The 62,624-nt window shown below is 45.3% G+C and overlaps 2 protein-coding genes across 2 annotated transcripts; one reads left to right on the forward strand and one right to left on the reverse strand.

Annotated features, from left to right (window-relative positions):
- Positions 1–10,001: 10,001 nt before the first annotated feature.
- PCBD1 (pterin-4 alpha-carbinolamine dehydratase 1) lies at positions 10,002–14,949 on the forward strand. The gene is made up of 4 exons (XM_049811096.1): positions 10,002–10,108; positions 13,137–13,268; positions 13,631–13,711; positions 14,262–14,949. The coding sequence occupies exons 1-4, from the start codon at positions 10,106–10,108 to the stop codon at positions 14,358–14,360; spliced, it is 315 nt and encodes a 104-aa protein (XP_049667053.1). The 5' UTR covers positions 10,002–10,105; the 3' UTR covers positions 14,361–14,949.
- Positions 14,950–15,753: 804 nt separating this feature from the next.
- SGPL1 (sphingosine-1-phosphate lyase 1) lies at positions 15,754–47,873 on the reverse strand. The gene is made up of 14 exons (XM_049811033.1): positions 47,821–47,873; positions 38,980–39,145; positions 36,953–37,020; positions 34,861–35,008; positions 33,124–33,203; positions 31,475–31,603; positions 24,394–24,482; positions 23,108–23,213; positions 22,527–22,625; positions 21,395–21,544; positions 20,898–21,136; positions 20,119–20,265; positions 18,964–19,084; positions 15,754–18,865 (listed from the first exon to the last, which is right to left on the reverse strand). Exons 1-14 carry the CDS (start codon positions 47,821–47,823, stop codon positions 18,725–18,727), a joined length of 1,686 nt encoding a protein of 561 aa, XP_049666990.1. The 5' UTR covers positions 47,824–47,873; the 3' UTR covers positions 15,754–18,724.
- Positions 47,874–62,624: the final 14,751 nt, after the last annotated feature.

Below are 62,624 nucleotides of genomic sequence, written 5' to 3' on the forward strand. Positions count from 1 at the left end.
ATATCAGCAAGGTCAGTTTTCACTGGGATGAGGAAGGGACTAGAGAGGAAACTGCCCTTTTACTGTCACTTTTGGCTCCTGTTCCTGAATGTTGAAATCCAAGAGCTAATGAAGATAGATGGGTTCATCCATACTGTTGGGGTCTGGATACTAATGAAAATTATTTCATGGTCAAGAGCTGTCACAGGGTGCATTGATTAATTAGCAGAGTTAGGAGCAGAGTGACTCTACCAGCATGTCAGCTACTAATAATAGAGCCCCAATCAGTTGGGGAGCGTATCCAAAAAGATGAGGCAACTGTAGGCTCACAGCTCACCTTCACTGCACACAACAAAGGCAAAAACTCTTCCAGAGCACTTTTTTGCATCTCGCACCTCCTGCTAGGCAGAGACGTGTCCAGGATGAGTTGCTACAGGGCCAGGCGTCCTCAGGGAGGAAGAGCGCCCTGGGGGTGGAGGTGACACCTCTTTGCTGACCAAAGACCATGGCTGCAGATTGGCGATGGGGAAGGTCAAACGTTGGGTGCTCTGTTTCTCAAAGGATCTGCCGTTTTAAGCACTGCTTTTCCCTTTCTGCAAGGGGACCTGCAACCCTTTCAGACCTGCTCGAGAGACCTCAGCACAGCCTCCCTACGCAACGATATCCTGCTTTCTACCTTTTGAGGATACAAACTTTCGCCGAGAATTACATCTTTAACACCTCTGAGGTCTTGATTTCTCCTTGCTTCAGTTTCCTACCTGTACAAATAAAACCTCCCCACCATCCACTTCAAGCATAACCTACTCGGAACACAAAAATCTCTCTCCCTATGTGTCTACAGGGCCTGTTAAAAAAAAAAAAAAAAAAAAAAAAAAAAAGAAAAAACCCACAAGCTTGTTTCTAGGGCTTTTCTACACTACTGGAAAACAAACCAAAAAAAAAGAATTAACAAAAGCGACCCCTGGGAGAGGAGAGCTGCACTTAAGATAAGCTTCCCAGGTGTCTGAAGAAGTGCAGGGAATGATGATGAAATAGCTATATCATATATACACACATTTGTTAGAGCACATACTGACACAGCTGGGAGATACTGACAGCTCTGCAGAGTAAGACTAATTTCCAAGCACTGAAAATCATCTTGGTGGAAGGCTTAGGAGTAAAAATTATCCAGCCAATCTGACAGAGTGGTCATAATTTCGGCGTCTAACATCTCAGTAATGCCTGAGCCACAAATTATCGTTCTGCATCAGCAGAAAGCAGAGATCTTAATGCTTTTTGTTGACATGACGGACTCGATCACTGGCTATAGTGATTTGGAAAATAAGACGGGTGCTTTTTGCACCATACTTACTGCCAATGAAGACACAGGCACAGGGCAAAGAGGGGAAAGACCCTGGCCTGTTTGTTGAAGTTTCCTCCAAGCCCTAATACACCCTTTCTGGGGCTCTGTAAGGAAAAAATGCAATTCCATGCTCTAAAGTGGAGCTAAACCTTCCAGCAGTGTAAATGAAAGCAAGTGAAATAAAAACCAGTATGCTATTTCTTCCTCTGAAACTAAATGCGGAGCAGATCTCAGGTTGCCTGTCAAATTTCATCAGAGGATTGTACCACAAAGACAGTAAAAAACCTTCTACCTCATTCATCTCTGCTGGTTGGTTACTTTTGTCAATGATCCACATGCAAAACGTGACCCAGAACCACGGCGACTACAGTCTGATTTTTCTGGTTCATAGCCCATAATGCAAGTATTTTACAGCATTACTTAATGAAAGCTATGCGCCACTAAGCAAAATGAGAGCATTAAGCTGCAGTCCACACCCAAGCTCCAGAAGGAACAATTCAAATCCCAAATTTTGCTGTGCAGACAGTGTAGGTAAGACATACCTGACTTCTCACCAGATGGGCTCTCACTCCTTCCCCCCACAACAGCCACATTTGTGCATAGGAGAACTGCAGCAGCACCAGGAGGGTACCCAAAAATGCAAGCACTTTTAAAAATCACAGTCCTCACTCCCTCTTTATGCTGAATTTGATAGCAAAAGCAAGACTGGATTCCCAGGCATCTACTGGGGTAAGGTCCCTCAAATACTTCATGGAGTATCCCTGCTGATTTAAGACACCTGTCATAGAAACTACTAGTTACCTGCTTAAGAATGCAGATCAGCTACAGTCACCAGGCTTGAGTGAATCAGCTTCACCTGCTCAACTGAGCATCAGAAGAGGCAGCTGAGTTACCACAGAGCACATGCCATGCGGGCCTCAAGGGCAGGCTCAAGTCTGCAGCACCACCACAGTATCTGTATTTATTTACATGCTGGGCATTCGTTATAAACTGCTGATCAGTAGCTGGTTCCTGGAGAGAAACCCTCTCTTTGCTGAGTGATGCTGCTGCTAGTTTACAGAGGTTGCTTTTTGATCCTGCTGACTTAAGTCCTTGCTGCCATGGTAGGCAATATCACATCTCCCAGGTGCACTGGAACTGTTGGTCCTTTTTACTAACACAACTTGCTTGATCCAGGAATAGGCGTTCGGGGAGAAAAATTCCTATTTTGTTCTCCCTCTTCTCCTGCCCTTGGCCACTGGGCCTGTTCCTGTCCCAGCTCCACTTCAACCAACTGTTCCTTCTTCATTTAATTTGCAGGCAGTTTGTCCAAAGCCATAGCCACCATGTTGGCTGAGGAGGGGAAAGCACCAGTAGATGAGCTCTGCTGAGCCTGATATGTCAGAGGTGGATTTCCCAATATACCCTCACATTGGAAACCCTCCCATCCCATGAACAAACATTGTCTCCCCATCGTGGGGCACGCTCCTGCTCCTCACCTTCCCTTTGTGTGAGCAGCATGAGGACCAAGCTCTCACATGGACCCTCTGGAGGGCTTATGGTTAAAAACAGTCCTATAAGACATCCTCCTTCCAGAAAAACAGTCAGGTCTCTTTCCCAGCAAAATCTTCCTTCTCAGCACTACAATGCTGTCACCAACATCTTGACTCTTCCTGGTGCCTCAAGCAGGCAGCAGCAATACTCAGTGAAAGCTATCTTGCCACAGGATCTGTGATAGCAGCGCAGGACAGCTGGTGCCACCAAGCAACATCCTCCAGGAGCTCACAGCACCCGTGACTCTCCAAGTCAGAAACAACCACCTCCCTTTCTCCCTCCTCCCCACCAGTTTCCACACTTTGCCTTTGCAAGGTCATAAACCCAACCTACACCAAGTAGCAATTTCCAACACCAGTTCAGGATACTGCTCAGATAACCTTCAACAGCACCTCGGAGGGATGTAAGCAGAGGTCCAAGAGCTGAGGCAAACCATTACAAGTAACAGGTCTCTCCTTTTGAGCCCAAAGTCCCTCCAAGACACAGCTGTTGCAGGAGGGAGTGGAGGTGGCTGGAATTAAACACAGCTCCATTTTGCTGTAGCACATCAGCAAACTTCCAGCCCAGGCTGTGAATCAATGACAGTTTGTAGTATTTCATCTCTCCCCTCCTTGCCATGCCTGCCACAGGAACACTTTATCCTCAGACTTTGAAGCAAGCTGCTACGTTATTTAATTTGCTACCCCCAACGGGTAAGGCACAGTGGCATTTTGGTTTCTTAAGATTGCTGCGTACACAATTTTCCCATTAATTTTTATCCTGCTTCGAACAAACAGTGCAGACAGCATGGTCCAGTGGTCGTTCCCACTAATAGCAAGAACAAGCAAAGCAGATTAATTCAGTTTGTAAGAAGCAGTACAAACTCATTAGGCTGGGGAGAAAAGGAGGTGGTAATATAAATAAGAGTAACCTCATCAAAAGAGTATGTTTAATGCTAACAAGGAAAAAAAAAATCAGCACTGCAACTGACATGAATTTCACACATGAGTTTCTGCTATCAGATTCTGCACAAAAAAATGCAAAACTTGCCAATGTATCTCCAAGAGCTCCCCCTGCACCACAGTCCATGCCTGGATATTAACCCTGTGCTTCCAGCAATGTGATACACTTCACCCAGCTCACCTACCACCCTTCTGGGAAGGCTGCAGATGAAGCTGAGCACCCACTGAGTGCCCGAACAGACTCCCAAAGACAATCTGCAAGGGACAAACACACCCAGCAGCCAGCGGGGGACCACTTACCCCACCTCCCCTCCTCAAAAAATTAAAAAATAAAAATAAAAATAAAAATCACTCCCTCTGCTCTCAGCCCTGATCCAAGGAAAAAAAACACAAAAAACAAAAACAAAAAAAACAAAACACTCCACATAACACCTCCCAGAGGCAGCTCTGGGAAACAGAATTCACAACTCTTACTGCAGAGCAAAGCTCCAGGAGTTGGCCACTGTGCCCTCTACCAGCCTCACCATGTGCCATGGCCCATAAGCTACCTGCCTTTGTCTCCAAGAAAATCACTGCCTTAGCACATTCTTTTTCTCCACTCTCCTATCATCATCTCCTGTATGTTACAGCCACTCTTTCCTTCTAAAGCAACCACAACTTTTAAATATCTCACTAATCTCTGAGCAACTGTTTCAACTCATTTGGGTTTGAAACCTGCCATTTTTAGTTCCAATCGGAAGAAGGGCTTGTTTGTCCAAAAGCTTGTCTACCTTCCCTTATCCTACATTCTAATCCTGCTCAGTAAAAGGTACAGACAGACCTTGCCTTTACATCCACACCCAGAGCTCCTCTCCTGTCCCTAGCTCAGGGCAGCTTACTGCAAGACCAGCAATTGGGAAGCTGGAAATAAAACCCAACGACTTCCAGGACTTGAAAACAGGATTGGTAACCAAAGACCTCTAGCAGTCTAGCTGGGGAGACATCCTCAACGCTTACATATCTACGGGTGAGCATGCCCCAGGAGTGGCGCTGATGCTTTGGTGCACACCAAAGGAGCTGGAGGGGCTTCTCATGAGAAACAATTTGGTCATGAAGGTCCAGCTGAAGAGCCGCTTTGCTGAGCGCAGACGCTTTTTAGTAGAGCTGATAATGTCAGCAATCACTCCCGGTTTTGGGCATCAGATGGGTTTCTGAGAGCCCCAACCCTGTGCCCTTCTGCCAGGGGCTGCGGTTTCAGGAGCTCTCCCGTTCCTCAGCATTTTCCTGACCCCTAGTGACAAGACGTGGCTGTACAGCAGTTGCTTCACATGGCGGTGCCCAACTCCGCATAAACAAGGAGCAAAATTCACTCTTTAAGATGAGAGAAAGGTTTCCAGATCTGTCAAGATATTCGCCCTCCACAACCCCTGCAAATTTGCCAGAAAATCCAACCTGTTTAGCAAAGAAACTCAAATTTGGACTGAAAGTCAGGAAACAAGCTGAATACAAGAAGCTTCCCTTGCACCAGACTCCAGCTGTGCCCAGGGAAGGCAAGTTATGTGATCAATCCATCAACAGAGTGGACAAAACAAGGGGTGGGGAGAAGGCAGTTTTGATGTATTACCTTCCCCCGGGGCAAATGCATCCTGTTGCAGGGAACAGACTGACCTTGGCAGGGTAGCAAACTGCGTGATCTCACCGCCATCCACCACAGACCATGGAGCAAACTCCTGGGGACCTGGAGGACAAGAATTGTGACACGGGAGTACATTAGCTGCCAGGGCCCACGGTCCTTGTTTTTGTCATGCCACTTGGTTTCAAGGACAAACACAGAGTCAAAGTGGGATTATTGTGGCCCAGCTCTTGAGTTTTCAAATCTAATTCATGCCAGGCTTCTCCATGCATCAGCTAGCAATGGGTTGTCTCTTCCAGCACCAGTTTGAAACAGAAGGCATCTGTGGCAATGTGCACTCAGGTACTTTGGACTCAGGTTTGCATCATCTTCCTCCTCCTCTGGGAAATTTCCCTTCAATGCAGTATTTCTTCACTCCCAGATGCTATTATATTCCACCATCTTGCACACAGTTGTCTCCCACTTTGGTATTCATGTTTTCTACACATTAGAAGTCGTTATGCCACTTTTATTGCCATTTTTTTCAATCTAGCGTTCTCCAGGGGTACTTGCACACTGCCTGACATCAAGGCCCTTTAGCAAAAGCATCGTGTGATTAGACCAGAGAAACCCCGATTTGTACCAGCCTCCAATTTATTTTGTTCGTAGTGCTGAGGCCAATTCCCAGCCCTCACTGACTTTGATAAAACGACGCTACAAGAGGAAATCTCACACAGGAATAATTAACGATTCATCTCTATTTATTGGGCCCTTTTGTCAACTTAAACTTGTCACAACTGCCATAAATCCCCTCCAGTGCTAAACAAACTTTAATTAAATCTATTGTGCCACAAGAGCAATGCTTCAGATACCAGTGGAGTCGTCAATGATGAAAGAGTTTGGCCCACCCTGGCTTAAAACACCCTGTGGGGGCTGAGCTTCACCAGGGGATTGTGACCCTGTCCCAAGCTACTTGCTCAGATGCCATTAAGCATGGATGTAAACTCTGAAAACATATTCCCAGTGAATTCCTGAGGCACTGCAGCTGGTTAATTGTTTCCCTGCTGACTAAGCAGTAGTTCCCCCCTGCCCACAACACATGAGTTTCAGTCTTATCACAGGAACAACCTCAAAGACATAAATGCATGGACAATTCTGTACCCACCAGGCAAAAATCTGTTCTCCCATCTCGTGGGTTACTAACAATCCTCCTGCCCTGGGTCTCCCCATTCAGGGAAAAGAGGTGAAGCATAGCAAGCCCTTCTCCCTCATGAGCAGTGGGAAGAAGAAGTGGCAGATGGTGCCAGACCTGAAGAAGAGCCAAGCGCATCAGTTAAAGATGGAGCAAACTAACAGCACACCCAGGATTTTCTAAAAGCCTTCTTTCTAAGGAGAAGGGACATCCTGACACAGGATCTAGTTCACACCCTGTCTCCAGCTGCAGCCAGAAGTGGACCTGGGAAATGCAAGAACAGAGCAAGCACAAATGAAGCTTCTCCCTTTTTCTGCCTTCACCTACTTTCAGCCCAGAAGATCTTCACGTGATGTGTGTTTCCTATTTAATAACCCACACTGGGTCCCTCCTGGACATGACAGACAAGCCTCTCCCATACAGTGCTGGAGGACACCCACCCTTCTTCCAAAGTACAATATAAAACAAACACCTAGCCTTGTAACTGCACCTTGTTTGAGATAAAGACTCCTTCTGCCAGTGTCATCAGCAAACATCCTGCTGCAGAGTCAGCAGCTCTGCTAACAGCCCATCTAATGCAAACTTGCATTGCAGCAAACAAGATGGCAGAAGACACAGGTTTCTTTGCTGGTTAATCCCATTTGCCTCGTGAGAGGACCCAAAGCAAAATCAGAGTGAATTTGCCATGACTCGAACCATGCTAACGCTAACCCCACAGGTCCCAAGGGATGCCTGGAAAAGCACACCTGCAGGAAGATGACATTGAGCACATTTTTAATACTGTTAAGCAAGGAGCCAGCACAGACTATGGGGAAGGCAAAAAAACACAGGAGAAGAAAAAAAAAAAAAAAACATCAAACCACACAGAGGGGAAAAAAAACCCAAAACCCAAACCCAAACACACCAACAAAAAAAACACCAAAGAATACTTGTTGCTGTGTTGAAGAGTCCTAGGCTCCTGCAGGGAGCTCGCCTCCCCTGAAAGCAGCAAGGATCACACTCTCCACATTTCTTATGTGATTGCAAGCAGTCACACATTGCAGCCAGCACTCTCATAGAATGAAGCTAGTATCCCTTCTTCCCCCAAAGGGCCCATCAAAATGTTTCAGGGAGCATGAAATGAGAAAGGGGGGGAATTCTAAAAGCAAATCATGAGATGGGAGACAGTGCACAGCTCTCAACCAAAGCAGCTTCGGGGTCAGATATGTTTTGTTAAAAACTTACTGGCAAAATAAGAACAGTAGGCGAGTGATACAAGAGCTCCCTCCAAATACACAGAAGCCCCTGTGCGCACGTAACAGCAACATACGCATGTGGGTTTAGCTGCCATTGACCTCACCAAAAGAAACATAGCTCTAAACTAGACAAAAAGGGAGGGAAAAAGAGCAAAAATCTGTGCCCAGTAAACTGGCACGCCCCTTGCATGGAGCTGCAAACTGCTCTGAGCAAATACCTTGCCCAACATCACTCAATTAATCATTAAAAGCAAATCTAAAGGGTCCCATCTCAAAGAGAGAAATTAAAGCTGTGCAGAGGGTGAGTTTCATGTACTTAAAGGTTCAAGAGTCAGAGTCAGCCAAAGGATCCTCCCAGCCACAATTTCACACCGTAGACCAAGGAAAATCACAACTGCCCTGTTGACACTTTTCAGCAAAAGCACATCAGTCTGTGAGAGCTCTCTCACGTGTAAAGTTGGCAGTTAAGGCTCGATTTATAACCTAGGAGAGAAAATGCCATTACAAAGGAGCTGGGTAATCAGTAGACACAGTATAATTAATCGTTTTTCTCCTGATGTTCTCCAGCCACAGAAATTCTCACCTCTAATGAGCTGAGGTGTCTGTCAGTTGCTCTGTACTGGCAGCACTGCATATTGGCGAGGTAAATAGGACGGGCTCCCAGCTGTGCTGGAACAAAATCCAACAGAGGGGAAAACGGGGTACAGTGAGGAACAGGGTATTTGCTTCCTCCCTCATCTCCAAATCAATAGGGAGGCCAACAGAGGCACTGTCACCTAGCCAAGGTGCATTCAAGGCCCTGACAGGTCACCATCAAAACTGCCACTGCATTTTCTTGAGAAAACTGCAGTGAGATCCCCTGAACAGAGCTGTTATCTGCAGCACCCGTATCTCCAGCTACAACTTCACAACAACATTGCTTCCTTTACCTCCTGTTTATGCCATTATTTACAGGGATGCTTCTGCTGGGCTGTGCTGATGAAACTGCCGGTCCTGCAATTCAGACTTATGCCAAGAAAATATTCTGCTGGCCTTTCCCAACCTTACAAACAATTCTACCTCCTGATTTCATTGCTGGAAACCGTATAGCGCACCTCCTCTTCTCATCCATAGCAAAGCCTCCAGCTTCATATCTGCACACAATTATTTTCTTCTCAGGTGCTGCATTGCTCTCCAAGTCTTTTCTCCCCAGACAGACACTCAGGGTCTCCCAGGACACAAAAGATGCTCATTTTTCCTTTTCATTACCACAGCAAGCAAATCTATAGAGGGCAAAAAAAGGAAAGGAAGAATTTGCTTCTCTCCAACTTGCCTGCTGGAGAAACAAATCATCTCTGTGGCACCCACAAACCCTAATAGTAGAAAACAAAATGTGCATAGGAGTATATACAAGGGATGTATGTCACACTATATATTAAAAAATTTCCAGAATCAGTTGCTTCAAGGGTAAAGAAAGCCATGAGGGTCTAGTGGGCTGCTGAATTTCTGTCTACCACGTACATCGGCACGGTACAAAATCGTTGTCAGCACTGGAAAATTGCCCATCACGTGAGCGGCTTTAGCAGACGATGAGTTACAGGACATGGGTACAAATCCGGCAGGCCTGGAGAGCAAAAACACGCCGGGGAGCAGCACGCGGCATCCATGCAGACATGGTTCCCTTGGCAACAGGAGAAAACACCTTAAAAATGCTCAGAAGTGTTGTGCTGCACACACACATACCCCCTCCCCGTTACCCTGGCTCTCGGTCCACATGCTGCGATATAATCCAGGCTGTCCCCAGACAATGCAGCCCTCAGCTCACGATTATCACTGTGCAGAGCTCAAAAGCCTGGGAGGCACACGTATACACTCAGCCAGAACGACTGTCACATTCATCACATATGCTGCCAGCAGCATCCAGCGGCACCGGCTTTAACCGTCCCCCTCCGTCCCGTTCTGCCTTTTCCTTGTGCAACAGGTTAAAAAAAAGTGACCCTACATGAGAGGGGTGGGTGGTTCACGAGTGGATGCACCACCGCCTCAGTGCGTAGGGCTTCAAAGAGACCCTATTTTAGCATCCCCCAAGCCCCACGGCCCCACAGGGTCCCGCAGGCGGGTGACCGCTGCCGGGCAGCATTGGGAAAGGGCAGCATTGGGAAAGTCTCGGGCAGCAGTTTGTCGTGGGTGGACCCGGCCCCCTCGCCACGCCTCCCCCGCCGCCCCGGACAAGCCGCGGTTCAACCGGGCGACGGTACGGCGTCCACCACCCAGCCTGCACCGGGGACGGAGGCCAACGGAGAGCCACGGGCGATGGTAAGTCGCCGCTGGGAAATCCAGCTGTTGCTTTGCAGGCGGTGGCAAAAGACAGGGCAGGAAGGTTTCGGCGGCGGCTCCAGCCTCTTCTGGGAGGCAGGAGGAAAGGGAGAAAGGAGCAGAGCTCTGCGCTGTGGTTAATAAGTAACGCAGGGAGCTCCGTCAGCTGCTGCTGAATTACCAAAGCCAGCGCTCTCCAGGCTCGGTTCCTCTGCGAGGGGGAGGGAAAGGGTCCGTCAGCAAGGCTGCGCTGCCAGCGTGACACCCGCTCCAATTCTGCATGGCAAGCATGACCCCCACGCGTGCCCCGTCTGCACGGCCCATGCAACCCACCCTGGCCGGCTAGAAATCAGCTTTTTCAGGGCAGTGGAGGGGACAGAGGCAAAAGACCGTGGGCCTTGTGGCATACCTCGTTCCAGCCCTGCCTGCAGGTCCTGCTCACGCCAGGGCTGTCCCCTTTACCTTCCCCTAGGTGACAAGTCACCCTTAAAAGGGAGGATGTTTGAGCAGAGAGGGTTGTTCCATCCCCAAAAAGCACAAAGCTCTCCCAATTTCCCATGCTGGTTCTTTGCCCTCAGTTGCACAATGCATCTACTTGGTTCCCTGCTGGCAAAAAAAAAAAAAAAATCCCAATGGCTTGGCAGTTGAGAGCCAGCAAAAGAAAACAAAATAAGTTTCCCTAATGAGAAGAGTGTGTTTTAAAGGAGTAAGTGCACATGAAAGCATTAACATGCCATACCGACAAAAACAGCAGGCTGGCCAATGTGCTGGGGTGGAAGAGGAGGGAAGGGGAAAGAAGCAGGGGCGGAGGGCACGGAGGGTGCTCTGGGCAGAGAGTTCACCATCACAAGACACAGCCGGAGGGGCTGGCTTTCGTGTGGTCCGTTGGCCAAACCTCAGCCTGGCCATGCTTCCCACTGGTGCTGGGCTCTCAGAGAGGAGCTGGACTTGGAAAAAGCCCCAGGACCCGTCCTCCCGTGTAGTCACGACACAGAAAATTGTTCAGAGAACAATTAAGCCTCATCCCTCCCAAGCAGGCTGGTTTCCTGCTCTGCCCGGGGGAGGCTGGCTTGGAACCCAGCCTGTGCCGTGTCCATAGCCCTCCGCTCCAAGCAAGCAACAGCTCCAGCTTTACACAGCCTTTCCTCTCTTTAGCACCGATACCCGAACAAGATGTTTCAGCCCCTGGTTCCCATCTGAATCCCCCCAGGGCAGCCCCCACGGGTGCCCCCCTGCCAGAGGCCCCACGCAGAGCCAGCCTCCCGTCCCCACTTTATCCAGTTGCTAAGCTACCTGCGCCCAGCTTATCACGCCATCAGCACAGAAGGGCAACGGCTGAGGGTTTATTGCGAGGGTTTAATGCGCTGAGCCGTGTTTACTCGCTCACTACCTTCCCTCCAAACCCAGAGCTTGGGAAGGGACGGGGTTGACGTTAGCAGGGGGGTGGCAGAGCTGGCGCTGGCAGGGGGCCATCCGAAACGCCGCGCAAACTGAAGGGCAGCACGGACGGTTTGACCAGCAAGCAGCGAGGCTGGAGCGCGCGCGGGCGAGGAAGGTTTTCCTCAAACATCATGCAAGAGGGAGAGCGTGCAGCTGTGATGCCGGGGGGACAGGAACCATCCCGGCTGAGCCAGCCCTGAGCCAAGGTTCTGCATGCACCTTGGCACTCTCCATTTCATGAAGTGCTCTGCAGCTGACAGCTTTCTCTAAGTGTAAGGGTGATGGCTGTGCAGACAGATAGGGACCCACACAGCTTAGTAGACCCAGCAACATGGGAATAGGGCATTAATCTCTCTAATCTTCCTCAAAACATGCAAAACCAAAGAAGCACCCACAAAAACGTCAGCTCTGTGGCTGGTTTTGTACAGCCTGTGAGTGGGTAAACTACAGGGAAGGGCAATTTGCCTTAGTTGCTCAGCTGTTTAAGATGCCACTTCTGAGCATCAATGCCCAAGCGAAGCGTCTCAAGGGGCTGCTGACCAAACACCCCCAAGAAACAGTGGGCCGTATTTGTTGGGACTCGTATCCAACTTGCCACGCTTTGCTCGACAGCACATAAAGGAAAACAAATTGCAAAGATACGTTGGTCTTTGTCCTTGAGAAACAATCAACTGGAAGGATCAGATCACCCACTAGGAAAGAATTTTAATTGCCAGAACATAACCTTTCAGAGAGAGCAATACCCCCACTGCACTCACTCCTGCCTTCTCCACTAAGCCAGAAGATACACTGGCTCAGGTAGTCCCCATCCCCAAGAACTCGCCTATATTCACTCCCCAAAGCCAAGAACTGCCGCTTCCCCACCCCCACCCCTTAAAAAACAAACAACAGCAGCTCTGCCCAAGAGCCAGAAGACAATGCTAAATCACAATCCCTCCCTGTGCCCTTTGTTACTCACAGACAAAAAGAGCCTCTTAAAACTCCATCTTAACATAAGGGAGATTGAAAAGGAAAAGGAGCTGAACTCCAATTTAGTGTGACTCATCTCTCTGATTCACACCACTTCTTTCTCCTCTAAAGCAGGCTTCCAGTGCAGATGACCTGCAAATAAAGCCCTCCCGATTCAGAAAGATATTTCACAAACCTCAAAAGCAAGCAATTCTCAGTTCTAGAAGCCATCACAGAATTTCAGGGGGTTTTTTTCCAGAAAATATGTAATCTATTTGGGAGCTTAACCTCACACAGCCATCATTTCTTAGTACCTCAGGTTACAATGAATACATATATACACTGGTAAAGTGACAGGTGTTGCAAGTCAGAGGACAAAAGCGACAAGCTGGACTTCACTTGACCTAGGTACATGCAGGATGTACCCAGGGCAGGGAGCAAAGGACAGCATTGATATCCCCCATCATCAGCACACCCCAGTTCAGGTCCACACACACTTACCCTCCCATCCAGGCTGCAGCTGCCTCCATGGACCCATAACTCCACAGCCCATGGGATGCCTTGCAGCTTTGAACATCCACTTCATCCTACCTCTGCCATGCTGATCTGCTCCTCTTCCCTTTCCTTTCTGCGGTGTCAGGCAGGAAAAGCCCACAGGCTGAGCACGGAGGAGAGGGAGCAGCTGCTGCCAAACCTGAGAGCTGTGGGGTGGAATGAGGTGGAAGGCAGAGATGCCATCTTCAAAGAGTTCCACTTCAAGGACTTCAACCGGGTATGAGCATCAGTGGTACAGAGTTTTACAAAGTGGGAGACCTGGTTTGGACAGCAGGGAGTCCCATGTGCAAGGCTCAGCCAAAGAAACCCATCTGTGTTTCTACTGAAATGTAATGGCTGAGCAAGATAACCAGCTCAAGACACCAAAGTGCTTGACCCAGCACACGGTTTGTCTGGGAAAAGCTCCCCAAAAAGAGGAGAACCCATAGAAAGCCAAACAAAGATACAGAACATCCCAGGCCTTGCATTTGGTTGGGTTACCTAGAAACATGCAGTGTAAAATTTATAGTAATGGGGTGAAAAACAGTATTGCAGGGTAAGCAATTCAGAGCTAACTTTTCTTCTTACTCCCCTGGGCAGGCCTTTGGCTTCATGACCAGAGTGGCTCTACAGGCAGAAAAACTGGATCACCACCCTGAATGGTTCAATGTGTACAATAAGGTAAGAAACAGGGATGGTGGGGGCAAATAGAGCTCTTCAGGGTGCAGATCCCTTTTTTGAGGCATAAAACAGCAGCAGCAAGTCCTGTTCAGATCAGCAGGACTTCTTCCCTCATGCTATTCCCTTGGCATACCACAGGCAGCCTACAGCTATTGCTTACAGATCCTTTCCTCCCCCTTTCTTGACCTGTCCGGCTCAGCAGTAGCTGCCTGTAGGCCAGCACCAGGGTTGCTTTTTTTAAATCAGTGTCAGAAGTAGCAGCAAGGCGAAAAGCTTCTGGAGAAAAAGTGAGTTGAAAAGTGGGCACAGCCAGCTGCTGTGACCAAGGCAGGGGTGGCAGTGGCAGCCTGTGGCCAGAACAAGCTGTAGGAAGAAGAAAACCAGGCAAAGTGCCAGACCACCTCTCCCACCCCAGGAAATTTTGCTAATGAGTCTGGAGAAAGTAATAGCGCTACCTGCCTCATCAGATGCGAACTGTCTGCAGCACTGGGGGAAACCATTCCTGCTCTTTCTGCCAGCAACACTTGGTCGGTCTGTCTGTCTGGTTTAGGTTCACATCACCTTGAGCACGCATGAGTGCGGAGGCTTATCGGAGCGAGACATCAACTTGGCCAGCTTCATCGAGCAGGTTGCAGCTTCTCTCTCCTGACTAGAGAGAGACACATGAAGCCAAAAATCAACTCTGCTGCTGCCACAACCCGCATCTTGCCTGGACGGCTGCACCTAGAACCTTCTCCCACTTCCAAGCTAGTTCCTGGGTCCAGACTGCCTAACGCCATGCCAAACTCCCTGCCACAGCTCAGACGGATGGAGGCATTTCTTGGGCACCGTGCATACGTATTAATCTCTGATCTTGTCGCTTCCATTCTTAAACCCTTTTGTTAGCTGTGCACTACCAGCTTGCAAACCACTGAGCCTCTGGGGCTTTCAGCAGATGCGCCCTTTTAGCCAGAGTCATGTTACACAACCGCACCAGTAAATCTTTCCAGAGCTTGACCCCTTCCAGCCACTGTGTTATTGCTTCTTACCTACTGGAATATGCTTTCTACTTAAAACATGGTACGTGAACCCTTTGGTTTCTCTCTAACATACCAGTAACTGTGATGTGCAATTTGGTTATTACTGTAACCTCCCTCTAGCAGTATTATAAGCGGGCACACGATCTCACCCTTATTGTACCCAGCCTTTAGTAGGATACCAACTGAAAATGTTTACAATAAATGTCTTGGTTACCCTGATGTCAGTTTGGAAGGAGGCCTCACTGTCAAAATCGCACCAACAGATTTTCCCAAGGCAGGTAGTGGCCTGACTACTCTCAAGAAGGTGCTTCTGCCATTGAAAAGCTTCTTCATAAAGCAACGTGGAGAAATGGCACATGCCTTTGCAGGCCTGCACCTCAAAGTGAACAGGGTCTGAAAGAGAATGATTTTATCAAAGCTAGAGCAGATCAGATAAAAATTGCTTGTGCTAAAATCAGAAGCATACCATAGCCAAGGCACAAACACAGGGAAGGCACAAAAGCAGTGCAGCAATGGGCTGGGGGCTGCTTATGGTAGAATACCTCCCCCAAAAGAGGTGGTAGGTGGATTTGGTGGTGCAAGATCTTCACTCCAGTAACACAGTGATCTCAGCATTCAGGGAGTCTGCAGCCAAATTGCTGTGGTTTTGGTACAACAGGAACAATTTGCTGTGAAACTAACACTAGCTGCTTTCAGCAAAACAGTCTGGGAGAAACGCTACAATCACCCAATTCAGGTCTTTTTTGTTTTAAACCCTTTAAGGTTCTACAAAGTATTAAGAGAAAATCCATAGCTCCTAAATGACAATTTTCAGCATCCTTGAACATCGCACACAAGACGTTCCCACAGACACCATCTTTATCTTGACAGAATGAAAGAGCAGCCCTTGGGCAGTTAGTAAGATTCATAAACCATTCTCCCTGCTACAGACTAGGCTGTGCACGAGCAAAGACCAGGAGCAATAGGTCCTCATTCATTCAAATGAGCATTGAAACAGAAAAATAAGAGTTCAATGAGCCTAGATAGCTAAATGCACCATTTTAATACAAACTAGGCCCATCTTCACCATCTCTTCAGCTATTTCAGCCTACAGTTTTACAGTGGCAAATTAGAGCAATACAGAATACCGTCATCAGATGAACTTGTCCCACTTGTTCATTAAAAAGTGAATGTGTATTTATTGGGCAAGATGTTACTGTGTTGTACGCAACCCTTCCGCTCCCCCCTCCCCCAAGTCATCAGAAAAGTGCAGATGAAATCCATGGCATGAAGACACACATCTCTTCTTGGTCCATCCCATTGGATATTCTTCAGTCTAGTACCTAAGAGCACATAAATCCCTTGGGAGTGCTTTATACAAGCAACAAATTGAGTGTCTTACTTGAAAAACCTGACAGTCAGAAATCTCACAGAATTAATAGTCACAAAGATCCCTCCAGGTCTAAAGCACCATCCAGTTTCAAATCATAATCCAGTCCATAAAATTCTTCTTTTTTGTCTTTTAAATAATTATACAGCCTGTTAATCACACCGTTTTCCTAAGACCATTTGGCATGATAAAGGAGATGCAGATTACATTAGATGACAAGGATGAATAAAGACTACACACCGGTAAATTACAGTGGCCTATTCCGGACCAGAAGATTACATTTACAGTATAGAACAAATACACATAAAACAATTAAACCCACAAGTATTACTAGTAAAGTGAAGCCCAGAATGGAATACATTGACTTACAAATACAAATCTTCAAATACATCCAAAAATCTGAAATGGAACACTGATCTGTTAGATCCATCTACTTCCTGGGAGGAAAATGCAATCAGGGAAGAGAAGGGAGTTTCTCTCTCCTTTACCCCACCCCAATCCATCCCCTCTTTCTTTTAAAGCAGAAACAAAAAGAGTACCTCCCTTTTTTGTTTTGTTTTTTTTAAATCTCGGTTCAAAAGAGAACCATCACAGTAGCCAGACACTTAAGACTGTCTCCAAAGTACTGCAAACTCAGAGATGCAGTAATGGTCACATTGGCAAGACATTAACAGAATAAATAGGTCCAACATAAATGCTGACTGCCAGAGCTGGTAACACCATCAAGAGACTATCAGGCAATTCAAATGCGGTGTTTTCAAAAGGGCTCAGAGACATGCATAAAGTCATCAATTTAAGGGCAGATGGCCAAAATACTTTTGTCTCCTAGCACTGAGAATAAACCTGTTAAAAAGCAAGTATCCTTCCCACAATCACTGGGCCCAATGCTGCACTCGTTTGTGCAGTGGCTGGTAAGTAACCTTCTCATTCGGTATAATTATTGTGCAAGTGTGTGCTTCAGCTGTGTTAAGCCAGTGAGGGTCAGCTTCAGGCTAACAAGCCCACTACAGAAGAGAGACAGACGCCTCCAGACACCCTGCATAAGACTGTGCAAATGTGGCACAAAGTCTCCTCCCAAGTGTTGAACTCTGCCTGGGAAACTCTTGGTAGCATGCAAAAAGCTGAGAGGAAACACGTGGGAAAGCCCTGCAGGAGTAACTCCACTACTGTTTAATAACTCAAGAGATTCTAGCTTGTCCTCAATGCCACAACTGCCTCACAAGTTGCACTGGGAAAACTCTCTCACCATAAAAACTGTGGAGAAAAATATGAAGGGTGAGCCATATGCCCAAGGCTTGAATACCTCCAACTTGCTGCATCCTATCTATCATGTACCCCTCAGAGCTACACCAGCATCTTTGTAATACTGTGAAGGGACTTGGCTCAATACAACTACTATTCTACCTGATAGGCAAGCATACTTTCTCTGAGGCCAGTCTCCCTTTGAGGTTTTTTTTTTTTCAGTATAGTACCATAAGGAAACAACCACAGCAAAGGTTGTGGTCAACAGCTGAACCCTCAAATCCTCCCTGGCGTCCCACAAAAAAAGCCAGAGAAGCGTCAAGGCACAACGGTGAATGCCCTTTTGAGAATGTGCCTTAAAAGAATCAGTGCAAAGAGCAGAGATTACTACTGTTACAAAAGTCACCTTTTTATACTAAAAGATCATGGTAAAAAAAGGTCAGCTTTGGTGCCATCCATTTGCACATGAAGTCCCTAGCCATGACACATGCCAGGGCCTGGCTGACTCTACTACAGCCTTGTGAGATAGTGCAAAACCTTCAAGTTATAAACAGCGAAATCACTGTTTTGCACATCCCTCCAGAATTGTGCAAGGTACAACAAAAGCACTCTAGGTGGTAAATGCATGTCTTCTAGAAGAGGGAGGGAAGCAAAACCGTTACTATGTACCTAGGATTTTCAGTACAATCCAGTTCCTCTCCCTACACCACCCGCTTGGTTTCTATTTCTGCTGTTATTCAAACCAAGAGATTCCAGAAAAGGGTTTTGCGTTGGGTTTTTTTCCCCCTCAGCAGATGTCGATTGCAGTCTCACTGAGGTCTCCAGAGGGGACTTCAAAAAGAGTACATGACCATCTTTCCTTTGCCAGTTTATCGGCTCTGCATTACATAGATATAAGGCTTCCAGCACAGTTCATTAAATGCAGTAGCTTGGAGGAATACTCAAAAGAAAACAAAATTTTCAATTTATTTTCTGCCTTCAACTTCTGCGAAGATTGAAGCTTTGGAACACAACATGAGAACTCAAATCTAACACTTGGCTGGACACCAGCTGAATACCAGGTCTGAGGAGAAGAAACAGCAAGGAATGAAGTGACGTGCAGAATACCTGAGGAATTGGAGTTGTGGAATGGACATTCAATTCACCATCAACAGTCATGATGAAAATAGGCAGGGGGAAGGGAAGAAAAGCCCTAAAACTAAAGTTGGGCATGAAAATAACGCGGATTTCAGAACAGACTGAGATGGGGAAGGAAGTTTTTAAGATCAAGCCACCATCAGACCTGCAATTGTTGGAACAAAGGCTTACTGCAATCTCTTCCCCTAGGAAACCTTTAGAACCACCCCAGTGCTAGCTGGTAAGGCACCAATTGTTGCACTACAGTCAGTGGTGGCCGGGAGAGCCGTTCATGTGCTTTTCACTGCAAGGAACATCCGTGCTGTAGAGGCCATCCAGGTACGCCTGAGAAATCTCCGCTACCAAGCTCCTGTCTGGGACGGACTGGGCCATTCCATAGATGGCTCCCTAAGCAGAGAAGAGGAGGTTGTTACACAGGATTGTTAATGCCATCAGAGAAACACACTTGCCCTAAGCATACCCTCACTACATGTTGGCCTCCTTACCATGCCTGTGGTCTTGGCGTCAAGGTCCTTCATGATCTCCTCAATGCTGTCTTTGACATCTTTCAGGAACTGTTCAGCAACACCGGACTTTGTGTGCAACTGTGTAATGCAGAGATGAATACTGGGCAGGCAGGGGAGAGGGGAAAGATTAACCATCTCACGTACATACAGCTCCACCTTTTCTGAGCAATCGACAACAATTTAGTCCTTCCCTGGCCAGTGGCAACTGTCCTTAAGACAGCATTTCAGCAGTATAATGGGAGAAGACAATCCACTCCCTTCCAATTAAAGGTAATCCCTGCAAATTACTTGCTATAACCAAGCTGCAGTGAGTTCTTTTGCAAAATGGCAACTCCTCCTTCCTTCCTGACTTCACCATACACAGTTAAAGGCCTATAATTTTCTCACCTCGTTCCAGGTACCTCAGGTGAGAAAAACGCAGCTGCCTGCAAGCATGGTGATCCTTGCCATCATTTCCCTCCCCTTGGTCCACAGTTTAGATAAGCCATCAGCCACCCCCAGCACGGAAGTTAGCAGCTACCAGAAGGAACAGGGCTAATTGTACCTCTGAGCTATCGCTTCAGGCTCTCTAGACTTCACTCCATGCTAACTCAAGTCCAAAGTTTCTTCAGTGCAGCTACATCTGAAAGCATTTTCCCCTTTTACTCACAGAAAACCAACTACCACCCACCCAAGGAAACTTTCTGACAAACACTCATTTTGCACCAGGCTGGAAAGATCACTGAAAATGATCAGCCCTTCACTGTTCTTTCAATTACCTTCATCTTCAGTGGGCAGCAGGAAGATACTAAAAATAAATAAATAAATCTACAAACCCTCAGTTAACTAACATGAGATAAAGCCCTGGCTATTTATATTTTTCTGTTTGCATTAGACAGAGGTAAATAGAAAGGGAGCCTCAGATATGTCCTCTTCCAGGTTCATTAAAATTACTATTGCCTTATCCTCACTGCAGTAACTGCTCTATATCAGCAATTACAAAAGTAATTCCTTCTCTGCAGAGGAAAAGTCTACATGCAATTGATCAGATATGGACAACTCCACTCAGGAAATCACAACAGCTACATGGCCTAAAGACAACCATCTTGCATACCCTGGCTACACACATCACTCCACTGGCCTCCACAGACTCACCTTGATGGGAACTGTAGGACATTTAAGTTCCACCCTTTTGCAGCTAAGAGGTTAGATAATCGATAAATGTCGAAAGTGTCCGAACCGATGGAAAGGACAGACACCTCAGGTTTCCCTAAAATGAAGATGCTGTCAATTTTTCTCAACCTTGAAAAGAAAAAGCAGAAAAGAAGTCACTGACCAGGGTTACAGGGGCCAGACATTCTGTTCATCTATCTGGAGCCTTAAAGGAAAAGCTACGGATGGGAACAGATGACAGCTCAGTCCTACCAAAAAATCATGCAACAGCCCAGGCCATTGGGACTTGCAAGGGGACTCAGGTCATTATAAGCCCTAAAGTCAAGTAAGCTCAGGAAGAAATGGAAAAGAGGGAAGACAGAGAGGCAAGAGAAGACAGTCTAGAAAAGAAAATCAGCTTATCAGCTCACATAGCAACACAAGCACCCCAACAAGAGAGAATATAACCCTTCTTTTGTCATCTTGAGTAAGTCCTTCCAGATTCCCCCTCAGCCACGGCTGATGCAGAAGAAACTCTCGAAGCAAAGTCACCTAAACAAAGGTGCCTGCACCTCTCGTCTCAGCTATTTGGCACAGGGCAGAACCTGGGCATAAACAAAGCATCTTTTCCCACAACTGCCCAATGCTCCCTACCCAGCAAGTAACACGCTATAGCTTCTCCAGGGAAAAAGAACAGTTGCAAGAGAAACAAAAGCAGTTTGGGAGAAGGAGTCCAGAACAGGGTTAAAGAGTACAATCAAAACACTAAGGCACACACATACTCTGATTCGAGGAAACGAGCCGTTTTAATAATCCTCTTCGTAGCCTCAACGTAGCCTGATTCTCCTATGTGCATCAGAGTTGCCCAGCATGCAGCTATGATTCCACCAGGCCTGGAGCCCGCCACGGAGGGGGAGGCGTATATGCCCCCTTGCCAGTCAGGTGCTATGAAGAACTGGTAGCTCCTGTACTTCTTGTCACTGTACAGCACCACTGAGGAACCCTTGGGAGCATAACCATACTGCAAAGGGCACAGAAAACATTAAAAAGCAGCAAGAAGGCACAGGAACACATTCAAGCACTCACTGCATGCAGTCACCAAGATCCCATTTGCCCGTGCTTTAGTGCATTGCACAAAGCATCTGAATAGAGCAGCCCCGATCCCTGCACTTCAGCACTCCTCCACACAGCAGAGCAGAAATGCCTCAAGGCTGGGATGACATCAGGAATCACTCCCCAAAAATCAAAGCACTGGAAGACCCTTCTCCTCCATTCTTACCTTGTGGGTATCAGCAGAAATGCTGGTCACACCTTTTACGCGGAAGTCAAATGGATGCTTTAGAGGGAATCCTGCCTTGTCCATGAAAGCAATAAGAAAACCACCCAGGCAAGCATCAACGTGGAAGGGGATTTTGTACTTCACTGCAAGCTGTGTGTGAACAAGACATTCTACTGAGTAACACACAATCAGGCAAGAAGATTATTAAGGAATTAAATGTTTCCTGGACCCTTCTGGAGCCTCATGCCACTCTCAAGCTGCTGAGGACAGGAGATCTGGAAGGGCTGGCTACTTGTGGGATGCTCTCCCCTGCCTTCCACATATGTGAAGATTGCCAGTAAAAGGCAAAACAACATCATATTTTGGCAGTTTGCTGTATTTGCCAAAGAGATGTGACAACATGGTCTGAAAAGAATATCTGCAATAAAGTGTAAGGGCATAATTCAAATGAAAAGAAGGTCAGAGGCCCTGGCTGGTTACATACAAAATAAATAACTGGAGCACGGAGAGAAAAAACAAGAGGCTTGTTTGAAAAATAAGATCCCAGCCCTTTGAATCCTACTTCCTCCACACATTCTTCAGACTTCTGCACCAAGTTTGCTATAACCAGTAGGCCCTAAATCAATGCCTTTTTTACCAGGTGGACTATTTTGCTGTTATTTCCTTTCAGGCATCAAAGAATGAGCCCTTCTGGTTGGTCTCGCAGTGGGTGCAGTGGAGCTCAAAGTCACGTATACAACACATACCTTCAGTTACAGCAGAAATTTATGGCACAGACTTGAGAGTTCAGAGAGAAAGCATGCGCAAAAGCACTAGCTCAAGTCCAGAATCCAGCCCCACACAAACAGCTTTATGGCAATGACCAGAGCTAACTTCTGGTATTTAAAGCCCACCTTCTCACAGCAGTTACACAGTACAAAAAAATTAGTCCCACATTCCTCCTCACTTCCAAACTGTGTCCTACATACGCTGCTGTTGCTGAGCACCTGATTTGAGGACAGTATTACCCTACCAACCAGTCTGCTCCTCCCACCAGATTCACTGTCTGGCATCCTGGAACCCCTCTGCTCTGCTTGTACAGGACATGCTGGTTTTATTGCTACAGCACCCAGAAGTCCCAGGGGTGCCCTACCTCTGCCACCTCTTCAATCGGGTCCATAATTCCATGCGGGAACTGGGGAGCGGAACAGACCAGCATGGCTGTGTTCTTCGAGATAGCTCTCCTCATTGCCTAAAAATTTAAAGAGAGAAGATGTTCACATTCCATTTATCAAGTGCCATCCTGCCAAAAAAGATAAAAAGTAAAAACATGCAGCATCTGGTCTTAAAAAATAACACACAAAAGCCTATAGAAAGAAAAGCAATGAGCTACAAGCATCAGCAGACATCAGCTGAGTCATTTAACTCATCCACTTGGAAATACGAGAACACTTTCGTTCGCCCTCATCTGAAACCTGTGACTGTTTCTGAAATACATAAATTATTTGATTCTAAATGAATCACACAGGACAAAGGGATGGTTTACATTCTATTATTTCAAACAAAACCTTATCTGCAATGACAGGCACTTACTCCTGCCATTTTTCCTTATTTCCAGGAAACATTCATCCCTCTCTATCCACTGACTTGCTACCCAGATAGGTAGATTTCTTGCTATTTGCTGTACAATGCTAACTTCTCACAGGAAGAGTGCTGTGTTGCCTAAAGCAATACCTGAACATCCACTTCCATAGCCTTGGTCAACGGTATGTGAATCAACTTCAGTCCAAAGTAGTGCGCTGCCTTGTCAAACGCTGCGTGAGCACTCACCGGGACCAACCTAGAAAAGTAAGACTGCATATGTCAGCCGAGGCAGCACCTAAGCCATAACATGAGCAGGAGGGTAAAGAGCAAAAAAATTCAACCTGTAAATATTTCTGTGAGACAGACAGGTCACAAACAGGCCAACTGTACATTTCAACTAGCCAAAAATCATACAGACCGAAAAAAGAAAAAAAGTTGGGGAAAATATTCTCTGGGACAAAATAGAGGCCATGTGCTGTTCTGAACTAAAATGATGGACGCTCCATCTTGAACAACCCAAATAAAACCTATTAAAGGAATTCTATCCCGCTGCATGGTCTTCTGTGAACCAGGAACTCTTGAATTCCCAAGAAAGCTAATTTCTTGTCATATCAAACAATATTATACCATCTCCAACCAGCCATGTGCCCTGAGAGGGGCATATGAGACAATACAAAAGGTAAGGAGCAGCATAAATACACCAAATGAACATAACATTTTCTGTCTCCCATCTCAAATGGCCGTGGCTGAGCAGCTTTAATTAACCCTGTTTTCTGAGGCATCATATCTCTATCAGGGCCTTTAATAGCATGCAAAAATGTTAAAGCGGGAGGAAATTCAGGAATTCAGCAGAAGATGAACACCATAGTGTTTCATCTCTTTTTAAATTTTCCCCTTGTAAGCAATTAACCAGAGAAGTATTTTTGATGCACTGTCTACAAAAAAGCAGCATGTTAGAAAGCGCAAATCCTCTACTAGCAGCGTAACAATTAGCACAATTCCTCATTTCAGCTCCAACCAACCCCAACTTTAGTCCCAGAGTTTTCAGGCTAAACCCACTTTGATCTGAATAAATCAAAACCCTTAAACACTTCAAAGGGCCTGACAATCCCTGCTCAAGAGGGGCCCAAAGCTGATATGAGCAGGCTCTGTCTGGAGCAGCATGCAGGTATTGCCAAAATACATCTGCACAGCACAGCACAGCTACCACAGACCCAGCAACATTCATGCCTCCCAGGCTGCTTAAAGGTTCTTGTGTGTTTGTACCACTTCTTTTGACCCAGGTTTCTCTCCTTCAGACACAGATGGACAAGGGGGAGGTGGTAATGAGCTATGAAATGAAGGATTATTAAGGTCTAGCAGACACCTCAACTCAGAGGAACAGAAAAACCCGCAAGCCCCCAAAGCAAAAGCCAAGTCACAGGAGTATTGCTCACATTTCTGGCTGTTTGATGCCTCTCTCATAAGCCAGGTCTCGGTACGCCTTGCAGGCCATCAGAATGCTCTCAGTCCCCCCAGATGTCATCTGTTGTGAAGAAAAGAAGCAAACAAGAAAAACAACCACTTACATGGATGTTGCAGAAGAGAAAAGCAAAAAGGGGATGCTGCCACAGCATCTCTGTCCAGAAATGCTTCGGAGGCAAGATGCACAGAACAACTAGGGTTTTCAAGGGCAGCAGAACAGCTCGAGATAGCTTTCTGACATTCTGACATTCAGAGCTTGAAAGTGCACATGTAAGTAAATGTCAACTTCTCTATTTAAAGTGGGAGGGGGAAAGGGAAAACAAAAAAAAATATTCAACTCAAAAGCCTAATAAGAGAGGACCACACTGCACAGTCACTAGCTGGCAAACATGACTGCACCTCATGAAACTGCTAGTACATACTTAGCTCTTGATTACCCGGGGATTGTTTACCTGGATTACAGATTAATTATGCCACGTACACGGAAACAACAAAGTTGACTCTGTATTAAGTCAACTGAAGTCCAGCAGGTTTTATAAGGTCTGGAGCAGTGCCACACTGAGGCATGGAGCCAGTTCAGGGTTGGCACCACTCCTGAGCTACAAAACCTTCCCAGAACCTGGAGCACTGCAGAGCACACTGCTCTCTCCTACCTTCCCTCTGCAGAGGCCAGCCTAGATCTGGTCAACACCAGGCCAGACCAACACCATTTCCTGTAAGTCCTCAAGGACCCAAGAAATTTTACACCAGGAGGAATTTCTGCATTACTCTCCCCAGCAAGTTCCTTGGTATCCACACAACCCACTACCCGTGCTGTCCCTGTCCTCTTTACCCTGACCATAAGAGAACAAGGGGGCTTGCATCAGGAGGTGGAAGAGAGGAAGGTACACGCACAAACTGTTCAATCAAGTTTACTATTGCAAACTAGAACTCAAGAGCCGTTGCAAATAAATAAATGAAAGTCTTTACAGGAAGAAATTCCTCAAGTGGGAGGACTGTCTCTTGTCGCCCAGCCTTTATGATTTCTGACACACAGGGGACAGGAAAGTGTGTGGGCACAAACCTTCGAAAATAAAATTTTAACCTAGTAAAATGTGAGGTTGTTTTTTCAAGCAGCCTGCAGGACTGACTTACTGCTATGCTGGGTGAGCCATAACTTGAGAATGGGTGGTACCTGGGACAGGTAAACAGAAGAAGTGAAAGGACTAATTTTGATCCTCAGATCTGCTGAAGCAACTGCAATTTCCCCTTTTAACCTCTTCCCCCCAAAAAAATAAAAAGGATGCAATTACATTTGCATGCCTTATGACATCTGCTAGCCTGGGTTTTCCTTTGTTTTTTCCCAGCTGACATAGCTGCAAACCCCCAAAATGCAAAGAAGAAGCGTGACTGTGTGACAATGACTAAACATTAAGTACAGAGATAAGGAACAAAGTTCACAGACACATAAAACAGCCTGCCACATTTGTTCCTAACATGATCCAAGCTAGCAGCAGCTGCCACCACAGGCAGTGTGGAAGTGACTGTCATACCACAGAAAATTTCTGCTTTTTTGGTAGTTTAAAAGCAACAGCTGTCGCAGATAAACCCTAACAGAGCCTCACACTGGATAAAGAAATTGTTGCATTTATTGTGAAGCAAATAGATGGTAGCAGGAACACAATGTCCTAAGCATTTTATGAGCTGTGTCATTCCTCAACCCTTCTTAGGAAAAAATCTGTGAAGTCGTCGGCTACTACCTTTGGGGAAAAAAAGCAGCCAGTATAACACGGATTGCCTTCCTACTGCTGGGTGGGAGAAGAGGAATGGGATCATTTCACACTTATAACACTGCTTGCAACATTGCTTACAATATTACAATGTTTGTGAAAACTTTGCTAGGCAAGATTTGGGGGTTTGGGGATTCACATTACGGAACACCAGGCTCTTCGTGCCACCAGGCCTGCTCCCTGTTGAGCAAGCAGTAGCTACCTCTACTCTCATCTTGATAATTGCTCCTCGAAGAGCAGCCTCTGTACAGTCTTATCCCCATTTTGATCTCTCCACCAAAACACCAACATCTTGCCCTTATATATGACAAACCTTTCTTTAAAGTCTGGCTTATCACCTGCATGGAAATGCTGAGCCACACACAGGTTTTGGTAGGTCAGAGTTAACACTTTTCAGCAGTTGGTCAGATGCAGGTTAAGGAAGAGCATCCAGGACGGATCCTCCTTCCAGGCACCAAGACTGGTGTGCAGATGACCACACAGAAAGCTTGTTCAGACAGCTGAAAATCCACCCAAAAAGCTGAATTTCAGCCAGATCAGCTTCCTAAATTGGGCCACAGTCGGCATGTCAGTACCAACATTAGTCTCCGCCACAGAGATGTGCCAGAGCAGCTTGATCTACAGCAGCACCTTTAGCGTAGGGCAGCTACAACAGCAAAAATCCTTTTGGTCCACGCAGTTTATACCTGCAGAGGGAGTCTGCTCCTTTACAGGAGGTTTTGTCAGCTTAGCTATCAACAGCAAACTCGTTTTGCTACAGCCAGGGCTTGAATCACTGTCACAGGATACAACTTCCCCACCGCCTGCAGCATGCCGGCAGCCGGCCAACATGCAGTGATTCAGCACCCGCCAATGGCTCACATAAATATTTTTTTTTTTCTCTCCTCTAAATGAAAGTCCACGGGTTCAAGCGATGCCATGGGGGAAAGGGGCTGGAAATAGGCATTGTTTTAAGCAGCTTTCCAACCCTGCACTATCTTCAAAAGCCAGGCAAAGTGTGTGGAAAAAGGCAAGCAAGCAGACTTTTTTGTTCTCTATTTATTTATTATTTTCCACTTGGGAGGGGAGAGGAGAAAGCATAGGGAAAAAATATCCCTCCTGCTTTCTAAACTCAGTATATCCCTTCCATTGCTCCCTCCCTCCAAATTCCAGTGCCCTGGAACCTCAACATTAAAACAGCAATAAAAGGTACGGTCGCTATTCTAGGATTTCTTTAGCCATGCCACTTGCATGTCACTGTCAAACTGTCAGACATAGAAGAGCCACTTTGGTTCATGCTCTCTAAAGTTTTGCTTGCACTTCCACCTTGGGAAACACGTCCATTCAGACCCTGGAGACAAAGCTTCAAACCCAAAGTTTCACTGAGCTGAACTACTCCTTGAATAAGAAAGCAAACTACAGTTTATTTCTAAGGTAGCATTAGAGTAAAAATATACCACAATCCACTGCATGGTCATAACGTAGTGGCAGATGCACATAAAACCCCTGTAAACCTGCAGGTTGTAAATTCCACTAGTTGTCTCTCTCAAGGTGACCTGCTCATCACTACAGATAAAACCTGACAGATCTGCAGAGCTTAAGGCCCCCCAAGACACATCAGTCGCATTTCACTGTTAAAGTCCTGCTTCGAATGTACAGCCAGCACTACAACAAAGTTTGGAAGGCCCAGAATTTGGAGGGAAGAGACAAGATGGTTTCTACAGGATGCTTAGGTTTGCATCTGCTGATTTTGCCTCCTGTATCCTGTCCTCAGCTGCAGAGTAAGTGCAAAGAAGAATTCACAGAGAGATTGACATCAAATACACAGGCACGCACCCCCCCCATGCAATTTCCCCCTGCACTTCAAAGCTGCCCTTTATTTTTAAAGTTCAAAAAACTACTAAAAAAAAATAATCATTGAAGCTTGCATAAAAGTGGTGATTTCTCCCCAAATTAGAGGGGAAATCCACAGAGCCAGCACTGCAAAACAAAGCACCTTGTGAACAGGAACACATGCACACATCAGACAAGAACAAACTCCCCCATTCCTCCTCTATGTGCTGAGCTTAATTAGTCCTTCCAAATCATTGCAAGAATGTGATTAGAATCTCCTAGGAGCCAAAAATCACCAATTCCTGTCTCTTTGCTCTTGCGTAACATGATTAAAAGTAAGAACAAAAGTAGTAATTAGCAAGAAATAGGAAGCATCCATCCGCTGCTGAAAATGATTACTTTTAAAAACTGCTTAAAAACCTGGAACATCTCTTGGTGCAATTTAAGGCAAAAAGGCACGCCTGCACACCCCCCACCACAAGGGCATTGTTAGTGGTTTTATGCCCATGTTTAAACTAAGAAGAATTATAGCCCCCATGTCTCAAACAAAGGCAACTTCTGTAAATAATGCAAGCTGCTCATCTGATTTAACATGCAGAAATCTAAAAAGACGTGTTTCATTTTAGCATTTATTAAACACACCAAAAACCTTCAAAGAGGAAGCAGGCGACTGCCCTCCAGAGATCCTGTTTAGGAAGATGTCCACATGTCACAGGGCAGGACCGTGCAGGGAACCCCAGGCTGCTGAAAGCCCTGGGAACAGCACAAATGTGTCACTGTGCTGCTTTTCACAGACTGAGCACTAGAGTATTAGCCCCAAAAAGCACTGTTCTGCAGCCTGTTGTGGAAATCAGAGCACAAAGGAAGTGAAATTGCCTCACCAAGAAGCACACACAGAAACTTTTGGTGTTTTGCACATAGCGTAGCCACAGATACACTCTCCAGAAACACCAACAAGCTCCATCTGCCTTCAAGGACCATCAACAGGCACCAACAAAATCGGACAAGCAGTCCCAGCTGCTTAAATCAGGTTAGTAAATCCAGTGGACAGGGACCTGGCACTAAGACACACTACTGCTCAGAGATGGCAGTGATGAAATTCAGGAAAAAAAAGCATTTGTTTTAGTTTTCAACACTGCAAAAGTTGAATCGAGTAAACCAGAAGCCTTCTCAGTAGAAAAAGCCAGCAGCACCTCCTGAACAGATCAATTTAAAGATAAAGATAACTCACAGCATTGCACCCTCCCTGGTTTAGCCATCTCTGTTTTACAGCCTCACCGGTTACCGAAGCGTAACTGCAGCAGCCTGAGCAACCAGCTATAGCAGGGGCTTCCAGAGACAGAAAGCATAGCATCAGTTTGAAAAAATGCTCTTTTTAAATTACTTTGTAACTGTCCAAGCCTCCAGAAATCATTCTGAAATGTTAATGCTGTTTTGGGGAGAAGGAAATAAGGAAGGTCTTTGAGCCCAACTACTTAAAGAGCATGTGACCTCCACGTATCCACCTACATCTCTCCATCAATGATTAGCAACTCTGTACACTTCACAGTCAGGAAGGGCAATGTGGGAGGAAGACAAGAAGTCCACTGGAGAGGCTTGTTTGGACAAGATAATTACAGAGATGCAATTAATCTTCTGTTTCCAGCCAATCAACTTCTCAACCCTCCCTCTCACCCTGCAAATCTGACTGTTCAACCAGCTAGAACGTAACTCCATGGCAGGTTGCATGCTTCCCTGCTTGCTTTGCTTCTGTTTGAATCTTAGCCACAGCTTTGTGGCACAATCCTCAGAAGGGAGGGGAAGACAGAGGGAGAAGAGAGATTCTCCCAGAGAGCATCTGTGGAGTTCTCACACTGGCCGTGACCACTGTCTTATTGGTTTGGAGCAGTTTTTTACCTGTTCTGAACTTTTCCTCTCAGGCAATTCTACTTCTAAATTTTAGTGAAAGAGCACACAGGGCTGAGGTTGACACTTTAACAACACATGGTTTACGTAACAAAAACTGAACACATGTGTTGCAGGCTTCAGCAAGGAAAGCTCTCCAAGCATATGGTAAGCGTCACAGAGCTATCTGACTGTTGTATCAATTGACATCTCAACTGTTGATAAAGATGAGTTTCAACAGCTTTAGACCCAGCCTATTCCCCACTCCAGGGATAATCTCACCAGTGTTCTCAGTACTGCAAACCAGGAAGGAGATGAGGTGAGGTTAAATGCTTTTTATAAGCAGAGGCACATTCCTTCTCTAAACTTGAAGGCAGCACAAGGAATACAGTCCCGAGAAGACAAGTCAGGTCACAGGGTGCAACCTCCTGCTATCAAAGGCATTCCCATTTTATACTGCCAGACACTGTGCAGTCAGGTTTCATCTTCAATCCAGTGGAGTTTGGTCTCAGCTACACCTATTATACAGCTACTCCAGTACTTACCTCCACAACCAAGCCTCCAACTATCAGATTAAGCCCATTCAAGGCCAGTTCACCTCCCAAGTTCTCAAGTCAACACTACCTTCCCATACTGATCTTCAGCCATTGCTGGCCTTCTTCCTCCCTAGCATCAACTCATGCCCAGTCTCTGAAAAATCTCATCTGGATTCTTCTCATAAATGGAACAACTTCTTCACAAGTTGTTGAGCAGCCTATTTGTATCCCTTGCTGCACCTGACCACCATGCTAGGAGATAAGACCTTGCTGTCCCATGCACCATGTAAACAGGAAGAGAAATTGGCCTAAGGAATTCAGGATCCTTATCAAAAAGGTAAAGCAAGAGAGAGGAGTGTAAGAAGCCATGGCTTATTTTTATAATAGCTCACCATGCAATTTCCTATCTTTTGCTCTTTGACTAACTCTGAAAGCATCAGTTTAGGAACACACATCTGGACTCTTGCTAGGAATTCTATCAAGGCTTTAAAACTGGTTTCCACCATAGTACACTGGAAGGTCACAAAAGCCTGGAAAGACAGCTTTCCAGCTGGACAGATGACAATACATACCATGCCTGCTTGATCACCAACATTTCAAGCTGCTTGTTGGTGACTAGCCAGCCAGCTGGCCTTGTCCTCAATCTTAGCATTTTGGCAGGCTCACAGATTTCCAGTTCAGAGATTAAAACTGAGGGGAGATACTCAAAGTGACACTGCTCTGTTCACTGTCCCCCACTGACAGCCAGCCAGGCTACATTACACTGGTTCTCTTTTCCAACTGCCATCAAGGCTGTATCATTTAAGAGTGTGAAAAAGCACTGAAGTAAATGGTCTTGGCTAGAGAACTACTTCCCTGAGTTAAATTGTCTCTCAAAGCTTCACCAAGAGCAGCAATTAGCAACCATCTTCCATACAGTTATGCTGGCGTGGCATACACCAGAATGTGCTTGACCTCAGTTTCAGATGGATAGCAGAGGGTGTGCTTGCACACCTGACACAAGTCAGAAATATCCAAAATGTTCAGAGGACACTTGAAGACAGGCTACTTACAGCACCACAAGAGTTGGGGCCCCCATTGAAGAGCGTACAGGCAATCCTCACTACTTCCGCTTCCATCTTCCTCAAACCAGGGAATATATCTGGATGGAGAGGATTACTCCAGGCAAACTCTTCATACACCTTCAGAAAACAAAGACAGAAAGTTAGCCTTGCCGATGAAGCACTGGATTACCAGTGCAGATTTGAGAACTCACCATACACACTGTATAAGCAAATAGCTGCATTTAGCCGCAACGATACTGCAGAGCTACCTGGACTTAACTGCTGCTGCAAGTAAATACTACAAGCTGGGAAGCTATGGCTAAGGGGTTAAAAAAAAAAAATCATTTGTTTTTCTAGGGCATTCTGGCCTCTAGAGTGATTCTATAACACAGCAATATCTATTGTTGTAAAGACAGGTTTAATCATTTACCTATTTTAAAAAAATAACACAATATGCACCCTGTGATTGCTTTACAGAAAGCAGGGCAAAAAATTTACTTTGCAAAACTAGTTTTCAAGTTTACTATTAAAGGGGAATTCTGAAGCAGCTAGAAAAGCACAAATGCCCACCCACACCACAACAAAAGTGGCTGTGGAAACCAGTATTTCATGCCTGTTCTGCAACCGTGGACTCACAGGATAAGGCTGGAACAGGCCAGTTCCGACCTCCTGCAGTCGAGATCAAAAAGCAACTGCAGGGATGTTAAAAGAAATACAGAAGAATAAAACAGCGAATAATCAGCACAAACAGAGGGAATGTTTCCACAACACTCAATCCAAGCTGAGGCCCCTCTAGAAAGGCTGCTCCGAGCTTTATGTTTCCCCAGAGTGGCAAAGAAAATGTCAACACACAGAAGAAAACAGCAATAGCAACCACCAAACAGGGCTCATTACAGCTGTTATAAAAGCTGTTCCCAGGAGCAAGAAGGCTAGACTTCCCTTTCTAGCAAAAAACCTCTTGAAGTAGATATTTTTGAAAACAGACCTTTGGGCTGTTTAGGTTATTTTCCAATCTTCTCAAAGGGAAAAGTTCCTGAGTAGGTAAACAGACCTAACAAAGACACCACTGAAGCATGCCAGTGCTCCGTTGTTGTAAGATTTGGACTCCACAGTAATGCCAAAAAACATTTTACAAACTTCTTTTTTTGCTTAAACCAAGAGGAATTCAGTTTTGCTTAGTGAAGCTGTTCCAGTCCAAAGGTCCCACGGCCTCTCAGTATCAGGCCGACCAAGGATGCTTTCACTCCAGCCTGCAGCAAAGGCACATCTGTCAGGGGCTTGCTGAAGCTGATCTATGGCAATTTTATGCCTCCTGCCATTCCCTGAATTAGAAGGTCAGTACCAGTTTCCAGTTCACTTGTAACCAGCTTCTTACTTTCCTACTCAAAACAACATCTCATGCGATTGGATCCTAACTATCTCTATACTGTCTTTTCTCAGGGACAGTCACTTGGCTAGCTTTACACTGCCCAAGTGCTTTCCTAATAATTCCCCTTCCACCTTCATTTACCATAGGCTCTGTCTTCATAGTTGGGCAGCCTTAGTTTTAGATCTTCCTTATTTATTTTCAAAAATGCTGGAACAGTGCTGAGGGGTTTCTGGTCACCCTGAAGACGCTAAGGATATCTGCAAAGATGCAAAGTTAGACTGCACTTTACCTTCACTAGCAGTTGGGTGAGTTTCTCTTCACCACTGTACACAGTCCCAGAGACTTTCCCATCCTGCCAACGTACATCTCCTGAAAGAGGAAGCGCACACTGCTGGCAAACACAGCCATTCTCAGAAAGCATGTAGAGTGCAGAGAAGTCACCTCACCAGTTCTGCAGATGAGGATTCAGCTTTTGAGATTTCACTGATGAGGAACAAGTATGATTTTTGTGCCACAGAGATAGCTGTGTGTGACACTAAGCCTCTGGCATCATGTATTCCATGAACTTAGCAAACTGCAAGCGAATGATGACTAAAGAGTCAGCACATAAACAACATCTAGCTGCAGCAAGCAGTTATATTAATATGTAATCCACTTAATTCCCACTCAGTCTCCCCAAACTGCTGTCCAACCAACTGAACTCTAAAGTGGCTAAAGTTAAAGCCACTTTCAAAGAGCACCCATCACCACTGTAAGCTGAGAAGAGACAGAAAGGCCAAGCTTGTATTGCTAAAACCTACAATGCCGGGTGCCTCAATTGAATTTGACCTAAAACAGTATACTGCTGAAGCTTTAACATATGAGAGCAGGTGGATGGAACAGCATCAGCAGCACACCCTGCTGAAAAGTGTTTCAACCCACTGTCCAGCGTGATGGTACTTAACCAAGTAACCTTCTGCGTCCATACACCCTGGCAGTGTATCTCCACTTGTTTGATTATTTGCTCTCTCTGCTAACTGTTAGCCTCCTTCTCAAAACTCAATGGCATCAGCTTCACAAGCATATTTAAGATGAACATAGTCACAATTCAACCACCATTTCCAAGTAACTTTCAAAGGGGAGTATATGTGTGTGGGAAGGAGGGGACCATAGGAAAAGAAAAAAGGAAAGAGCAACCCAGTGAAGGTAGGAAGTAATCATGAGGGGAAACACAGACAGAAGTTACATAAGCAATACCTAAAAGTAAAAAAGAAGGAAGTTGTTATAGGACACTCAACTGCAAAAGTGTTTGTTTCTGCATTTGGAGTAGGTGCACTGTTCTAGCAGAAAATTCAAGGCACTTCTCAAATTTGGGATAGGAGCAGGTCAGTCATATCTTCTCCTCTGGACAGCAAGTCACCCAAATTTGCTCATTAGCAGTAATAGGTACACGAATCAGGGTGGAGATATTTACATGAGTGAGACAACTCAAATTAAGTTTCAGACACTGTTTATGTGGACTCAAACCAGGAGAGCATTATCATGACTTTGCCTTCCATAAATGGCATTTTCAAGGCACAAACCATTACGACTTTGATTAAGAGAGACAGTCTTGGAAATTCCCTAAAAATCCTGCTTGGAAGTTGGGGGTTTTTTATTATGAGTATTCCCTGGGGCTTCACAGAAAATAAATTTCTGTTAAAAGTCAAACTTCTAGGCTACTGCTCAGAAACGTAATCAAAAGTGCATTCAAGTAACTTCTTCCACATTTCTCTTCTCGGCTCTCCCATCATCAGGCTCAAATTCTTGGGGAAGGAACAGAATTTCAATGTAAATACCCAAATACATTATTAGAAGTCATGAATACTGATCTTAGTCACTTCCAGAAGGAAAACAGACAAAAATTTGCAAGCAAAGAACATCAGGGAGGAAATATTTAAGATGAAACCATTAGCAGGAGTCATTAGAACTCATTTAAGAGAGTAAGTCTGATGTGAGGTCTATGAAACAGACCCACCTCTGCTGCAGTACAGACTCACATTCATACCTTTTGAGCTGTACTCTTTCATCTTCTCTAGTACTTCAGGCTGGCTCATGCCTCGTTCCGGCAGTGCTTTGATATAATCCTTTTCATCTTTCAGGAAGGATAAACTGGAAGTGACATCATTCAAGGCTTCATCAATCTTCTTTTGAATCTAAAAAGAAAGGAAAATCCTATCAACAATAGCGCTGGCCATATTACAAATAATTGTTGAGTGCATGCAAGACTGAACTCACTAGCTACATCCATATTATTGAGCAGAATAGATAGGAACTGTTTCAGCTCTATCACGAAAAAGCATAGCAGAGTTCACAGCCACACAGTTCAACTCCTCCTTCCGAGCAACCTCTCCCTCCAAAACCAAGCTGCCTGGAATAGTGAATTGGCATACAGTAGTCCCTAAACCACATTGGGAATTGCCTGCAGGAATGGTAGCTGGCACAGCCCAGAACTGTGCCAAGTAACCCATGTAAGTGACTGCAGAGTGGCACTTGGGCCACTGCTTGGCTGCATTTCATTTAACAGCACAGACACCACCACCACAATGTTCAGACAGAGTATGTTCTTTACTGAGTATCGATGAGCAGTGGGAGCTTTGAGCCCCTTCCTTAACACTTGACAAAACAAAGCTCAAGGCAAAAATACTGCATTTTTATCCCTTTTAAGTCAGTTTTTAATTTGTAGAAGTCTTCAGATGCATTCTGTTTTGCACCTTGTCTCTCCTGCCACCATACGCACAGTTTAGAAACTCTGGAAAATAGAAACAATAAAAAAATCTCCACTACAGACCCAGTTAGGAGATTTCTTTCTTCCCACCCACACCTTACACGCAAGGAGGCCCGGACTTCTTATCATAGCATATTCCTAAGTAGAGACTCTTCTTCCAGGCAACACAGGTGTTGGGATATCATCAGCTTTAAAGACTTTTGGACATTGGAATGCCTCAAACTCAAGGCCTCCTGTAAGCAACTGATAGGTTATCAGGTATCAGCCTACCAAAGAGCAGAAAGAGTACACAGACAGGACACACCAGGAGTCCCCTGGCACAGGAGCGCTTAACAGCGCTAGCCCTGAGAAGGTAAGTCTGGACAAAATAGGGACTGCATACAAGGGGCCAAAAGGTGTCCTCTTCTAACAGGCCAACAAAAAAATACAAGCAGAAGAGAACAAGTCATTAATTCACCTGATCAAGGACTATTTGAGTCAGAAGGTGAAAGCTGGGGCATTTAACATGACATACAGGGGGGATGCTAGTCCCTTCCAGAGGGCTGGGGAGAAACTGGGGAACCGCCTGTGTCCATGGCAAAAGGAAAAAGTTCCTCTTTGCTACTCTCATTTGATAAAATTGCCTATAACAATCCTGACCCCATGAATCAATGTGTAAATATGCCAACACATCAAGCAGAAAGAACTGCAATCAAGTGTAATACCATCATTTACTAGGTAAAATAAACCAAGCTGTGCATTTCTTGATCATTAAGTCATTAAAGTGCTAAAGCATGCTGACATTTGTAGTTTCAAGTTTTTATGCAAAAAAAACCCCCAACATCTCCCAAATACTAAAGCTTGTCTTGTTTTAATGATTACACAAACTTCCAATATCTTTGTGCTATAATGCTAATAGGTATCTGAGCTCTAAACTAATCATCGGAATTAAAAAAAATTATCCTTCCATGTTGTACAACAAACACGTGGCTATCTCACACTTGCTCAAGAATAAGACATTGTTTCAGAAGAACAACTCAAGTTTAATCCTGGCCCCTTCTTCCATAAATAAAAATATTTTCTTAAAATCTAACAACAAGGAAATGTTACTGGAAAACTCTGTAACCACACTCACTAATTCTTGGTTAAAAAAAGAGAAAAAAAAAAGGCGGCATCCTCATTTTATGAGAATGATACTATGACAAAAAGACTAGGTAGAAATTATCTCTTTCATTAAACCAGGTATCAGCAGAAGACCTTCCAGATCTATATCCTTGGATCATTATGATCACAGTAACACAACAACAAAGATGCACAGAAGTTCTCAGAGAGTGCTATGCAGGTTGGAACAAGGACCTGACATAATATTAAGAAAAGTTGTTCAAATACTTACTATAGCCCCAATAAATGGCATTTTTCTCAGTAGTTTAAAGAACTTTTTTTTAGTTCGGGATGTTAAACCTGAAAGACAAAAGTCAGAAATTAACCTAAGATGACTCCAGAAACAAAAAAAATGGACTCAGAGCACATACTTCTGATACAGCCCATGACACAGGCTCAGTATTTCTGATCCAAGCTAAAGTAACACAGTGACCAAGGGGACATGGTGAGACAGATGTGCATACCAAAGAGCAAGGTTCAGAAGTGGACCATGCTACAGAAATATCTGGCTTGCAGAACAGTAGCCATCTATGGGAATCAATAATTTGACTCGTTTTCTTACTTATAAGGGAATTTGCACAGACATGGAGAATTTTACAGGAAAGAGAGGGATTTTAGGATTCACTAAAGGTAAGGTCTCCAGCAAAAAGTGAAAAAACTTTTTGAAATTATTTTCTGCCTCTTCAAACCAGAATAGTACTGTAACATGAAAACACTCAGCAACATGAAACTGGCTCCCAAATCAAAGGAGGAAATAGTACTTCAGCCATAATGTGACAAGGACTGGCTTGGTGTCTGGCCATCTGATATAGGAAATGGGTGATGCAACAGGAGGCAACTCAGGGGAAGGGGACAGACAGAGGGAAGAGCAGAAATTCCACCACAGCCCAAATACTGAAATGAGAGAAGCCACTGATGACAAACACCGGAAAACTCCTGGGGTGGCTCTAAAGGCAGGAATGAAAGCAGGATGACACAGATGCTTTATAGCCACCAAAAATGCTTTTGAGTCCTACAGGCATTTCAATTGAGCACCAGCAGTTACAGGACATTTACATCAAAAAATAACTAAACAAACTTTAAAAATCAACCATTTTAGGACTTTGCAATTTTATCTACATTCCCCCCCAATTCATATCACTTCATATATATTTTGAAAAGCTACGTAAGGACAGTAATTGCAGTTTGGCACATTCTGTAGCAAACACTAGTTAACACTTTGGCAATAACATTTCTGTTGCACATTTCAGTGTGAGCACTCTTTCATTAATACCTTCCACAGTGAGAGAAGACTGCAAACTCCTGAAAAATTCAGACAATCTAATTAGATCTTATAACAGCTAGTCAATAAAAAAAAACAAACAACAAAACTGTGCAACAGTACAAATACTAGCCAAGAAGCTAACATAACCCTATGCTGAGCAAAAGCTTCATACCATTTTGTTCCTTCCATAGACGTTCCCACTATTCAGCTACTCCCATCTTTAAAAAGAAAAAAGGCCGGTTGAGGAACAGAGAGGCACAGAAGTAAACATCAAGTTAAAAACTTGGCTTTTAACAAACTGCCACTGGAGTGTAACCCTAAGGCCTGTGGGAACTGAAAAGCACCATGTTCTCCTCTGAAGGCGAGGTAGTTATCTTTGACCATCAGACAGAAAACTGCAGGTTCATCAAAAGAGATCCCACTGAAGAGCTGTCAACATCAGAAACTACTCAAAACAGGAAGATGCTCTGGGAAAAAAAATAAATTAAAAAATCCACACAACACCACCACATGCAATTATCTTGAACATCCTGAGGATGAAACATGTCTCCAACACTGAATCAAAAGCATGTCTCCTCCCCTCAGCAGGAAGGGAAACAATCAAGAGTTATCCAGGCACTTTGCACCAGTGACTAAGTTCACAAGAACCCAGCTCTCAGATAAATTTTCCCAGGTTTTGAGCAAGAAGAGAGTGTTGCAACAAGTAAATAGTTTAGCCAAAAGCAAAAGGGAGACAAGAGGGAAGGGAAGGAGATGCAGATGCATTCCAGGCTGGCCTACCGCACCCTCTGAAGGAATGGCAGTGTTTCATTGATCAGACAGGCCTTGACCTTAATTTGGAAGGGGGTTTTGTTAATATTAGTTGACAGCAGAAAGTCAGTTTTAACAAGTGTTTGGCCTTGTTTCATCCTCTTTCCTTCCACTACTTAGGAACAACTCCGTCCCCCTTCCCTTCCCTGGCAAACATAAGAAAATCCCCCATTTCAAATACTTACTCTCAGACTGGAAGAGGAAGCCATGCAGCCATACACTTAAAAGCGTAGAAGAAAACGTCAGCCCAACAAGCTGCCAGGGTTCAAGTCCATCACACTGGGCATTCACAAAGCTTGTTGCTTTCTCCCAATACATCTGCAGGATTTCCTTGTAGGGAATAATGGCATCCTGCGCAAAGGAAAACAAGAATGGTATTGAGAAAAGTTCAAATGCACACAAATAGGGCATCAAAACATCTATGAGTTTATTAAAAAGGTGCTTTTCAGTATGCAGACCCCATGCTTTCCTTAATTCCTATAAACAGAACAGGTAGAAGATAGTTGTCATTCACCTTTCCAGTCAAGAGCCACCAATAAAAACCCACATCATGAAAGACCTCAAATATTCAGAGAGAAGTGCCAAGAGCAGACGAGTAAGATGTGCAAGCTTCACAGTCTCAAGACTCATCACCAGATCCTACCACAGCCCAAGAGAAGCAGCTGCGTTAATAATTTTTTCCAAGGAATTATCAGGTGGCAAGTGAAGACTGAACTACTACAATACACCTGTAAGAAAGGAAACACCATTCATCAGGTACCACCAAACCATGTCTATTAAGTGCCTAGGGCTGGATTTTTAAAGATGCAAGTACTGAGCAACTCCTTAAATTTAAGATCTAATTAGTACATTCCATACAAAGGGAGGATGAAAGAGACAAACACTGCTGCTGCCAAAATAAAAAAAAGAAAACTGTGATGCAGTAACAATTACAATGTCAAACTAGCAATTATTGTCAGGACAGAGCCAAGTACCTAATCAATAGCTTCAAAGCAGACTCTCTTCCAGAGTCTCAGAAGAATAGGGTGGGAAAAATTGGATGTGCACGAGGGAAAAAGGCCATTTCCCCCAGTACAATTCTCCGGAAAAAGGTTTCTAGGGATAAGAATAATCCAGGTAACCACACCTTGTTTGGAGCTATGACCAAAATAAGTATTTGGGGGTTTGTTGCACGTTACAGACAAAAGCTCGTACATTTTACTTCACTTTTCTTAAAGCTTCTTCAGCCGCCCCCAGAGCACTCTTCCAAACCCTTCTTGCCTTTTAACCTACCGTCAAGCCTAGTTTTGCCAGGTAGTTTTCTGGGGGGATCTCTAGCGCTACAAAGCTTCACTCTCCAAATGACAGAGTAAGTACATGGAGCCTTTCGAAAGACTTGTTAATAAACCTTGGAAGGAATACATCCTTGATACCTATGCTGTTGTACTCTTGGTGGGGTTAGAGCAATGTGCAAAGATGGATATAAATAAACCACTAAATGAAAAGCCACTAAAACTTTCCTTCTCAGGACCCTTTACAGATCTCACTTCTGGGTCAAACCAACAACAGAAGCAGCATTTAATTTTATCTTTTATGTCACCTTTAGGGATAACATGTCATTCCAACACAACTGGAGAGGATACAAACAGCCTAAAAAAAAAGCAAGTTCTTCCAAATAATCAGTGGAGGAAGGCAGGATTCCTTACAAAAAAAGACAACAGTAATGAATATTCACTACTTTGGAAAAGCAGTAAACTGCATATAATGTGAGAAAGTTTACAAATATTTAAGCAACCCAAACATAAAGCTAAAAAATTCCAGCAAAACAATACTGTCAACCCATCACAGAGGACTAATATCACCCATGTCCCAGCACAGGCTGAAGGGACACAGACTGAACTGGGCAAAACCCAGTCCCTTCATAAGGAGCAGCACTCAGCTATGACAAGTCAAATTAGCACCCATCCGCTTGGCAAAAGGCAATTTAAAAATACACCAGCTACTTCAGCCTTGAAAACAAGGCAGCCACATAAACCGCTGCAATTAGGCAATGTACTAGCTAATGCCCAGTCCTCAAATCAAGTCACCACAAAGCTGATTTAACCCTAGAATTTAAGGGAAGAGCTACCTTTTTCAACTACCCAGAGGTGGTACTTAAGTTTCATCAAGTTTGCACAATCTTCTCTGAAAAAACCCTGGAAAGGAGTGTTTAGCCAACAACGATGACTTTGGTTCCTTGCCTAGAAGCTAATGCCAGGATATCATTCAGTTTTGGAACTGCACGTAAAGGATGGAAATGGAGCCACTAATGTGCTGGTGTCTCAACAGCTGTTCTCAACTGATGAAAGAAAATGCTGCAGCATCAAATATGAAGTGAATTGTGCTTTTTTTTCCCTGAAGATGGAGGATACTGTAAGCTATAAGCCCAAAATCAAAACGGAACATGAAGTTCTAGACAGAAGTCACTTAAGTCAATGGCCAAGTTAAAATAAAATAAATAAATCTGGCAAGAGATTGATCTCACTCTTGGAGAAAGCTCTGGACAGAAGACCCTAGCCAACTGCACATCCTGTTGTCAAATCACACGCTCCCCATCTAAACCACTGCGTTCTGGAGCACATCAGCTCTCCACTGGTATGGAAGGAAAAAATAAGTCAGTTTTTCTAGACTCAACCAACACCAGTGGCAACTCTTGCATCCTATCACAGGGATAAGCAAACCCACCAGAAAGGCCCTCCTGTTCTCTCTTTCCCAAGAGCCCATCAAACCAGTGCTCTGGTCTGCAAATTCAGGCTGCTTGACTCTGAACTTCAGGTGAACCCAAGCAAAGCGCAGACAGGATGTCTGCGATGCATGACACCACTGTAACCCCAGCAAGCTGCTCCACAAAAGTATATTCTCAGCCACATTACCAGAAAAAAAGGCTCAGGTACATAACGAAGACATCACGGATGAATGAGCAACATCCACCTTTCTGCTCTTAGCCTACCACATATGCAAGGCACTGTGCCTCTGGCTCTGCTCACTTTTCCATTACCGAGATGCGAGACAAAATATTTTACCTTAAGTTTTACTACAAGCTAGAATCATGCACACCAGCAATGATAGATGCTAACTCAATGGTATATCTAAGTTTTGAAAAAAAAAAAAAAAAACAAGAGAAGATTTTCATTATGTTAATTCTAAGCCATTAAAGAATTTCTTTCCCTTTCTTGTTTAAAAAACAATCTGAGATCACTCCACAAAGAATACAGTTTGACAGGGTAAAGTTTTCTCTGTATTTCTCACTTTCTCCTCCTTAAGTCATTTCATACTTACAAGACTTTGAAGGATGAGATTGATCAGTTTAGGAGGATACTAAAAAGAGGGATTAAAAAAAAACCAGCGAAAATTAGCATGGAAGATGAGTTAGCAATGAAATACAATTTCTCAGCTCCCTGGCTAACTACACAGTCAGTGTTTTTAAAGCGCCTCTTTGCCCCAAAGTATCCAGCAAGATAGGAGAGACCCCTACTTTCTGAATTACTAACTTAATCCTAGAGATGCTAGAGGGCATTCAGAAGGTTGCATTTGAACGTACTCTTGTTTTTATTACACCCAACAACATGTGATTGCAGCCTCACTGCTGCGGCCCTACACCGCTTCCTCATTTTACAGGGAAGAGGCAGGGGTAATAAATAGCATGTGTTCAGCCAAGCCATTTGAATCCCTCTCCCAGCAGCCCTGGAGGAGCTGCTCATAACAGAGTCAAAAACAGGTGGATTTTTTTTTTCTAATCAACCTCAGCCAAAAGAAACTTTCGTCACATACAATAAGAAGGGATGCACTTCCAGCTTTGCAGGATTATAGCATTCATTCGCCCCTGCTATTACTGCTTCCCAGCTGGGCTAAAAGACAACAAGCTGGCCTGATTTTAAGCCTATCTGCAGGACAGAATTTCGTGTAAGACAATAACTTGCTTATTTGTGAAGGCATCAAAAAAAATAAAGGTTTCCCTTCCCATTATAGGAGAGTAGATAAGCTGGGTTTATTTCCTTAAAAGAACCTTCCCCCCACAAAAGCTTCACAAGACACAGGATTACTTTAGATGCAGTTTAAAAGCCCGACTTGTGAGCACGCTGAAAAGCATGGGGGAAAAATCTCCACTGGAGGATTTGTTTTTAATTCTCAGAGCATTAAGACAGACCCAGGTATCAGATAAAATACTAATTGCTATCATTAGGACTTGCAGTGTTCATTTGTACTAATATTAATGCACTCAGCAACCCAAGCAGTTTACATATTGAATTTTTAGCTCCACAGATTAGGAATATACATTCTTAGTACTTTATTTCTAAAAGCCATTAGCTAGCTGAGCTGGTTCCAGGGATAGCACTTATGCCACTACAAAAGAGGACAAATTAACTGCAGTAATGCTCTTCTGTCCCAGATGATAGAAGAGGGGGGAAAAAATGCCAAAGCTAACGAGAGCACATTTTGCAGTTTTGCCAGAACAGCATTTCCTCGGCTGTGAGTTTTAGGACTCAAATAAGCCTTAAAAAAAGAGAGAGAGAGAAACAGAAAGGCAATAAACTGGAGGACCTCACACTTTTGTTACAAGTGCCTCGTGCTTCTGACACTGTAAAGCGGAAGCACCATTAAAATTTACCTGTGGAAAAAAGGTTTTATCAGCAGAATCTTCCTTCCCTCAGGAGAGCATTTAAAGTGGGCCACAGAATAAAAGTAGCTTTTAAATGCAAGTTTATTTTAAGCAATAGCTTAAATTTGAGTTTTAAGCTCACTGTGCGAGTAGGAATTGCTAACACCAAACCACATCCTCAGCTTTCACCTGAATCCACACATTTTCCCAAACCAGGGACCTTGTGACCACCTCCCCCATGCCCAAACCTTAACATCTGCGTTTGCCATTTGTCTTCCCTCACTTCAGAGCCAATAAACAAGGTGGCATGTCACACAACTCGGCACGCAGTAAATCAAGGCAGAGAGAGATTGCTCACTGCGACTGCACAAGCTAGGTCAACTCTGATTATGGTAGCGTGCAGAATACAGGTATTGCCGCTGTAATTAAGGCCTGTGCTCCTATGCAACAAGTTTTTTCCCAGGAGAAGGCTTCCCGACTGAAAATAAACTGCACAAAACCAGCAATGACACAGCAGCTTCATTTATTTATTCTGCTTCTAAGAAGAAGGAAGACTTCAATTAGCCATGCCTTAGCTAACACGTTGCTGCCTGTGCAAGCTCTGGCCACAAAAGGCACATCTGACCAGTGTAACTACGCAGCATAACTGGCCTAGCCGCAGGTAAGTACTGGACTTGCAGCCTTCAGCCAGCCAGCTTCCTACCAGAGAGGAGGAATGGGATTGAGCAATGCCACGTCAGCCTCGGAGGGTGCTAGTTGCTGCGTGTGCCTGCAGTGTTTTGATTTGCACCCCAGTAATGAATCTGCTCCTCTGTCCCTCCCTGCCACCCCCAGTGTGACAAATATCTTTACATAAGCACCCAGCAGAGAATATTTGTTAGTCAGCTCCTAATTATAGCTCGAGGTTTGGACTGCATGCTGCAGCCCCTCACCAAAGGATGTGGGCACACAGAGCGATACCAGACACAGGCATGAACCTTTCGACACATGGGCTGAACTACGTGAAAGAAAAACACATTCAGGTCATGCTCATCTTACCACAGCTCCCTGGTACCACCAGTTTCTTCTGGTGGAAATAAATGCACTGCCATACTGAAACCTTGCGGGGTGGGGGGGTTCCCCCCATATACAGTGTCTGCAAAATGAACGCACACATACTATCCCACCAACCCTAAGAGTTCAAGGGGAGTGGCTAAACAATGGCTAATTATAGCTTCAGCACAAAAACAAACAAGGCAGCAAGTCAGAGTAAGAGCAGCAGCATCCCAGCTTCCACTGCAGAGAAGGAACATAAAACTGCCAAAACAAGATGGAGAAAGGCTGATGCAAGGTTAAGAAGATGTGCAGACTTACAGCAGCCCAAAGGACTCCAAAATCAGGTGCGATTTCAAATTTCATTTAACCCAAAACACGCACAAGATGTTGTTGCCTATCGCTCACTTTGCTCACTACAACAAACCAATTTATAAAAGCAAAGTTTCTGTAAACATCTAGGCATGCTCCAGGTAGCACAGCTCTCAAATCTCCTAAGAAACAGGATTCACTTGATAGCTGCCCTACGTGAACCCATTACGGATATCTTTGTGGGTCACCAGCTCCAAGAAGGTGCAGTTTCTGCAAGGAAACGTCCTCTCCCGGCATCCACAATAATTAGGATAAAAGCAGTGCTCAGTTCCCTATGTGCTGGGACTCATCTGGACACATTTGTTCATTCCTCCACTCAGCATCCTCTCAGATGCAGATCACGCAGTCCTTTCCACATGCCTTCTGGAGAACAAAATGGGTATTTATTTGAAACATTCTGCAAGTAGCTCAGTGCCATGCAGAGGTACACGCAGCGTTAAAAGATAAAGTCTTGGCGGGAGCTGTCTGAAAGCAGACAATAGCATGGCAATTGTTCTGGGAACAGGCATTCCCGAACAAAGGCAGCACCAAGACCTGGCACAGCTTCCTAGCAGGGTTATGCAAGCCTCCAACAAAGCCCCTAGTATCAGCACAAACTGAATGCCTCTATTATACATTAAGGGCCCTGTTATTGGGCAACTTGGACCACAGTGCAAGATCCTCAAAGACTATCTTATCAACACGAATGTGCAAAACTCTTCCGCCCCTGTGATACCTAGTCACATGCCCTTCCCAATACGTGGCACGGATGGACCTTGATGAGCTAGAGGAGGCAAAGGAAATTGAAACACTCAGAACACAAGGGCTTCCAAGTGACTTTTACCTGCAAATTTCTAGGAAACACAAATCTCTCCTAAAAAAGAATAAAGAAAGTCGTACCCCAATCACCACAGCCCACTGCAAAGAGACCAATGCACCTGCCACTACAACATCAATGGACAGAATCCAAATCTCAGTTACACATCGCACTCTAAGGACAACACTAAAAGACACTTCAAAGTCCCTATCACTACACTAACCAGTAAAGGGCCATAGCCATTTAGCCAGTACACAAACAGATTTCAGTACTAAATACTCCAGAAGGAAGACCTGCTAATACTTGAATGTCTTTGACCACCTGGGACACAGGGAATGAGAGCAATAGTTCTAGGTCAAAAATGCATCACTCCATTTCCAAAAACCAAAGTGTGTGAAAATAGATCAGGCTTTCTGAAACAACCCTCACTGCACACCGGGATCTGTGGTGGGAGACAGCTGGTGCAAGAGGAGACCAGACTGATACTCCCCCTTTTCATTACCAGAACCACATCTTTGGCGGAAGAGACAAGCAGCACCTCAAAATCCTTACTCACAGAAACAGGCTCCAGTGAATCCCTTTTGCCAAGAGAATCACAGCAAGGTTTTGATCACTGCCACACCAGTCAAACCACATACACACAATAAATGCTGTGATTAGGTTTATCTTAACATCGCCAAACGGTGAAAATACGTGCCAGAGAAATGAAAGGGAAGGAGCAAGACATCATCTCAGCAGACCCTCTCCTGCTCAGGTTAGCAATTCATTTATGACTTCTAAGGGTAGTGAGAGGGTGGAAAACTCTTAGTAGCCTGGAAGTGCACAGTACATGGGAGAAGCAAGATTCTTCTTCACCTAGGTAAGAAAATTCCCAGTGCCTCACAATCCCTTTTGCTAAGATCATGGGAAGGATCGCAGACTAAAACCAGAATTTAGGAAGAACGCTATGTATCAGTGTTTCTCCAGAGAACGCCTCACAGCCCCTGAGTATGCAGCCAACTTTGTTAGCTTTTGAGAAGCCAGGAACCCTGGGCAATAGCTACCATCTAGCCTAACGAATAAAATAGCAGACCTGCACACAACTTCCAGACGCAGCAAGTAGCCGTTTTCTCCACAAAGCCTTGGCACAGAGAGGCTAAGGTGAGAACAGCCTGACCACACAGCATGCTTCCAGCAACCCCAGGCCAGTCTAGACCACACCGTGCACAAGGTGTGCAGTATTTACTGGGTTCCAAATGAGTGAACTTTTGGCAGCTGAAAGCAACTGAAACACAAGCCATGCAAGCTCTCAATGCTGTCCCACGCTACATGTGCTGGCAGATGCGAGGCATGCCATGGGCCCTGCCTTTGTCCCCTACACAGAAGTGGTGACACACTGGCTGGGCACAGCTCCACACCAGAGTGGGAAGAGGAAGCGGCACTTGAGTGTTTGGGCACCGACAGCTGCTCCCCGTGACCGAGTGGGAAAAGGCAGTCAGCCAGAGATGATGCTATTTCATCTACCACCCAGCAGCAGCCACGATTTCAAGGTACCTTCCTGAGGGGGGGGAGGGAGGGGAAGGTAGGTAGCACCCCTTCCAGGTTTGAGGACTCAGAAAACTCACGCCATACCGCTGCATGCCAGAGCCGGCTATATTTCAAGCAATCCCGCTTGCGACTGAAGAGTTTGCTTCTCTACTACTTCTAGCAAAAAAAACCAAAAAGTAAACAGGGCCTCTATTAGCCAGGTAACTTTTAGCAGAGCCATCAGGCACCTTCACCAAAATCCGGAGCAAGCGGAAAATACAACTCCCACTCCACCCCGCCGATATAACCCCACAGAAAATGCCATTTCTAACCCTCCCTGCCCTGACACTAGACACCTGTGGGAGACGAGGAAAGCACTGCCGGGCTTGTAAGTGACACACACGCACCCCATCCCCGTTTTTAGGGGTTCGGGCCGGGCTCGGCCGTCGGCGGGGTGGGTGGGGGGCTCCGGCGGGAGGGGGCCATCGGCCCCCTCCCGCCGGAGCCCCCCACCCACCCCGCCGGCGGCCGAGCTCGGTTAAGCAGCCCCTGAGAGGCGACCGAGACCCCCCCCCCCCCTCCGGACAAGGCCCCGGCCTCACAGCCGGGACAGCGCAGGCCGCAGCGGGACACCCCTATCTCTCCCCCCCCGCCGTGGAGCGGCCGAGTCAGGGACCCACCACCCCACACCTCCACACTCACCATCGCTGCTCCTGCCGCCTCCTCGGCCTCCCAGGATCCCGGCGCGGCCCCGCTCCTCCCTCAACCCGGCACCGAGATTCCCCGGCACCTCCCCGCCGCTCCCTCACCACAGCGCCCCCTGCTGGGCGCGCCGTAGGGCCGCCGGCGCGCTCCCGCCAACAGGGAGGCGAGGCGGCCCGGTGAGGCCTGACTGGAGGCCGCTCTCTCAGTTTAAAGGTTGCCTCATGAGGGGGGGGAAAAAAAAACCCGCCGTCTTTTAGCTTGAAAGCCCACAAAAGCGGTTAATAAGCCCGCCCGGGTTTGAGGAATTGCTTCCTCGCAGCACGAGGAGCGGGGAAAACTTCCCCAGGGAGAGGAGCTCCTGATGATGGCAATTTGGGGAATTAACGAGCGAGCAGTTCTCGGACCTTGAGTCCTAATTAGCTGCTGCAAAGCGCAAGGAGGCACCCGGCTTCAAGAGCTCTGCATTAACACAGTCATCTTTGTGCCTGAAGAATACTTGCTTGGCATGAGATCAGCTGAAGCTGATGAGGCATTTTATTCAGAGGTTATTCCAGCATCCAGTTGCTCTTAACCCACATCACTGGTTTTATGACACATTGGTCAAATGCAGCGTTCCTGCATTTTCTGGGAGAAATTTTTTGTTCTGTGCAAAATGTAAGGCAGGAGCTACTCGCCAATACAGCATTAAAGTGTGTTCTGGGTGGATCAGGTGTGAGCCCATGACACAAAGGCTGGGTTTCAAACACAACAAGGAGAATATTGTTTGGGACCAGCCTCCTACAAGCTCAGCAGTTTTGAGGCATCCAGGGCAAACGCCACCTGGCAAACATGCAAAGGGCGAGTAAGTTGTGGGAAGCAACATTTAGAAGAAATCATCCCACAGAATAGTTCCAGCTAGAAGGGAACATACACCATCATCTAGTCCAACTGCCTGACCACTTTAGGGCTGACCAAAAGTTAAGGCATGTTACTAAGGGCATTGTCCAAATACCTCTTGAGCACTGACAGGCTTGGGGCATCGACCACCTCTCTAGGAAGCCTGGTCCAGTGTTTGACCACCCTCTCAGTAAAGAAGTACTTCCTAATGTCAAGGCTGAACCTCCCCGATGCGGCCCTGAATCATCCCACACACCATGTCATTGGATCCCAGGGAGAAGAGCTCAGCACCTCCTTCCCCTCCTCAGGAAGCTGTAGAAAGCAATGAGGTCTCCCCTCAGCCTCCTTTTCTCCAGACTAGACAAACAGAGTCCATAGTCGCTCCTCATAAGATGCTTCCAGTTACATAGCATCCAGTTTGCAAAGAGGGAGGTCGCCGTGCGGTGCTTCACAGCTCTAGGGAGCACACCCCAAGGCTGGGACAGCAGCATGGAGGTGGGAGGCTCCTCTGGGAAGCTAAAAGCAACCTGGAAAGAGGGAGAGATAGGCAATAGCAAAAAAAAGGGAAACACTTCAAATAAGTAGTTCCTTGCACAGCGACAGCAGAGCAGCCTAGCTTCAGGTAGGGTTGTGTTTTGAGGGCAAACACACAAGTGGATGCTCTGGTTGCCAGTAAGTGGTGTGAATTGGACAAATATCACAGTAGCATTTGGCTTGTTTCCAGCCCAAAAATTAACGAGTGGAGCAACTGCAGTTCAGCGTGTCACAGGGTGCTGCCACTGCCACCAGCCTGGTGCATTACCTTGAGCAACCACTTCTCTCCTTGGAGAGGGCAGCAGGAGCAAGTGCCCATCTTCACCTGGGCCTGTACAGGAGCTCTTGGAGAGCAAAGTCTGAAGCCTACACTCAAGCTGTTAATCAATCCTTGGTGTCTTTGCCAGAGTTAAATTGAAACTAGCAGTTATTTGATGCCCCTTGTATCCATAATAAAGTGTTCGAGATGCACCTTTTGTTGCAAGCTTCCAACATTAGGTTCATTAAAACTGAAGATTTCTGGTTAGTCACTCCAGAACACATCTTGGTTTTAAAGTGTTTAAATCTGTACCTTCTCTTGCACAGGTTCAGGTGTGGCTTTTTAAATGTTCACAAAACCTTCCATGCTTTTGTTTTTACAATGTTTTGAAATGGCTATACAAGTATCAGCTCTTGGCATTTGTAGTTAGCCCAAATATTTAACTCTGTGCTGCATTACAAGTGGTAACTGTTTTCATCAGCTGTCACCATGCCATCCAAGCTGTCTCCTCACAGAAGATGGCATCTTACATAAAGTCACCAGACAGTACTTTTATCTCCAGAAAACTGCCCTCGTGGGATTGTTTTTAGAAGTATTCCTAGATATCAGATGTTCTTTTTAGCAGAAAAGGGAACAAATAGATCTGTTGCTAACCCACTATCAGTCTCACAATGTAGGGCTTCTTCCCATGTGCTTGCCAAGCAAGAAAGCATCTGAGACCCAAAAGATCTGTGTCTTCTGATTGAAACAACCTCTGCAACAAGCACAGAGGCCCCCAAACTTCCAGAAAAATATTGCTATTTAGAAAATAGCCTTAAAAAAACCCCTTATGTCTAAACAACATCTTGCTCTCAAGGAGGTGAGAGGAAATCTTATCTGTTCCTTCAACCCTAAAAAAAAGCCTCTTAGGATGCATCATTGCAAGCTTTGCTAAACTTTACACACACCTTCACATAATGCTGGGAAACAGAGAGCTTGGTTTAACATGGCTAAAAGCACGGGTAGAAGGGAATACTCTATCTTGCTATAAATATGTGAGTGGGGGAGGAAGAGACACACCAGGGAGAGAGAGGAGCCATCTGAGTGAGAGGACAATGATGGCACGAGAACAAAAGGATGCAGGTTGGCCCTGAACCCATTTAGGCTGAGAATTGCAAGGGGGTTTGTAGCCATGAGCAAGCTGACATTCTGCAACAACCTTTCCATTAGAGTAATAACAACTTACAAGCCTCAAAAGCCAGAGCCACATCTCCAAAGCACATTACAACAAAGGAGCATGGCTTCTTCACAGCTTTACATCTGAGTTTAAGAACCTGTCTTGAAACAGGAAGACTTACTCCATGGAGATTAGGTTTTCCATATTCATTTAAACCAGGGTTTCCATTTTCCTCTGGTCCATCACACACCTCAGCTCCTCCACAGCCCAGGCAGAAATGGTTTTTGCCACTATTCAGATGAAGAAAAAAAACCAAAAACCTGAAGTACCTTGGCTTCTCCTTGCAGATGGCAGGATTAGTGTTGTGGCTGTGCCAAAGCAGCTGCTCTTGCACAGAGAAGGGAGTTGCCTTTCCCAGGAGCAGCCGGCCATCGACTGAGCACCTGGCCCTGCTCTCCATCCATCTCTGGTGCTGCTGGCCCCAAGAAGAGCTGGGAAGGGGACCCTGAGGCTGAGGAGCAGGACGGCCAGGCTGCTTGCATGGCCTGAGCTGACCTAAAGCCTGGCACAGAATAAGGCCAAGAGGGTAAGTTTGCTGGAGGATGATCGCTCTTAGCACTTGCAGCCTCCTAGCAACACCAAGAGGACCTCTCCCACAGAGCTGCAGTCTGGACCCCTCCACTCTGCCAACCAAGACGCCTGCCAGCATTGCCGGTGCTAAAACAGAGCTCTCGCACCCTTCTTTAAAGGCTGTCTTGGAAAAGGGGCTGGAGAGAGGAAAAAAAAAAAAAACAAACGAGTCCCAGTTTTGCAATGCTCCAAGACCCTTTCTGCCAGCAGGGCTGTTAGCATTAGAGTGTGCATGGGTATTACAGGTTACATATTTATGAGGGAAAAAATGTCATTGAGACCAATCCAGCAGGACTAATTGGTTGAAGGGCTGATGCAAAAGTCAAGTCTGAAAGCAGTCAAGTATGAAAAAAGGATGCTTTTTCCTCTTACCACAAAGTAATGAGAAGAGGGGATTACAGTAGCTTTCTGAATGGAACAAACTCCTCTTTCTTCCCTCAACCCCAGTTCTGCCTGCTTACTCCTGCAAGCAAGCAGCAACCAGTTGGCTGGGGGGAACAAAAGAAGCTGCAATCAAGCAGGGCAAGCAAGCACCTCTCAGTTCAGGTGTCAGCAACACCCTGGCTTCAACATGCATTGGTGAGACACCACAAGGCAGAGAGGAAAGCATAGATTTAAATATTTTTTATGATGATTTTAAAGGGATATTGCATTCTTGGTGTAGTTTAAGGTAGTACAAGCTCCACCTATTCAACTCCATTTTGCTTACATCTGGCAGTCCTGAAGAGAAGGTATGGGCTAACCTTTAAAAAACAGGGAGAAGTAATGGGATTTGATGTAGATTTAAGGTTCGTGATCTATATCCCATCAGAGGGCTTCTTTCAGAGACTGAATTACTTTCTCTGATTCCATAGGACTACAATCATTCATATTTGCCATTTACAAGCACTTTAATGTTGCCTACCTAAGCATATTGCCAACACTACATTAAGAAACAAATCAATAGGTAAGCCATTAGCAAACCTCCAGCAATAAGCCTGTGCTCCTTCAAGAAACATTGCTCCCCACTTCAGCAACAGGCAGGAATTACAATCTCTGCATCAGCCAGCCATGGCTTGTAGGAGATGGAAATGAGAAACACGTTGGCTTCCTAGAATAGATCACGATGTACGCGCTGTGTCTCACCCCAGACTCATTTCCTTTCCATACATTCCCTGCCAATTGATTAAAGACCGCAGTGTGCGGTGCTGGGAAGCTGGTAACAGCTGCCAGCCACACCGAGAGCACCAAGTAGCTGTCAAGTCAGCAGATCCGGACCTCCAAGGGTTCCTCCGCCCTACTGCACTGCCTAAACTCTGTGCTGCACAGCCAGGAATCCAGAGCATGCAACCAAGGAGCCCACACGGCCCCGGGACCCAACCCTGCCGGAAAGGGTCATAAACCAGTTCACGTGAGGATCTGACGTTCACAGCTGCGCAGCAGGAGCGTGGAGCTGCTGTTTTGTTTGATTTCAAGAAGGCATGCTTCTGAAGTATAGAAGCAGGAGCAATAAAATTGAAGTCACGTGCGTTGCCTGCTAATGTCATCTTAGATGAGGCTTCAGCTGGGATAGAAATAGCCCACTGGCCGGTTTCACTCACTTGTTTGGAGGATATGAAGGGCCCAAGGAGGAGATACCATCCATACTGGCTTCCCCCATCCTAATCAAAGAACAGGGACAATATCACACTGAACATCCACAAAAGTGTCCATGACTAGTACAGAGCAGATGCAGTCTAAGCAATTAATCAGCTAAGTGTGTAGTCTCAAAAACCTGATGATATAGTTAATTGAATCATTTTAAGAAGAGAATCTGACTACTATTTAGGAACAGAAATTAGAAGCAGCAAAACTAACTAAATTTAGTGTTCCCCACAAGTGTCTTGTGAGGGTCAAGACCCATATTTCCAACTAAACATCCATGATGTTAACACAGCCCAAATCACACTTCTCCTGTCATTTAGTCTGTTTTGCTAGCATGGCTCTGTACAAGTCTTGGGGGAACAGAGGACAAGAGAGATTCGATGGTAAAGAGGAACATTTTCCTCCCCCTTTCCCTTCCACCACTCCATGGCTCACATCAGGCAGATGGCCACAGCATGTGCAAGCCCACAGAGATCAGCCAAGTGGCTGCTGGGGCACAACCCATCACATAGGATCCCAATTCACGCACCCATTGATCAGCTTTTACAAACAAACTTAATCCTGATTTTGCAAAGACAGAGCGTGATGTATTTCAGCACAGTGTGCTCCAACTGCTCGCATCCATATTACACAGGACTCTTGTAACTCAGCTGTGAGATGCTGTTACAAGGACAGCCTAGATTTAGGCTGTTTACAACCCCAGATTGCCTCAGGAAAAACTGCATCCGTGCCCTTGTAAGATTTGTTTGCCATGTTGCATGCAATGTCAATATGCAAATGGTGCAATGTGTTGCAGAGGCTGAGCAGGGTACAGTACATCCAGCCTGACTGCTCCATGAAAATGTGGTTATTTAGACCTTCGTCAACAGGAGCTTTCTTCCCCCAGCTTACCCTGAAGACCTACAGAGGCAAGTCTGGTCTTGAGCGGATGCTCTAAGCCTCAACTCAAACAAACTTAATCAAAATTTACGCTGCGTAAAATTAAACACATGAATACACCTTTGAGGGATGAGGACTAGAAGAAAACTCATACCAATCAGAGAAACAGACTTTTAAAAAGCAATATAAAAATAAATGAGCTCAAAGAGCCCTCACAATGAAAGCCTAACATGGTTTTACATAAACAAACATTATGTCTGGTTAACCTAGAATTTTCCAGTTGATTTGTTTGATTTATAACTAAACAGATCAAGAACAGTAGCTATTTTCTACACTAGCAAAGTTCTTCCCTGTAATCTTCATTGAGGCAACTTTATATTGTGCACATATGGGCTCAGTTCCCGAAACAACTGTACAGTATTCCTATTTGGCAGCAGCATAGGTTCTCACCTTATAGAAAAGTACACTAGAATTGGTGGAATTAAAAGGAATCCCATTTCCTTTCTTGTTTCCAAGTTGTTCAGGACAGAAGCTACTCAAAGTACTGAAATATGAGCACTTGGAAATAAATATTTATGTTATGCATTTTGTGTATCTATTAAGAAATGCAAAGCTCTGGTTTTATATAAACTCTACAGACGTTAAAGGACACAGTGTAATACATTTTCAACATTTTTCCCCTAGAAACTTAGGAAATGACTTGGCTTAATGACTGCCACACAAGATTGGGAAATGGCAAATCAGTCAAAGAGCAGCATTTCTCTGGAAAAAAAAACCAGATACAGTGGATTGTTTTTTCCCCCTTTCCTGTCCAGTTTTACAGCCCTACATGTAGGTCCCCAAGAGAAATTTTTGTTGCCTTTCCAAAAAAAGAGAAAAGCCTACCAAGTACAGAGCCATTAGCATTAGACACCATCTACCACAAGCTGAAGACGGGAAGCATTCAACTCCTTGAAAAATCCAAGATGCTGATTAGCAGATTGCAACATCTATGTTTTCTGGCCAGCCTGAGGGTTTCTTGCAAGTGCTGACTCCAGCACTCCCAGACCAGACGTTTCTGACAATGTTTACGGCAAGAACACTTTAGGCTTTCCTTTCCAGGGGACAGCCCTGCTCAAAGGACACCGAGCCCCCTCCTGCCCCAGAGTTAGTGCCCACAGAGGGTGTTTGAGGGTCAGTTGGGGGGTGACTCCTCATTGCAGCACTCCAGTCATGTCCTAGGGCCACTCTCCAGTCCTCCCCAGCCTGTCCCTCCAGTTACCACTATTGCTCCAGGACTCTGTCCTTGTTCCTGTCCTGGTTTCATGTCTGCTTTCACATCCCTCTGATCTCTACCGGTCTGACAATTGCCCTGCTCAAGACACGTGTTTCTTTCCAAAGGCACTGGATTTATTAAGGACCAGTGGCATAAAAGGACAAGATGGACCAGACAGCATCAGTGTAAGCACTGTCTTCCTAGTGCATTTGCGTGCATGTGATTTTTACCATCCAGCCCCATCTCTACTGCCCCAAGTAAGCCTCTAGACATGTGCTGAGAGGTACCAAAAAAATTAGAAGTCATACTGCTGCTAGGAGGCAGACCCTGGCATTCTTAGATGCCCTTTGGTACCACATTGCTGCCCTCTCTATTGAGGATGCTCTGGGTGCAGAAAGCTGAGAGAGTCCTCACCCGAAGCAGTGGTGGGTTGTTGTTTGTATATCTACTTTATTAGTGTCACCCTCTTAAGGCAGCAACAGGGCCTGAAACATCCACAGAACCAAACAGTCACCTGGGAACTTCACCTGACAAATTCCCTCTTCTCCTCCCATGGCTCACTGCTGGTCCTCAGGTCTCAGTGTGGAGCAGGTTAGAGGCACCCAGGAGCTGGCAGAGCTCAGGTTTTGACACTGACTTTCTTCCACAGCTGCAAGAGTTCAGAGGTCTGGGTTAAGTCTTCTGTGAGATGCTTTCCAGCACTATGCCCTTAAAACAGCTTAGGGAATCACTATATCACATCCTGGTTTAATTGCATATCACAAGCTACATGCAAAGGCACATCAGACAAGGTTTGGATGAGATCCTTGCACTTTCAGCTTTCTTTTAACAGTTGGTACTTGCACAAGCACTTTGACAGTGTTTTACCACCCTGAGTACCAGGATCCAGCCCAGTTTGGAGCAATTCCATGAATTACCACATCCTGCTGTGCACTGGCTTTGGTCAGCCATCCAAGCAGCATACTAACATCACTCTAGAAAATTTTGGGTGGCTCCCCCCCCCCCCCCAGGTGATGTTCTTGGGAGGTGCAAAATAACCTTCAAAAATAAACCAGACTTGTAAAATCAAGAAGATGACAATTCCTAGTGTAATGACAATAGTTTTACCATTGGACTGAATTAGCCCAATAAATATTTAAATACTTGGATACAAACTTCTTACCACTCCATTGGTAGAGTAAATTCAGTCCAGGCTGGAAAGCAATGCAAGCCGTTACCAGACAATTAGACCACAACCGAGGCAGCTTCTAACACCTTTCCAGCAGCAGCTGCTTGAATTCAAAGAAAATCCTTCTTGCCAAGGACTAGGAAGAGGCACTGCTCCCTGCCAGAGGCACCTTTCCAACCAGATTTGGATTACTGCAACAAGTACCTTGTGGTCCTGGCTTCAGAGCGGCTGTAGTAATATTCGCAATTTCAACTTGCTCTTTCAGTGTTGCAATTGGTTTCCCACTGATTTCTTCAGAGCTTCTTGTCGGTGAAAAACTCTCTAGCTTCACTCTGGAGACAGGGGAGAAAGAAGCAATAACCTCTTCCTTCAGCACAGAAACCCCAGCATTTTGCAAGGCAAGCAAGTGGAAATTAAAAGCCATGCTTTTTACCAAACAGGGCCAGAACTCTCTCAAATGTCATGTCACGTATATGCCAAAGAATTTCCACATTTGTTTCTTTGCTCTCACATGCTGACAGTAAACATATTCAGTAACAGGGAAATAAAATATTGACTACCCCTATCACACAGCAAATTGAGCCTCAGCATGGTGAACCACCCCCCCTGAAAGCTGATTGCAAGACGGGTACCTGGAAATCAGCTAACAGCCCCATAGTTATAACAGTGAGCCCCATCTTGGAAAACTGTATTTTATCATCATCTGCATGTGCTAACGCATCTCAATTTTTTATCTCCAAAGCCTCACAAGGGACCTGTTCCCATAACACAGCCACAGCTGCAACCACTATATTTGGTGCATAGACATGTAATAGCACTTATGGTCCCCTTCCAAAGTCTAATGACAGCAAACTACTCTCAACAGCCCCGTGGTGGGAATCAGCCTGAGAAGACTGTGTAATTGCTTCTCGCTATCTGTGTGGCACAAAAACCACAGCCTGGATTTATCCCACTTCATGAAGTGCCTGGGATAGGAGCAGTATTATCTGCAGCTGATGGAGAAGATGCAGCACTAGGATCTTCCCAACCACGAAGGGCTGCCTTGCCTTCAGAGATGTCCCTTCCTCTCCTGCTCACAACAGAGCAGCTCAGAGGCAATCAAGCTCCTGAGAACTTTAATTTAAGCCCCCAAAGGAACACAGAGGAACTGCTACCCGCATTATGCCTTACAGCTCTGCTGAGAGGCATCCAAACCCATGTGTGCTCAGCAGCTGGGGACACAAACCCAAAATCCCATCTTCACATCCCTCTGCAATCCTTTAAGGGGTTCCTCTAGTCTGATGAACCACAACCTCATAATCGCAGCAAATCCACACATGCTCCTGGGTAAAAAAGAAACCACGTGCTTGCAGTTCCTCTGCATTAGCCTCATCCCACCTCCAGCAGCCCATAGGCAGGCTGTACACAAGAGTGCCTAACACAGCGAGCATCTCCCATTTCTTGCCAGATTTTCAGTGCAATACAAAAGCATTTCAAGGTCTATTGCCTTTTCATGCAGAACGGTGTTTCCATACCAGTCCTGATTTTTCTTTATTCATTTCCAAATGCTTTTGCACCTCTAGTCACACCATAGTAGGTGTATTGGCCCAAGCGCAGGATTCAATTGACAGCTCATACACTCGAGACATTTACCACCTTGAGTGGGATTTACACCACAATTTTAGGAAGAAGCAAGACTTCAGCTACTAAACAGAGAATACCCGACTCTGGAAGAGCATAATCTGGAAAGACCTCCTGAAGGAAGGTGTCTCTCCCTCTTTTGACCGTAGAGGGAGCTGAGTCTCCAGTGTTAACCTCTTTAAAAAAGAAAAGAAAAAGCACTCGAGCTCCAAGTCCCAATATACAGCACAGAAATTTTATTGGCCCCACTCGCCAGCACAATATCCAGACCTCACACATAGATGGAGAAGGCAATGCAGATTAAATAATTAATGCTCCTGGATGCCGTTTCCCCCCAAACTACAGGGGATCAGAGAGGAGAAAACACTTCCTTAAATATGATTGATTGCTCTTGCTGGCACAGCAAGAGAAAAAGAAATCAGACAGAAATATTCTCCATCGTTCCACTGAGGCTTTGTCAAACACTATAGCTCCCGCATTTCAATGAATGATAAATTGCTTTTAAGTAGTGAGTTTTATGTCAGTGAGCATGTTATTATTGATTACTCTAATCTCACACTGGAAAACAGTCTTCATGCCCTACTGTTCTTTAAATCACCCAAAGAGTTTAGAGGTTGCTGTCTAACAAGCTCCTAGGTCATATCTTCCTTGTCAATCTTATCAACCCCTTGTTTAATTATAAAAATGTAAATAAAATGGAGCGAGCATTGGCCTTATGCCTCACAACTCACATAGCTCTTCCAAAGAGAGAAACAGGAGATTCTTCAGCTGCACTTGAAGCTTGTCAAGCATCACTTTAATTCTAAGCAATTTCTGGCGCTCTCAGAGCCACATCCAACACCAAAGCACAGCAGTGGTTTGATGGGTAACAAGATGTACGTGTCAGAGTCAGGAAAGCCTCCGTTATTTCCTTATGTCTGAGGAATATCAGTTTAAATACAAATTAAAGAGTGAGACTCCCCTGGGACCACCCATGACTTTGCTCTTTATCCTCACTATGCAAGACAGCAATGCTCTTGGTGGCAGCAGAGATTAGGAGCAACTGGAAGATGATCCCAGCATTGGCTTTTCTGGCCATTTAGGTGTTTGTTAATGGAGCCTGCTCCCTTATCCAGCCAGCTTTGATTACCCTAGTAAATAGAATATCTTGCTTCCGACATCAGGATGCTCAGCAAAGTAATGTGATACCCAGCACAAAGGGGAGCCTGGTAGTTACATCCCAGCATGTAAACAAAGCCATTGTGGATGGTACCATGTTGAAAAATTAATGGCCAAGTCGGACTTGAATGCATACTGACATGAATGTTTTCATGTCCTCTGGATAATCCTACTTCTGCAAGCCCAATGTCAGCATCTCCTCGTTAGGTCTCAGGTACTAGATGCTATGAAATTACTCCCAGCATTTGCCAAAAGGCACCCACCAAGCAGAGGAGCTCCCAGCAGGTCTCATTCAAGAGCAATCTGCTCCCCTGACATCAATCAGAATAAGAAGTGACCACTGCTCCCAGAGCTGGAAAGTGCAAAATATCACCATGTCATCAAAAAAAAAAAAAAAAAAAAAACACACCAAAAATTTGTCTCAGGCAGAACAAGACTCTTCACTTTCTGAAAGCTTGATCACTTCAAGGGACCTCAGTTCAGGAAATTGTCTGATGACAAGCAAGAGTAAAGCATGTGAATGAAGAAAACTAGCCACTAAAATTGAACAGAGGAAGCAGCAGCCAGATTGTCAGGTTTTTCTACAGTGTTTCTACCAAAACACTGTGTTAACAAGTTAATGTTATAGGTATATTTTTTAAAGGAAAAAGATGAACAATAAAATACCAAATACTATGCCAGTAATGCTCCAATCTATTTCTCTTCTTTCACTTGGAGCATCTCTAAGAATCTTTTTTTTTTTTTTTTCCCCATTGAATTTGAGCAGAACCATAAGTGAACTGGCTGCAGGCTGGTGATATTCCACCACCCAACCTGCAATAAGGGAGCTCATCCCCTCTGCAGTTACGGGGTTAGGTCCCAAAGTACTGAGCATCAGCTATTAGCTTTTTTAAATTTATCTACAAGAAAAGCTGCTGGGGAGGACCATGCTTTAGGCACATCAGTGGGATTTCATATGTACAGCACACTAAGCTCAACTTGTGCCTTTTCCTCTACATTGCTGGGTACAGCTCAAACCAGACACTTTTTGAGGGGACTGGCCCTACATTTATCAAAGAACACATTGACCATCCACATCAGGTGAACAGCTTCTGTCCATGCTTTACAGTATGGATCTATCGTAAATGGACCATTTTCCAGAGTAAATCAAGTGCCTTAATTTCACTGAATGCAAGTTACACAAAATGGCTTTTGAAGAAACCTAGCTTAACATACCACATTTATAAACAACTACTGGGCAACACTTCTTCCCTGCCTGTAAATGTTATTCTTTGACCCTTGGAAAAAGGCATTAAAGCAGCATAGCAAAGATCTTGTTAAGCAGCAACTTACTAAATTAAGAATTCAAATCAATAGCATAGGCATAGCCTGACTTAAAAACCTATTTTAAAACTAAATTAAAAAGCAGTTGCATTGCCAATTGACAAGATTAGAAAGGTTTCCCTAGCAATTGTTGAGATTACAAACTAATGAACCATGCAGAAAGAAGATAGAGCATAGGGGGGGCAGGAGGGGGAAACATACATGCATTTGCACTGTTGTTTTTTAACAAATATGGTCACATCTCAAGGACTTGTAGAAAGCATTATAACCTTAAAAAAGGAAAAGTTTCCTGGGTATTTCTCATTTCGGCAATTGCTTTGCACTAGCCTAAGGAAGCCCTCATCAGTGCCAAAGTCCAAAACAAGAGCAGCAGAGGGAGATTAAGCTAACTGGAAGGTTGGTTGCTTGAGCAAAGGGAGCGGGATGGGCTCCTCAAGCCAGACCTTCATCCACAGCTCCCGGAAGGTAGAAAAGCAAGCATACACCAGAGCCTTACCTGGGGAACTGGACCCTGTAGTTCAGCTGGTTGACAAGGGTTTCTAGGGAAAGAGCAGGGGTCTGGAAAACAGGACCTGCAAGGTGAGAGAGGAAGGAAACAGGGTTGCAGCGGAGGTATCTTCAAATTCTTCTCAAAGAGGAAAAGAAACAACTTTCCATGTCACATGGGGCTAGGGTTAGAAGCAATAAGGTGAAGTTGCAGCAAGATGAGACACCTTTAGAACAGTAAAGCACTGGGATAAATTCACTATAGAAACTGAGAAATCTCTATCAGCAGAGATTCTTTACAAAGAGGTCAGACAGCCACTCGTCATGGCAAAGCTGGCCACAGGGAAACGGGCCAGGCAACCTCTTGAAGTCAATCCCAGCCCTATTTTCCCCACAATTACACAAAATATCATTGTGCATTAACACAGCAAAGTCTTTTCTTCAGCTTATCAGGCCTCGAGAGACCTCAGATTGAGATGTAAACCCAACTCCTACCACTTTACTGTCCTCAGGCTCTCCCTCCCAACCCCATCTATGCAAGACGTCGCTATGGTGAGCGACCAACAACTCATACAGAGCCAAGCCCAGGGGTTATTTCACAGCCCGTTTCAGGCAGCAGGAAACAAGGAAGACAAGACGAAAAGGAGGCAGGTTTTCTGCCCCGAGAAATGCAGCCTAGCAACCTCCACACAATAAAGCACAAAGCGCATAGGCAGTGCCTTGCAAATGGTGGGGGTCGCAAGCCTCTCCGCAGGGTTAGTGGAGAGTAGCTCTTTTTATATGTCTCATAACAGGCTCATCACTGGCCTTGACTGCTTTCCTCCACCTAGGTAGCACAATCTAATTTTTTTTTCCTGAGAAGCAATTGCCTAAAAAACAGGCTGGGAAGAGAGCACTTCTGGCTGCCAGACCCAACTTACATGAACTACCTTAAAAAGGGATGGTCCAAGACCAGAGCTATATAAAAAAATAAGGCAGATTCACAAATAAAATAGCTCCAAACCTTTCAAAGCCCAATATTTACTATTGCTACCTGAGCATTTGAGTTTTTTCACTTGTTTTTTGAATATTATTTGCTTTTTAAAAAGGTAACACCAGCATGAGTCAGATGCTTTCCTGCCCTTGCTCACAGGGCAGGTGACAGGCTGCTTTGCAGGAATATGTATCATCTCCTAAACTGTTTGTCTTGTAGAAAAAAAGAAAATTTGCACGCTATTCCTCCTATTATCTAATTGCGTTTATATGATGAGCCCTAGTGGCAGAGTCAGACCTCAGGTGCTCAATATGCCTGGCCCAACAAAAAGTTATTGCACAGCAAAGAGTCAGAGGATACATCCCACCTACCTCAGAGACCTGTGCAAGGGGAAGCAGGAAGAAGAGGCAGACATTTTGCAAACAATAACAGCTCCTTGGATCCATACAATGCAGGGGAATGAGCTAGGGTGAGCCAGTACAGGCCGTGCCCTCACCAACAGGGTCTGTCTGGAAGCATCTGAGGCTGGGTCCTCAGAAAAGGTTCCATCAGTGTTCCCTAACACAGCAAGGGCATGAAGCAGCTTTGGGTCCATCCAGGACCAGCAGAAATAGGACAGACAGAGCAGGCACCAAGGCTACAGCACAGACTAAGCCCGTCCAACCTGGAAGCTGAGCTTAAATATGCTCCTGAGCCCATGGGTGTGGGTGGAGGCCCCAGGTGAGGCTCCTTTGGGCCATTAAAGCCCATTAAGGCCCTCAGCTTTACACTGGACACACTTGGCCTCATGGGTCCTCCTGGCCGGTATGTTCCATACAACCCCAGGGCACCTGGACTATGCCTGCTCCTCCACCAGACACT

This window comes from Accipiter gentilis, chromosome 9 (assembly GCF_929443795.1).
Source record: "Accipiter gentilis chromosome 9, bAccGen1.1, whole genome shotgun sequence".
Classification (NCBI taxonomy): domain Eukaryota; kingdom Metazoa; phylum Chordata; class Aves; order Accipitriformes; family Accipitridae; genus Astur; species Astur gentilis.

What these genes read in the sequence shown, in the direction of transcription:
- PCBD1 (XM_049811096.1), top strand. An exon ending in ACTTCAAGGACTTCAACCGG is followed by an intron (nt 13,269 to 13,630) that starts GTATGAGCATCA and finishes TCCCCTGGGCAG; the next exon opens with GCCTTTGGCTTCATGACCAG. An exon ending in GGTTCAATGTGTACAATAAG is followed by an intron (nt 13,712 to 14,261) that starts GTAAGAAACAGG and finishes TGTCTGGTTTAG; the next exon opens with GTTCACATCACCTTGAGCAC.
- SGPL1 (XM_049811033.1), bottom strand. An exon ending in CGATTGAAGAGGTGGCAGAG is followed by an intron (nt 21,545 to 22,526) that starts GTAGGGCACCCC and finishes GTTCACACACAG; the next exon opens with CTTGCAGTGAAGTACAAAAT. An exon ending in GCTCGTTTCCTCGAATCAGA is followed by an intron (nt 20,266 to 20,897) that starts GTATGTGTGTGC and finishes TTTCTTTTCAAG; the next exon opens with GTTGAGAAAAATTGACAGCA.